Source organism: Dreissena polymorpha, chromosome 6 (genome assembly GCF_020536995.1).
Source record: "Dreissena polymorpha isolate Duluth1 chromosome 6, UMN_Dpol_1.0, whole genome shotgun sequence".
Classification (NCBI taxonomy): domain Eukaryota; kingdom Metazoa; phylum Mollusca; class Bivalvia; order Myida; family Dreissenidae; genus Dreissena; species Dreissena polymorpha.
The window spans coordinates 22,577,634-22,642,675 of NC_068360.1; the positions used below are offsets into that span (position 1 = coordinate 22,577,634).

General features: G+C 36.2%; 1 protein-coding gene and 3 long non-coding RNA genes across 4 annotated transcripts; 2 read left to right on the plus strand and 2 right to left on the minus strand.

Annotated features, from left to right (window-relative positions):
• The first annotated feature begins 31,663 nt into the window (after positions 1-31,663).
• LOC127833510 (uncharacterized) lies at positions 31,664-34,134 on the plus strand. Its single transcript, XR_008027451.1, has 4 exons — positions 31,664-31,721; positions 32,164-32,337; positions 33,732-33,761; positions 33,982-34,134. It is a non-coding gene; the product is annotated as an uncharacterized LOC127833510 (long non-coding RNA).
• A 4,567-nt stretch (positions 34,135-38,701) lies between these two features.
• Positions 38,702-40,682, plus strand: LOC127833885 (uncharacterized). The gene is made up of 4 exons (XR_008027662.1): positions 38,702-38,767; positions 39,225-39,398; positions 40,266-40,295; positions 40,527-40,682. It is a non-coding gene; the product is annotated as an uncharacterized LOC127833885 (long non-coding RNA).
• Positions 40,683-46,298: 5,616 nt separating this feature from the next.
• Positions 46,299-48,821, minus strand: LOC127833268 (uncharacterized). The gene is made up of 4 exons (XR_008027287.1): positions 48,666-48,821; positions 48,051-48,224; positions 46,670-46,699; positions 46,299-46,449 (listed from the first exon to the last, which is right to left on the minus strand). It is a non-coding gene; the product is annotated as an uncharacterized LOC127833268 (long non-coding RNA).
• A 4,562-nt stretch (positions 48,822-53,383) lies between these two features.
• Positions 53,384-60,725, minus strand: LOC127835508 (mucin-17-like). Its single transcript, XM_052361949.1, has 8 exons — positions 60,657-60,725; positions 59,815-60,056; positions 59,050-59,132; positions 56,439-56,876; positions 56,098-56,337; positions 55,475-55,710; positions 54,466-54,855; positions 53,384-54,376 (listed from the first exon to the last, which is right to left on the minus strand). Exons 1-8 carry the CDS (start codon positions 60,723-60,725, stop codon positions 53,384-53,386), a joined length of 2,691 nt encoding a protein of 896 aa, XP_052217909.1.
• Positions 60,726-65,042: the final 4,317 nt, after the last annotated feature.

Consider the following 65,042-nt stretch of genomic DNA (forward strand, 5'->3'; position numbering starts at 1 on the left):
CCAATGGCGTTGTTCGTTTTCAAAAATCGCATTAGTATAAATTAATACTATTAATATTATGTTTGCAATTATAAAATAAGATTTAAATGCTTATTTCATAAGAAATTCATTTCAAGTGACGACCGGAAATAATTGTCTACATGATGAACTTGTTTTTTAAGTGGTAACTTGAGATACAGAGAGATGAAAATACAACGGATCATGTGGATCAAGACGATCGTGTTTAATTTTACTTATAGCAGGACACAACATAACGGAAACGAAAGGGTCTGTAGGAGGCAAATATACCTTTGTTCTTCATAAAATCCTATATCGTTGGTGCTCATTAGACTCTCATCATGAAGACGATACTAAGGCGTACCACAAAATTAATAAGAGAATTGAAAAATCCCTTTATCTGGAGCTCTGCTGTAAGCTCGAAGTGCGATTCCCCTGACCCCAACTCACTTTATCGGTTGAATTGAAAGACTTTCGGTCCTGCATCGCTGCTGATATTTATCTTTAAATAGCAGTTTTTTATATAATAAAGTTCTAATATATATATATATATATATATATATATATATATATATATATATATATATATATATATATATAAATGACCCGAGTACGTTTATTAGTGCATAATTATACATGCTTTAGATCAACCGTTTCGGAACGTTAGCTAAAATTGTTTAAGCTCGTGTACTATGCGAAGATCCGGTGGTTGGGTGACTCGAAAACTGGAAAATATATGGTCATATAGACGGTTCTTATTAGACATTTCGAAGGAGTTTCACATGTATCTTCAGATTTATACAAAACCATAATCATATTCCAAAGGGATTAGAAAATGTTTCGGTGATTCGTTTTAAATGTACTTCAGTACATAATTTTTTATGCATGCCCTGCTTACTATAACAGTATTCCAAAGCGAATTCTGCATGTCTGATTCACTAAAAATAGTGTTTTATATCTGTTAAAAAGTGTCAACTTATCGGGAATAGAAGTGCGATTGTCATTAAGGGGATGAAGTGCTCATGCAAATTTGGCATCCGATTCTTTAAACATTTGAATTTTCTCAAATACGTTAGCAAACACAAATGTAACATGTTGTTACATTAATAGATATATTGAACTGTTATTTCGAAAAGTTAGCACGTTCTTGGTTTATTTCCGAGTATTTTTAATTTGTTGAAATATGTACTGATCATTCAATTCATGCTGATTATCGACGGAGTTTTATCGTTGTTGTTTTTATATAATCCACCGTTTTCTGCGAATTTCTGTCTTCGCAACACGAAGCGCTATTTAAACGACCAAACAATGTCCCGTGTCTGAACAAAACATACATGCAAAAAAGCTGAAGAACTCGCGCGTGGCTTTTGTTGTTCTCTGTCATACAAGAGAGCCATTTGTTATCAAAGTATCCGCATACCCGACATAATCTATATATGCGAAAGTGTTCATCGTTAAAAAACTCTACATCCGTGCTTTACACATAATAACAGCATTACACTTTATATTTGAATACGTGGCACATATCTGTCGGGCTGTGATAAACGATTTCTACATTTAAGTGAACGCTTAACACGTTAAATAATACACCTAATACAGTGTATTATGACATATTTACTTATATGGCTAAATCGGACCAAGAAGTAAATAATAAGAATTACACAATGGGATTAAGTTTAAGTTAAGTATATTAAAAGCCTAATTAGACCGCTAAACGAAATAAAGCTATCCGTGTATATGACGACATCCTTTTGGATGATATTTTAAAGCATTCTTCAAATCGAAAGTAAAGCGAGTATTTCAAATGATTTCGAAAATCAAAGCCTAGGACGCACCAATTGTTAGTTTTAACAAAGTAATTAAACAAAAATACTTGCATTGACAGATTACTTTTGATTAGGTTCTTAATTCAACACGTGCAAAACCAATATATCATGACAGAAAACAGGTTACAAACACAAACCACACATTGTTATCTGGACAAAAACCTAAGAATATCACATACAATTGGCCTCACAACAGTACAATTAACATTATAAAGAAAATTAAAAAAAAATGCTATTACATGTATATAAACGAAACTTGTTCACTTGTTTACCAATGGCCTGTATAATAAACTTTTCCAATATAGTTATTTAACATTTTCTTATACTAGCAATCCGTCAAAAACGTAGTTTTTTTTCCACAAACAGGTAAACAAATAAAGCACTGACACAACGTTGTTTCGTTGACTGTGTAAGAACACAGTTTTACCACTCTAGTTAGAGTTTTCACCGACACATATCTTTCGAATCGGTTTGCAAAACCGCTTTTTTATATTTACCCGTTCCTTTATGCGAATGCAATCGAATGATGCAAAAATGGCCAAAATCTCAACATGGAATACACAAAAGTTGGCGCCAAAATTACGGTCGGTTAGTTTAATTGAAACATACTTTATTTTAGTTGCAGTATGTGATTTCTAATGGCAAAATAAGCTATCTTGAACGTTTCAATACTTAACATTATGTTTAATAATGATTTAAAACAAACAAACATACACGTCATTTTCTTACATTCGAAGGTTCGACGTTTATATTCGTTTATTATTTTGCAGGAAACGACGACCGTCTGGCAGCATTTGGAAGCCTTCTTCGACACGAATATACAGAAGCTTGATTATTGAGCATTTGTGTAAAGTAACATAAGCTGCCGGCAACGACCAAACACGTTTGCATTCTAGCAAGTCGCAGTCCGGTGTTTCATAACATTTGTTGTGGCACTATACAAACTTTCTTGTATTGGTTGACCATTTGTATGATGCATTGAAAGAGATTTAAAAGCAACAAGTTCAGAACAAAAAGTATAAAATATTTATTTAAGCTTCAATGATTTAATAGATAATATTCTTTGTTTGATTGTTCATGATACAACAATTTTACAAAACCAATGGGGAAAAACGACAAAATAAGCGTCCGATCGTCACGGATGAATGATTTTATCGTTAGCTTGCACATATTGTAGTCAAATGATCACTTGTGCAATGTTAAATAAAAATATTTACTCATAACTGAGATATGTAAGTTTCAAAAGCGTTGCGTTAGAAAAATCATCAAGTGTAGTAAAAGGCGATATACATGTTATTCCAATTGAATTTAAATTTTATGATTCTAGGTAAGTTTTTACACAAGAAAAAGCATAACATTAATTAAAGAAAAAAACACAATATTGCTCGTATGAATATTCAGGAGCGAAAAGGCTCAACCGGCATGTTGCAAGCCAGTCAGTTATAAAGACGTGTTAGTTTATGCTTTTTACTTTTCACATTGTTAACGTTGTACGCGTTTGCGAGTTTGACTTTTGAAGTGACGTTTTTAATTTGTTAAGTTTTATATTTTGTTGTTTTTTAATTTCAATTAAATTTTCAGGAATTATCAGATATGTGTTGTTTTATTATTGGCCCAAATTTCAAAACAAGCCGTTCAAAAATAAGGTAGCTATATTGATATGATTAAGTGATGAGTTAGAAAAGTCTCCAAATCTACATAACGCAACAATAATGCACACATCATTAAAAAAAGTAACACACAAAATTGAAACCGAAACCACCAAATTCGTTGACACACTTGCAGAACATATTTATGAAACAAACACAAATGATACCAACGCCATTGAAAATGAAATTACATAAAAAAACAAGTATTAGAAGGAATCTATCATATACATCTTAATAGCATAATATTACGAGCGCTGGTACAGCAGGATGAACACAATAAAAAAAAACCTTGTTAACATTGAAAAAAAAACGCAAAAGCAAACAAAAAACTGTACACAAATTAGTAGTAAATGGCGAAGAAATAAAAAACATCATTCAAATACTAGAAGAACATTTTTTTTTCCGAAATCCTCTATAACTAACAAATGTTACTAATAACACCCTTTTTTAAGTGTACACATCATGCTTCAAATCAAGAGGAAAAACTACTGTGCGACGGATAACTTAATGAATATGAATGTGGATAAGCACTTAAAGAAATGCAAAATAACTAAAGTCCATGATCTGATGACATCTCTATCAAGTTTCATTAAATATTCTGAAATTATATTAAAACACAATTAGTTAATTCAATGAAATATTCTTTTGACAACGGAAACTTAAATACGCTTCAAAATCAAAGGATTATCTCACTCATTCCAAAACCTGGAAAACAACTAGAATCCTTGTCAAACTGGCGCCCGATTAGTTAACTGAACATTTATTATAAAATAACACTTAAATCTATAGCAAACAGAATTTAAAAAAAAGATAACCAACAATCATTTTAAGATCTAAATCAAGTGTCATTAAAGGACGTTACATCGGTGAAAACGTACGTCTGATACAAGAATGCATATACTATTTCAACCATTCAAACAATTCTGGCCTTATTTACTTTGCAGACTTTGAGAAGGCATCCGATTCATGTGATCATTCGTTTATGTGCCCTTACTTTGAAAACATAAATTTTGGTGAAACACTAATTAAACCTTTCTCTCTCAGAAGCAAAGTCAAAATGGCTATGTGCAAACATCATTAAACCAGAACAGACTGCGAGTAACTCGCAGTCTGTTCAGGTTTTATGCTGTTTGCTGCTCATCAGTATCTCAGGGTTGGAAACGAAGCCTTTAAAACTTGTATCTCGTAAGAAAGGTCTTTAATTAAATTTAACTTTCTAAAGGACTACAAACACGTCAAAATACGTTTCTTAGTGGTAAAGGATTAAACAAGTTAAACCGTTATATATCAATATTAACAGCATATGTATTAACAATTGCTTTCTTTCAAACAGTTTTAACATTTAAAGAGGGTGAGACAAGAATGTCCTCTTTCATCCTCGCTATTTATAATATTCACCAAGTATCTATCTCACTATATCCAATCAAATAAACATATAAATGTCATATCGCCAGACGAAAAAAGTGAACAGTCCCGATTTGCTGACGATGCAACTTATTTTACGACCATAGTGACTCATTCAATAACCTTTTAGAATCGCTAACCCTTTTCGGAATGGCATCTGACTTTCAACTAAACAAACGTAGATGCACTGTGCTACGAGTAGGTGAATTTAAACCAAAACTCAAATCAAATGGAAAAACCTTCTTGGAGAAAATGAATTAAATTGGAAACAACTATTCACAATAAAAAGCAACAACTGATAGCACACTGAGAAAATTTCAATATAAATATACACAAAGAATCTTCGCTACAATTAAATATCTTTTAAAATGCAGCCTATCTAACATAAATCTATGTGATAAATGTAGTTAATTTATTGAAATAATTTAACACTTTTTCTTGGAGTGTAAACATATCTTAACTTTATGGAACCAATTTACAAACTTTTTAGAGAAAAAACAATGAACTGTCTCTCTAAGACATCAGTTTAGGAGGAAAATACCAGAGGTTAATAGCACGTTGATTTCCTTATTATATTGAAATATTTCATATTTGAAGCATACACAAATATTGAAGCATATGATTATATTTGAAGCATGAAATACAAAAAAGAACTTACTATAAAATGTTTTATCAATTATTAAGAACTTAAAAACATAAATGGAAACGCATTAAAGTTTCATAATCCAGTCCATTTGTTTCTACCCATCTTGTGCAATTATTCTTAAATTATACTTATTCTTTTTTTAAAGCTTTTATCAAAAACAACCAAAGCAAAAAAATACACATACAATTTTTTTAAATCTTAAGGTCAAACATATGTATATATTAGCCTCGTATAACACACGTTTGAACATTGATGCTGTTTGAAGTTCATCACCTTGTTTTTGTGGTCATATACAGGTTTACATTGTACATTTGATATTCCATAAAAAATATGCAAAATTGGCATTCAGCAATATACAATAGTCATTTAGCAATATGCAATATTCTTTTGTTATTAAAGACTCTATAACGCTCAAAATCAACGAAACTTTCGTAAAGTATTTCGTAAAATAAAATTAAAACCTAAACAATCTGTGTTTCTTATAGCAATAGTTACAATTTCAATGTTAGATGTGGTATGATTACATAGATTTTTGTAGATACAACATGCTCGATTTTATTTATTTGTGGACACAATAAATTCCTGCTAATTTCCTGCGAATATATCTATTCACACGACACACGAACACTAAAATGGTTCCATGTTAAAACCATAATAAAAACGAGCATTTTGTATCCACAAACATCTATTTTACCAGACCACATCTGGCGTTGAAATTTCGACAATTGCAATAAGGAACAATGATTTTTAATTATTTAGCTTTATTTTACGAAATATTGTACGAAATTTTCGTTGATTTTGAGTAGTAATGTTACATTAAGCAATATAGATATTGTAATTAAGAACACGCACATTATCATTACGCAATATGCAATTGTTATTGGGCAGAATGAACGGAATGGACGACATTTCCTTCCATACTCATCTTTGTTCTGGTCTGGAATCTGTCTGAGCTGTGCACCACACAATGCCACGGAGAGCTGTGTACCAGGACTCCGCCATGAGGACGTAGATTATTGGTTTCCAAACTACCGCAGATTTTGCGAGCAAGGACGCAAGCCGGGTAACGATGGGACTCACGGACTGAGGCGATCCGATCATGATGTAGAATGACGTGACTGCGTAAGGTGTCCACGAAACTACGAATACCACTTCAAAGAGCAACGCATGCGGTATTAGGATAAACGTTTATACATAATTGTGTGGACGCGTCTTATTAAACATAATATGATATGCTGATTTTGTTGTCGAACATGACTGCATGGTAAAAACAAACTTTAATATTATTTCCCTTGTTTAATAAGCTTTACAGACGCTTCATGATTTTCACATTTTGATGGAACAGCAACGGTTTTATAGTAACATCCTTACTTGGCAGACTTTCAAAATATATGGCCTGTTTTAAACACGTTTTTATGAAGAAAAAAATGTTAGAAACTTGGAAATCAGTATTTTACAGAAACAATTCATCTTCAATCAACATTTTGAGTGCTCTTTGAAGTTACAGCCACACACCTTGTTTGGCATAGTAAATTTAAGTATAAATAAGAAACATATTATAACTATGCCAATTAGAATACATCTGGTGGTTAAAAGGTAGAAATCCGTCTTTTTTGCGCTTTAAAACTTAAAAATAATCGCGTTTGTCGAAATGGATGGACGTATACGTCTAGAAATCCTACTTTCGGTTTTAAAAGCGGTAGCTTTTGAAAAATAATAAATTACTTGCCAACTAGGCTATAGATTTAATGACAATTTTGCACACTTTTAAATTGCATCTATATGCATTGATTAACATGTATTTCATTTCAAAGTCAGAGGCAAGGGGTGTGGCTCTATACGATTCATTTGCTGCTTAAAAACGCGCTTATTAAATAAAAATCGTTTAAAAATCCACTTACTTTAAGCTTACTCAAATAACAAACTGAATTATTTTGATATGAGGAATGTTACATACCAACAACCAGACATGACATTTTGATGACTTTAAACTCCTTTCGTTTCCTAGAGGCCAGAAACGCGTTTCCATGGTCGGGGCCGACTCTTTGGCTGGAAATCTTAAGGTAAAATTTGGTAAAGAGAAGAAAGAAAAATTATAGTAATCATAATAACAATTGTAATAATAATTAAAAAAAAAAAAAATAATAATATTATTATTAATAATGATTATAATAATAATAATAATACTAAATACTAAATAGTATTATTATTATTATTATTATTATTATTATTATTATTAATAGGACTTATAATGATATTATAATACAAATAACTATAATAATATATAGTATAAAAAGCAATAATGATAATAAGAATTTGTATAAGTATTAGTATTATTAGCTTCATTATTATAACACTAAACGAGTTTCAGTTTCTCCAAGTAAAATCTAATGCGAGGTTTCTTGGTGATGCGCTAGATCTTTAATTTCGGCTAGATGGTGGAGAGCTCAAAGTCATAATCGCTGCCGATGTTTGCCTCAGGAAATGCTCTGGAGTTCGCCTTATTGATGCTGAACTTGAACCCTTGTTCAAGTATGAAATAAATCTGGTTGTGTTCTTTCCCGTTTGGAGCTTGCCAGGTCCGGACGGTTTGTGTGGGTGCAGAGTGTTAGCATGGGTGCGATGTAGGCTTCTTGCGAACTCAAGAAATCTCAACCACCTGTCGTTGGTCTAACTTGTCGCACCCACTGTGAAGTCTGACATTGGAGTGTGCGGTTATTGTTATTCCGGGTCTCGAATGATTCAGCTTGGTACTCTGTGGTTGTGTCATGATCATTTCCTTTAAGTTGGCTTGAGTCAATATTGGCAGCGCCCGTCTCCTTTCCAAGAACTCTCAGCTGGCGTGCAAAACGTTCACTAAGGTTAGAAACAGTTGTGACTGTCTTACTACTTCTACACTTAACACCCCATACACCGCTGGTATTTTACAATATATAAACGGACTATAATTATCACAACAACAGGCAAGAGGGTCAAGATGGCCCTATTTCGCTCACCTTTTTTAACAACGCCGTGTTCATTGCTTAGTTGACAATTTAGTATTCTAGAGCTTATTAGATTGGTTCTCTTCCGTTTATATTTTCAGTGTGAGCATATGATAAATTCTGATTGAGTACTGTCCATTTGCATGTTTTTTTTTGCAATGCAAACATTTGCAAGTAATGTGTGTACAAAATTTGTAAGATTTGGACATCGTGACCAAGATTTTAACCCCACATGACCCAATGTTAAACTTTGCCTAGATATCATCAAGAAAAACCATGGTCAAATATCATCATTATTGGACCAAAACTATGGCCTCTAGTGTGTTTACAAGGTTTTTGTAAGATTAGACCCCATGACCTAGATTTTGTCCCCACATTACCAAACGTCAAACTTGACCTAGATATTGTCCAGACAAACATCCTGGTCAAGTTTCATCATAATTGAACCAAAACTCTGGTGTATGGAATGTTTACGAGGTTTTTGTAAGATTTGACCTGGTGACTTATATTTTGACCTTTCATGGCCAAACTTCAAACTTTGCTTACAAAAATAAATATTATGACCAAGATTCATAAAATCTGAAAAAGGTGACCTCTAGAGTGTTTACAAGGAAAATATCATGAAAATAAAGGGCAATAATTCTGGCATTTATTGTGTGATTTAGCTCATTATCAAACTTTACTGAGATCTTGTGGCCATATAGCTTCTCAGCAACTTTGATGAAGTATGAATTATCGGGCCCATTTTCGAACTCATCTGAGATATAAATAAAACCAATGTTTTGACCAATTTTCATGATAATTAAGCAAAAGATGTGACTTCAAGAGTGTTCACAAGCTTTTTGTACTATATGTTAAAATAAAAGTAAAATGCGCTCCCCCACTGGCAGTCATGTTTTTCAACGGACAGGAACCATTTTCGAACTCAACTCTCGTATCTTGGAAACAAATGTTCTGACCAAATGTCATGAAAATTAGGCCAAACATGTGACTTCTAGAGTGTTCACTTGTTTGCATTATATACATATAGAGAAAACTGCCCCGCCCACTGGCGCACTGTCGGCCATGTTTTTTAACCGACCTGGACCATTTTCGAACTCATCCGAGATATCAATAAAACCAATGTTTTCGCCAAGTTTCATGATTATTTGGCAAAAATCGTGACTTCTTGACTGTTTAAAAGCCGTTTTTACTAAATAAATGGAAGGAAAACTGCCAAGTCCCCCTGGCAGCGATGTTTTTCAACGGACCGGAAACATGTTTGAACTGAACTCTCACTCTAGGCCTAAAAATGTTACTTCTAGAGTGTTCACGATATACATATAGGGCAAACTGCCCTGCCCCCTGGTGGCCATGTTTTTCACCGATCTGGACTTTTTTCAAACTCGTCCGAGATATCAATAAAACCAATGTTTTGAAGATTGGGCATGAAATGTGACTTCTAAAGTGTTAACAAGGTTTTTTATTCTTTGACCTAGTGACAAGTTTTTGACCCAGCATGACCCAGTTTCGAACTCGATCGAGGTATCATTGTGACAAATCTTCTGACCAAGTTTCATGAAGATCGGACAAGAAAATGTGGCCTCTAGATTGTTTACAAGGTTTCTCTATAGCCAAATAAGGAAAACTGCCCCGCCCACTGGCGGCCATGTTTTTCAACGGGCCGGAACCACTTTTAAACTCAACAAACATATCATTAAGACAAACATTTTGACAAAGTAACATGAAGATTGGGCATGAAATGTGATTTCTACAGTGTTTACACGGATTTTCTTGTTTTTGGCCTAGTGACCTAGCTTTTGGACCAGCATGGTCCATATTCGAACTCGATTGAGGTATCATTCAGACAAATCTTCTGACCAAGTTTCATGAAGATCGGACAAGAAATGTGGCCTCTAGAGTGTTTACAAGGTTTCACTATAGCCAAATAGGGAAAACTGCCCCGCCCACTGGCGGCCATGTTCTTCAACGGACCGGAACCACTTTTGACCTCAACCAACATATCATTAATACAAACATTTTGACAAAGTTACATGCAGATTGGGCATGAAATGTGACTTGTACAGAGTTCACAGTTTTTTGTTGTTGACATAGTGACGTAGTTTTTGACCCAGCATGACCCAGTTTCGAACTCGATCGAGGTATCATTCAGACAAATGTTCTGACCAAGTTTCATGAAGATCGGACAAGAAATGTGGCCTCTAAAGTGTTAACAAACCAAATAGGGTCGACGGACGACGGACGGACGGATTGACGACGGACAAAGACCGATCCCAAAAGCTCACCTGAGTAATCAGGTGAGCTAAAAATTAAGCCGTTATTTTAACAAAGGTAAATAAATAACAAACATACCGCTTGAAAATAATAACCGGAGCTCTCGCCTTCCGTGTACATTAAGATATCTTCTTGGTCTGTCGATTCAAGCTTTTTCTGTAGTCATTTACTTACCTGGACGTCTACATTCTAGAAATGTTTTACTGCAGTAATTACTGAATTACGTTCAATCTTTTTTTTTCAATTTAAGAAATATGTTAATTTGTTTACACTTGAAAACATATTGATAAATAATATTTAGAAGTTAGCATGAAAAAGTTGTTTGACATTAACCGGACACGAATTATGGTATAGATCGACGTGTGGAGATCTAATTAAAGTTTGTTTTGTAAGTTCAATTGAGCCATATCATTATAACTTGACAATTAGTTTTTCAATAAAGACTTCTATCGTAAACAAAAAATATTTATAAAATAAGCCTAGTTTTCGCGAGCTTCGCGAGATCAATGAAACAACATAAATAAAACACAGCTATATTCGATCTAAAATCATTAAGTATAACGGTGTCTAGTTGCTTGAACATTTTTTTTTCGAAAAAAAGAAAAAAAGAAAGGGATTTTACCAATTGAAAAATTCTGCAATAACTTAACCCAATCACCAGAAAAGGTACGATAAACGAAACGACGAAATTCTGGATGAGGAAAGCCTGACTTTTCGGCCTGTGGTCGGTCCACACGAGTCCGCAGCTGGTTCCATGTAGTTCCGGACCGTAGTCCCCGAAACCGAAAAACGGAAGTGACGCCTGGATGAGCGCAGTGAGGTAGCAGAGACCAAGAGCACCACCAAGCTTCCATACCTGCGTTTGAAATATTCAAATATTTAATTACTTACGTTTTACTTTATTTCTCTTGTAGTTTCATGATGTTTTATTGTTATGTTTTATTGCCTTTAGTCATATTAGTATTGATCAATATCAAGAATCTTATTACTAGTACCTTTACAAATTGTTATTATTAATTACATTTAGTAGTCATATTAACAATATTTAAACTTAAAAATGATGATGATGATGATGATGGTGGTGGTGATGATGATGATAATTAATATTTTTTATAATTGTTATTATTATTATTATTATTATAACATGTATGATAATAATTACTACAATTTTATTATAAATATGATTACTAATTATAATTACTACCTTCGCTTTTCCTCTGGGTACAAGGATTGTCAATGAGTATAACCTGTGTACTGATATCACCACGTGCAGGTACAACGCGGCGAGGCCGAAGAAATAGACGAGCGCCGCTTCCGCTACGCAAGCCTCCGTTGACAGTACTTCGTACCAATCACCGCCAAACTCCGCAATGACGACAAACAGGAAGCTAGAGAACGTAAGCGCGAGTCCGTTTAACAAGATCGCAATGTTGAAAATTGAGTTTTGGTTGACGAATTTCGGGAATTTGATGAAAATCGAGAGCGCTGCGCTATTCAAACAAACGCTGAGAATGAATAAGACAATCATGTATGATCCGAATATGTACTGTACCCAACGCGGCGAGTCGAACACAATAAAACTCACATTCATTGTTGCGCTCGCACCGAATTTGATGTTGCCAAAGTGTATGCTTCATGTTTGCAAATCCGCGTTTATATATTCAGAAAAACACAAAAAACAAGAGTTAAAGATACTGCAATAAAGTAAACTATTTTTACATGTTCAAAACATGTTTACAAATAAACGTCAAGAAGAAATGCCAAAGGCTGCTTTACATTGACATTGCTTGACCACTGACGTCAATTAAGATTAGCACTATGGTAAAACGTCCTTGAGGACCGGCTATTTGCGTCGCATTGAAGTGCGGCGACTCGTATGTAATACGTTTTTTTTTCGCTTGTGGGAGAAGTTATTTTACGGATCAATGTATATATTTTTGTTGTCAGAATTACTTGCACAGTGGTGATTTTTTGTGTAAATTAGTGTAAATAAGTACTGCGTTTGTGCCTATTACATTTACTACAACATTTATTGACAATAATGCAAAGCTAATTCTTTTAATTAATTACTGATCACAGGGACTGGGCAATAATAAAAGATCACAGGGACTGGGCAAATACGCGAACAGGTGAAACTTTCTGGTTTTGTATAAAAACAAAACATAATCAAAATATATTTATTTTGTGGTTTTTCTAACAATAGCGTTTGCTGTTCGAGTTTTGGTTAACGCGTATTTTCTTCAATTTTACAAGACGACAACGATTATACGGTTTATTGCTTTATTGATAACTGTTACACTACAGTCACTTATTAATATCTTAGTTAGAAGGTGATTTTTCAAGCGGTTCGAGCCCCAGTAGAATCAAATTATTTTATTTGGGTTCTATGTTAACTTTTTGTTTTGATGTAGACATTTTAGTTTAAAAAAATATGCTGTTTTATTGTAACCATTTTTTGTTTTTATTATGCCCATGAAATATATGTGTGAGAGGGTGGGGGTGTTCGTAAACACATTAAAACTTTTAGTGTTTTCATATCAATGAGTACTCAACCCCTACTGTAAATTAGCAACGTAAGAATAAGTTCAGAATCATCTCCCCTTGAAGTTGACAAAAATATGAAATTACGCTTACAAGATGAAGCAGATTTTTTAAAACCTACACAGTTATGTTCCATTAATGAAAACTGCACACGGATGCCAGTAAAAAAAAGGAAACTAATGTAAATAAAATGAACTATGAAATATTTGGGGGTAACGTCACACAATCATAGATAATGGTTATTGGGGGTCATAACACAACATCATAGATAATGGTTATTTGGGGGTTATAACACAAAATCATAGATAATGGTTATACCAGTATCTTTTTCTATTTTGTTTAAAATAATCGGCCAATATATTAATATTTACAGTAGAAAAAAATCGTTCCATGTAACTTCATTGAGTGCCTTTTACACTGAAATTCCCGACGCCCTTTGATGCTTTGCATCAATACTTATCTTGTATAAATGTTGTAGCGATAATAAAAACAAACTCCTTAAAGGTGTTCATTAGCGACTCATCCAGCGAGCCAACCAATAACGCATAAGAAGCTATCGATGTGCTACACAGTTTGCACTGGATTACCATGTTATTCACACAGTTTGCACTGGATTACCATCTTATTCACAATTGTAAGGTCCGCAGATGGATATTGGTCAGGTTTTGGATGACTTAATGTATAGGTTCACCATTGGCACGGATTTATAGACCAACGCTCTGCTAATTAACCTAGCCGGCGCGGTTGAATCCACTGTATACATTATTTATTTGTAAATATATAGAGAAGACGTTGAATCAAGACCGATACAAGGGATTGTACAAGTGTTAAACAAAAATGTATACAGGTCGATATTACATGGAGTGTTGTATCCTACTACGTCAACCCAACTTTGTTGTTCGACACCAAGAGTATCAGTGTTAAAAACTCAATCGCGCTACCGTAGCAACGCACTTAAGTGCCAATGTGCGTTCGCTGTTTGGTGTCTCCGCTCAAATGTCGGAGGCATTTTAAATGTCGTTGCAGTTAGTGGCTTTGTTCAAAACAACTAGAAGTTTCCGGAAAAAACACACGATAATAAACTCTTACAGAATGAGCGGAAAAGTAAGACATTTATTTAACTTGTTGAACAAAGGCCAACAATATAACATTTAAATTTAAGAAAAGATCAAATGGTTCATTAAGTTGTTGTTTGTTTCTCAGGCCTGAAAACACACGGAGACGTTAAAACACCAACTCAATTTTTCATTGCGCACGGCTTACAATGCCTGACTTTTTTCTTTAAAGAATCGTGCCTGTAAAAATACAAAAGCAACACCAACAAGACCCTTTAAATAGAATTTCCATATTGTTAACGCCTTACACTCAATTGTATAAACAGTTAAACCGGCGGTCAACAACATACCGGCGGTTAAAAGCCGGCAACTCGTTGGTAACTGGTCGGTTAGCGATTGTATAAAATTTGGTAACTTTGCGGTATATCGTGTTTAAACAATCAACTTACCTTGACGGTTACTTAACCTGAATAACCGCAAACTTACCAAGGTTTAAGAGTTACCGAGCAGTTACTTTAACCAGCCTTTATACAATCGGGTGCTGGTGGTACTTTGGGGTTGTTTCCATCCTTGCTATACGCTGAGCCCGCAGCGATCAGAGGCCAAGTGGCTATCAACACAGCGGCATAACAACACGTTAACTTCTCCGCTTCTTGCCTGAAGGTTTTGCTCAGCAGGGCATGTACTAGCGTATTAATTTCGATTCTACCGTGACTGGGTAACTACGTGTGCATTTAAAATGTCAATTGGGGCTAATAATGTACACAGCATTGTTGTGAACTTCGGAAGCATTTAATTTTGCAAAACATTCCGCTCATAGGTAGTGTGGTGATTGGTCCATACCTCAAGTGAGCCGCGTGATGCAAAAATGGACCTGGCCTGGGGCTGCCCTGCCCGCTATGAAGCCACGTAAGGTTTCGTGGTCTTAATAGATCCAGACCAGACTTCGCGGATGCTGGCCGTATAGAGCATAAGACCAATTATCGCATGAATAGCTAAAGTATGATTTTCAGTCGTTAATATTAGTTAGTAGTAGAATAGCGCTTAGAAATTGTTTGATATGCTACACGTGGGACCTTGAAAAGTTTAAATTTACTGATCTTCATAGAAACCAAGTTAAAACGTTGAGCAAACTATTAAGCTGTACACGCGGAAATGCAAACTTACAGGCTTAACCTAATGCAAGTTTAACCACGTGTATCTGTTATCCTTTTCTTTTAACCACGTGTATCTGTTATCCTTTTCTTTTAACCATGTGTATCTGTTATCCTTTTTCTTTCAATTACCTCTTCCCTGAAAACGAGCATCACTCGAACTGTCGACTGCTGGACCTCGAATAGAATTGCGACTTGATCTGTAAAAAATAGACAAAATGCATGTGTGTAAAGTGTCGTCCCAGATTAGCCTTTGCAGTCCGCACATGCTTATCACGGACGACACTTTCCGCCTAAACTTGATTTTCGGGACTTCCTTGAAACTACAAATACCATAACAGGGGAAAGTGTCGTCTCTAATTAGCCTGTGCGGACTGCTCAGGCTTATCTGGGACGACACTTTACGCACATGCATTAAGCCCATTTTTTACAGAATAAGACACAATTGTCAGAGCTTTATAGTGTTTGCTTGAATGTTTTGGCATGGAGAAAATGATCTATAAAATTTACATGAATATTGCTTTGAAATACGTTTTTTTATATTCTTCAAGTATTTTGCCAGAATGATTCTTGTACAAAGTTCTACCTCTGAGGGATAGATGTTTAAGTAATCGATTTATAAAATAACGATAGCTGTGTCGCAAATGTGACTTATAAAGCTGCATAAGTTTGTCATAAGCATGGCGGTAATGCAATTTTCTACATTCAAGGGTACATCACTCAGATTTTAATGAGTCCCTTGCGCGCGAAACATTTTGTTTAAACATTAACACTTCTTGGCGATGACATTTTTTAAAGATTGATATCGATCGCTTTAGAAATAGTCGCTTAATTTTTTTTTGCGGACTGACCTAACCCGACAAACCGACCGACAGAACGACTCCATTATTGCCTCTCACAAACTTAGGTTACGGCGCATTTAATAATGCAAAACCAAGAACTGTTACTGATTAGGGGATCAGCAGGTAGAAGATGCTGATGATAGTCACTAGTAAGACGAACAGAACAGAACAGAACACACATTTTATTTAGACTTATACATAAGTACATCGTCTTAATACATACAGTATAAAAGTAAGTATTTTACGTTTTCAATATATTTAAGTTCAATACATATGAAAAAAAATTAAATAAATACAAATGAAGAAAATGCAAGTAGTAAATTTTATACACATATAATGACAGAAAGATTTGTAGGTGATACCGGTTATATGGTATTATTGATCAATGAATTGCGAATTACAAATGCTTCTGTTATATATTTACAAAACTTGACAAGTTTGATTTTATCGTATGAAGTCGGATAATTGGTGATACTTAGACACAGTTGGATTAACATATACATACCTTTAAGGTATTTTTGCCGTAAAACACTATAACATGGACAAATTCAAACGATGGTAAGACGCAGCACGCTGTTTCGGTCAGGATCAGATAAGCCTCGCAGGCGAATTTTAAATGTCAGTTCGATACTACAATGTATATCCATTCTGGTAATATCTAAGTACTTAACTGAAGCTACATGTGTAACTCTTGGGGTTTTACTTATTTATCAAAATAATTGACAATCAAGTCATGAGCTCACTTTTCTATTATTTAATGATTTGGGAAACCATTATTTATTCATATTTCACATAATAACATGCCAAGATAGATTCCTAGTCCTGTCTTCCCTCGTCCTAAAATAAGAAAAACAGAATACAATTTTTATAATAATATAAATATCACGTATTTCCTGAAATATATAAACATTCAAGAGGAGCACATATGTCAACATATTAAAACAATCATAATGACCTTCAATCATCAATATGACCTTGTATGCCATACCCATTATTTAAGCATAAAATAATGGTTTTCAAAAAAGTCAAGAAACACATATAAACAATATAAAAATACCTTTTTAACAATAATAAAGAACATGAAAAGGACAGTTCATTACTTACAGAGTATGTGGTACTCTAGACTCGTTCGCACAGACGCCTTCGAACTTTTCTCTCTCTGGTTAAGTGCAGTGACTGCTGTAACAATATCATGTTGTAAGCATGCGAAAAGTGTATATAATCCTTAGTATTGTGACAGCCTGTTTTACATTAATATTCTAAGATTTAAAAATGGCGCTTGGTTTCAATTCAACACCGGCATAAAATCAAATAGCAAATTTACCCGAGTTTCCAACATTAGCAACACAACTAACAATCTGACCACATACATTAGATATCCATGTCCAATAAAAAAAGTATGTACAAATTATATGTCAATGGATGACATGAGATATTCTCAGATGAGATTCTTAAATATAAAAAACTACATTCCTATCAGCAAGCTAAACAACTTCCGCCGAAAAATCCTGTTCTTACAACTGTACATATTCTCGGTACCATTTAGGCTACAATACACTAAATGTTCACCTGGTAACACATGTATTTTCAAACTTCATGCAATTAAATCCAAAACTTATTGTTTTCGGCACTCTCCGCCGCGTAGACAGTATGTTTGTTATGAGACTTTCTTTAACCCATTTATGCCTAGTGGACTCTCCCATCCTTTTAAATTGGATCAATTTATTTTCAAAATTAGGTATGTCTAGTATATGTATTTCTATATTATGAATATTTCTTACAGAAATTCCTTTAAGCAAACAGCGCATACCCTTATGAGACGCCAAATCATGCGGCGTCTCATCTGGGTCAACGCTTTTTGCCAAGGCCTTTTTTCTAGACGATAGGCATAAATGGGTTACTGAAATATGCAATAAAAGCGGCTAATATATATTGGAATCTTTTGATGAAATTCGTTATATTCGGTCTAGTTTGATGTTGCTTAAATTATATTAAAAAAATTAAACCCAAACTCAATCTTAAAAGTTAGTGTTAGATGTAAAGTATGTGCATGTTTGAAACATGTAAAAGTGATCATGTTGGTGCAGCAACTCTATTGTTGTTGCCTAAATCAAATAACCTTTAAACACATAAGAATGTAAAAGAAATCCTGTCACTAAACGACAGACCATACACCAGCTTAAACGCGGTCAATGTTTTAAATGTATGCCTTTGTTATTCAGACATAAACAAAACACCCGCGTTCTAATGGCAATTTGATGGCGCAATAAAATGCACAACACCACTAATTGCCATTTTAACATCATCAAAATTATTTACATGGATTTAAATGTGTGTTTCTCAAGCTTTGCGTTATGCGAAAAGTTTACCGGAGTATGTACACAGGTACATACACAGGTACATGTGTTATTGTTTTTGTATATTTGTTTTTCAAATGTAACAACAATGGTCCATACATTTAGTTGCCCCATATTTGTGTACACGTAATCATGTCCGGAATGTCAGCTGGGCATATTACCAACAATTATGAAATGATACATTAAATAATTTAATAAGATAATTTTCTTATAATTTTAGCCGACCTCTGTAAACATTTTGCTAAATGCATGGGAGTAATGTGTCATTTCAGATGAGCTTGGGCAATCATTTTCCGCCTGAACTATTTTCGTTTAGAAGAAAAATTCTATAACAGCAAAAAGTGTCGTCCCAGATTTACCTGTGTGGACTGTACACGCTAATCTGGGATGACGCTACACACATACATTTAGACCTGTTTTTCAAGAATTTTGCTAATTTGATTATTTTTGTATTTAAACCTTTTTAACGCCTTTACTGTAATTGAACGTTTTTAATTAGTATTTATCATTCCACGATTTCATTAACATGATCTTATCAAGTGCTTTTCTGTCTGAAAACCATTGTTAGTACTGCCTTATTTGACGTAATATACTTAAAGTCTATCCTACCAGAGAAGTGTGCAGACAATTTTAAAAAGTCAATGAATATACACATCAAATAATATAAATATAATATAGCACTGTAATATAGATTGCTTTAAACGTTGCTATTGTGATTATTAAATGTGAGTCAAGTAGCTCTGAATAAATGCAAGCGATATCAGAATCGACGCGCAAGAATATAAATTAAAACAAACGCACACTGATAAAACCTGAAATGCGTTGCGGCTGAACACTTTAGTTTTTTATTCAAAAATAATATACACCTTACAATCAATCTCTACAGCCGTGTACACAACGCGAATGTCATTCGTACTGGATGACCATAATGTATCTCTGTTACGCGCAGAGCATAGGTGTTTGCGACGTTCGGTAAGTTCACTCAAGGGCCACGTCATAAGGCAAAAGTAGCCTATTATGCTTGTAATTCGACAAGGCCGCTTTCACTAATCAATAATGAGAGGTGTATAGACTGTGGAACATGTTAAAAGTAGTAATTAGACACCTCAAAGCCAACCTACATAACAAATTACATAAACGTATTATTTATGTCAGTGCATTAAACGGAAGTAAAAAAGCATTATTTACACACTTGTTGATAGCAAAGTCAGTGTGTCAGAAGACAAATTGTTAAAACCATAGTATGGAGGTTAGTTGACGCCTTGCTCGTAGCACAGTCTGGTTTTGAGAGAACGCATTGTTCAAAGCATTGTTTTGCTGTCAGAGGACGTAGGTCTGATAGCCTAGTCTGGCTGGCGGAGGACGCCATGATGACAGCACAGTCTGGTTGTCGGACGACATTTTGATGATAGAGTAATCTTGCTGTCAGAGGATGTCTCTCTGATAGCATAATCTGGCTGTTAGACGAAGTCTTTCTGAAAGCATTGTCTGGCTTTCAGAAAATGCCTTGTAGTCAGAAGTTGATCCTCTAAGACTATTATTCACAATGTAAAACATCTACATACGTGATTGTTTTTGGTTTGGTAATTTAAAAATCACACAAATTATTGTTTAACTAAAACAAATACATGTTCAAATTCTATATCAATAAAAATCATATTAAAAAAATTGTATCAGGGAACAAATACAAAATGTTTTTCTGTGTAAAATTGTGAATACAATGCGCTGATGGGATAATTTTGCATAACGTGCTTTTGAATATTGAATATTGTTCACACGTGTTTTTGTACGATATTTACCATATGTGAGTCATTCTTATTATACAGTTGTGCCATGTTGAATTAAGTATCTCGAAAAAAAACACAACATATCATTTTATTGATACAATGATGTGGAAATGAAATATTCAAAAAATGATAATGATATTTTTAAGCCATGATACCCCTTTTTCCCAGACACTTGATATTATAAACATCTAACCATGGTTTAATGAAGACTATTGATAAACATGTTATCATTAGAAAACAAACATTAATATGAACGATAAGCAATATAATAAAAAAAACGTTGCGTTATGTCCCCAGACAGACGTATGTAAAGTCTTCACTGTCTGTTTGCAAGTCCTCAAAGGTAGAGCTGTTCCCAGTTGGACAATAACAAAGATTCATGTACCTTAATATCCGACATATAAGAGAAGTCTTAGTTGTCAAATATCAAAGAATAATACTACTTATTATAAAATTAATATATTACATAAAAATAACATATACATTTTTATATAAAGATTTATTTAATAATTTAAATATATTTTCGTGTGATGTACTTAGACAACTGTATGTATAGTACACCGGCTTTATGTAAGTTGTCCTCAATGGTTGGTTTGTCCTGTGTGATAGGTCTGTCCCCAGTGTAAAGTGTTTCAAGAAACTGTCCCCATTTAGCAGTCAAATGACATGTTTTATCCTTATGGTTTGGATAAAAAATATATAGCTTGATAAGGTGGAAATGTTAACCTTTATATATGTAAACAAATAAAGTCATACTATTCTTGCATAGTGGTGCCTCCAGTCGTGGGCAAAAGGCATTTGTTCTCAGTTTTCACCGGAGACAAGAGACAAGAATGTGTGTGCGCGTGTGTGTGTATGTCTGTGTGTGCGGTTGTGTGTGCGTGTGTGTGTGCGTGTGTGGGTTGTGGGTGTTAAACCGTATCTCTTACATGAAAACTTAATTAATTAACATAAAACTGTTACAACATGTTAAATAAACATTTTATAATTTGTAAACGATTGGCTTTTTGCCATACCTCGTCAAGTAATGACTCATTGAAAAAAAGCGAGCGTTTCTATATGTGTTTAGTCTATATTATGAATATATGCTGATAAAGTGATCGCTTGATGTATCGTTGTTTAATGAATGTTTTATTGTGGTAACGACTAGTTTTTATTTTAATTTTATATTGTTTCTTCATGTATTAATATAGCTGCAGCGTAGACCGAACCGCGGCCATTGTGATGCCTTTGATGTACGTTGCGAATAAATACGATGTCTATGGTTATGAAACCATGTGTGAGTTATTCCTGAACGAAATCATCGATCCAGATAATGTTTGCATATTCCTTGATCATACCATACGTTTTGACTACCAGGATCTGAAACATCACTGCTTAGACTTTATAAAACATATATCGAAATGCGTTTACGCATCTCAATCTTTTGTTGCAATGCCAGTTGAAGGACTAAAAATGAACAACATGTCCAGTGAATGCGAAGTGTACATAGCTTAGAAACGATGGGCATCAACGGGGATTGAATCCACTGGAAAACAGGCAAAAGGAGAAGAAATTCAGAATGAACTGTGAGACGAGATTATCAACCTTATCAGATTCCCATCCATGACTTCAGAAGAGTTCACGGATGTTGTGTCCAATAATGGTGTTCTCACTAAAGAAGAAACATTCTCCGTTTATCAAACAATAGTAAAACAGAAAAATGTCTTGAAGTTTAAGAACGAACCTAGGAGAATGACGAGAAAACCATACCTGTTTGTTAGAACTGTTGCTTTTCGTGCTAGTAGAATGTGTATTTTCCGACACCAATATTATCTCCATTTTACAGTGTCAAACGAATGTGCAATGACAGTTGTTGATCTATTTCTACCAGATTCTGAAGGTTCTTCGGACGGCTTTTTCGAGATTCTGGAAGGTGCTAGACTAATACATTCACAAAACGTAAAGCTGTGTTACACTCCTGGACTGAAACATACACTTGTAGGTCTTGACAAACCAGTTCATTTTAATGGTTAAAATAAATATTTAATGATACACAGAACAACAGGAGCGAGACTTCAACGATGCACGTAAGGGTTAGCGCACATAAGCACTCATTATGTGACTTTGACGTTGCTCAACTTGAAGGTCGGACCAAGTGATGTCGGAACAAGTGATGATGAAACGACCGTTGACTTCGAACAGTTTTACGGGTTTTAACTTTTTATAAATACATTTGACTGACGTGTACGCTTTATATTATGTATATATATTTGGTCGAAACAATACTTTGCAAGCATTTGGCACTTACAATGACAGCCCTTGTAAATGGTATGATTTTATAATAATAGATAATTGTAAGAAATCATAATATGAAAACACTGTAAAGGTTTGCAAATTTCGTGTTACAACACCAATTCTTAACTAAAGAGAAAATGGTCTATTGCTTGTAAGCACACTACAATTGGAATTCCACCACATTGCGAACAGAATTCGATAACGAAAGTATAATACGACTCTAAATAATATTTTTGTAAGTATACTAGTATTACAGAATAAGATTTCGAAATCATATACAAAAATATATATGCACCCAAGTAAAAAAATGATTGATCATTAACTGTTGTATCGAGCATTACATCAGAGCGACATGGGAAAAGGTTACGCGGAGGATACGAGTACCCAATCGCTTGTTGTGAAGAGCCCCAACAGTTCAAGTGTTGAATACAGGGAATACATAACAATGACGGACTTAATAATAAGGGAAAATATACCAGATTAATGAATTCATAACTGCTATCCGTTTTTTTAAAGACCAAGCAGTTATAATATTGTAAAACTTACATAAACCCTGGTGTATACATTTGTATGCTTTGCCCACTCAATATTATATATACTTCTAGAAAATAAGGAGATAACAAATGGTTAGAATTAACATATGGCAATAAATAAATAACAAACCGAAAATAAAATAACGTGTTTTTGTAATTATTGTCTTTTTTTATCACGCAGTTATAAACGCGGACAGTTAATCACCAGGTTCGTATATGAGATCCACTGTCTCCATGACTACCGTCATGTCCGCATAATTCTATGGAATAATCAATTATGAGACTAAATGGGCATGAACTTTAGATATTCAAATGTATTTAAGCTCTTTAAGTTTATATCCTATCAGGAAATATAAGGCTATTTTAAAGTTCGAATTGATTTCATATGTTCATTAAATGTGTAATTATCTGCAGTCGCAATTACGTGAGTAAAGTGAATGCATATAAGCACCTACTCTTTGCCTTTGTAAGCACATGTGTCATTACTTTAAAGTAGTCCCATCGATCAAGAAGACAATAGTTGATTTATCAGTTTCAATACACATGTCCGAAAGCATCACACTAATAAACATGCATACTACGTTCGTCGTAGCAATATTGTATACCACACGTAGCAAAATAGATTTTTAACAAACACATGCCAATATTTTATTTTAAATAAACACCAATAAATGTGTGTTGAAGTGCACTTAGTGTGCAGTTTAGTAAACAAAAGAAATACAGAATTAAAATATCTCCCTTACGATCGACGCATTTAAGAAAGTTAAATTTAACGATAAAAATTCCGCGCATATCAAGAAAATTCATGATTCACAAAATGTGCAGTTGCGGATTGTGAACAAAATACCTAGTTAATTATGAAGTCATTTTGCAATTATGAACGAGCATTCGTATTTATTTCGGTAAATATGATTCATATTAAATAAATTTTACGGACAACGTTACTTTAAGCGATAGAGTGTTTGTGTTGATGTGACCCCTACAGAACTGCATGATCACGTATAGTGGATTTGGGTTTGGGGGCATGGCATACAAAGTCCATACACGGCCGTAAATAACGGGCGCAACCTCTTTGTTTTGCGCTGCATTACTAAATGCGCAAATGCTACTTCCTATTTGGCGTTTAGGACCATTGTTTTGAAATGTCACGGATAATTCTTCAGGGTGTGTAGGTTTTATATGTTTTTACCAACATATTTCGCATTATTTTAACAATCGAGAAATGTAGTGCGATTCATCGAAATATTGCATTTTCCGAAAGAGGCGGTGCAAATGCACGATTTATGAATCATCACATCACTAACATTTGATAGATAATGTTCCTTTTTCATACTTATTTTTATTTGTCAACGTTAACACTCTTATCAAAATCTATACAGAACATATACCAGTTCTGTATAAGAAGATGTAAATATATAAGTATCCAACTAAATAACTAAATTAAAGCCACACAACTTATTTGGCATAGTAAATTTAAATATAAATAAGAAACATATTATATATATATATGCCAATTAGAATATATCTGGTGGTAACAAGGTAGAAATCCGTCTTTTTGCGCTTTAAAACTTACAAATAATCGCGTTTGTCGAAATGGACGTATACGCCTAGAAATCCTAATTTCGGTTTTAAAAGCGGTACCGCTTGAAAAATAATAAATTACTTGCTATAGATTAGAATGAAGAATATATGAGTACAAGTAGAAAACTGTTCTCCTAAGTGAAGCGTGAACTGCATCAGCATGATAATTCTTTATGAATAGGGACATATCTATGATAACAAAAGTCATGCTGCTGCTTTAAAAGCAGAGGGTGAAAAGCCCTGCCTGTCTGTCATCGTTTCCTTTTGAATACTAAGTCCCAGGCAAATCCTGATATCATTTTTGTAATAAAGCATCTAACAGACAATATTGTTTCCTCCCAGTGAATATTTGAAAACACATATTACATTACACAGATACAGCTACAATTTAGAAGGCCAGAAGGGTAGAAGCTTACAAAAGCAATGTGCAAAACTATGCTTTTTTTCTTTTAATCTTTTTTATTGAGTATTTTACAAAAATAATCGGTTTTTGTTAAAAATGACAACGCACTCACCTTTTATTGAGAAGTATTGAATTAAAAGTTGTAATTTTAAAACAAAAAACAATCAAACTGCCCAATAAAACAATTTACAGAATATTCATGACTTTAATCTAAAGTAATTTGTTCATGCCAGTTTAATAAGACTGTCCAAATTTATTTTGCGCTTAATGAACATCTTTAATCAAACACCAACGTTATCTGCAAATTCTAAAAGTTTAACTGGCTGAAATCATACATATAATTATTATTACGAACATTGGAATTATGTTATATGATTACATTCTATTTGATTTGATAGAACATCATATTCGATGATATAAAGTATTATTTTTTTCGTTCAAAACGAGAAATTGCCGTATCACTGCAACAGTATGAAAATATTGAATCAATGAAGCTATAAAAAAAGCCAAAGCGGATTTGCTTCTATTTTTATCGTGAATGAAAACAGAGAGTTGTTAGTGAATTACTTTCCATGTACATATCTCAAGACAATCTTCTTGTTCAAAGTTAAATAATAATAATTCATGGTCAAAATACACATGTAAGGATATAGTAATACGCATATTGTCAACATCATGATTGTATCAGCCAATCAATAAGCATCTTTGCAGAACCGGATCAGAAGGTTTACAGTTAAGATAGATCACAGTTAAAAGAACAAACAATTAGAAAGAAACCATCAACCGTTATTCAGACTTTAATTTGCCTATTATGAATATTATTTCAAAAAACGTTAGTAGAAGAAGTGCAAATATTAAGAGCAAAAATGTTGCAGCTAAGAGGAACATAGCAAGTGAATATAAAGGTCAAAACATATCAATGGGCATAACAAGGATTGTCAAATAAACTGACTCATAGTTACATCGATAGCATAACGGCAAACATTTTGACGGAAGTCGATGTTTTTGCTTCAGTTACACATTATAAGTCGAATATTAAGATATTATTGTGCTTTTCTATTTTTGAGTCTCATTTATGTCAATTTGCATTTCCGTTTCGCAAATTGATCTTTTCGATGGATCTGGATGGTTTAATGTGATATTGCATTATTTTAATATGACGTTCGTTTATAACATGCGTTGGTTTTCTTTTCATTTTAAGTCGTGTGGTATATTTTCAATGATTTTGGGCGCGGAGTTATGTTTATTGATCAACTACTTAAAATTGTAAAATTAGTTAGATTAAACATGAAGTTCTAAAGTATGCGTACCTGGCGGTTCTTAATACAAAATATCATTGTAAATTTTATTTAAGAGTGGAAAATAAATATTTTGCGTGCTTAAAATTAAACACGGTAGACAGCCCAGTAGGTACCACATACTCCCCAGTCTCTAGCATTTTTACCACTGCTGTTGATAGTTCTGTTGGTAGATCGTAACCCTCAGTCACCGGCAGTCATTTCACTTCTGTAGACAGTCAAGTGGGTACCACCTACCATGCAGTGCCCGGCAGTCTATCCACTGCTGTAGACAGTCAAGTGGGTACCACCCACCATTCAGTTCCCGGCAGTCTATCCACTCCTGTATACAGTCCAGTGGTTACAACCAAATTATCAGTTCACGGAAGTCGTTCTTCTCCTGTAGACAGTCCTGTGGGTACCAACTACCCTCGGACACCAGCAGTCGTTCCACCCCTGTAGACATTATTGTGGGTACCTCATACCCTCGGTCACCAGCAGTCGTTCCACTCCTGTAGACAGTCCTGTGGGACCTCATACCCTCGGTCACCAGCAGTCGTTCCACTCCTGTAGACAGTCCTTTGGGTACTTCATACCCATCGGTCACCGGCAGTCGTACCACTCCTGTAGACACTCTTGTGGATACCTCATATCATTCGGTCACAAGCAGACGTTCCAATACTGTAGACAGTCCAGTGGGTACCTCACAACCCTTAGTCAACGGCAGCCGTTCCGCACTTGTAGACAGTCCAGTGGGTACCACCTACCCCTCAGGCACAGGCAGTCAATTCAATCATGTAGCCAGTCCTGTTGGTACCCCGTACCCCTCAGTCACCGGCAAACGTTGCACTCCTGTAAATAATCCTGTGGGTACTACCTACCCCTCAGTCACCGGCAGTCGTTCCAATCATGTAGCCAGTCCTGTGAGTAACACGTACCTGTCAATTCCCGACAGTCGTTCACCTCCTGTAGACAGTCCAGTGGGCACTTCCTACCCCTCAGTAACCGGCAGTCGTCCACTCTTGTAGACAGTTCTATGGGTACCACCTACCCCTTAGTCACCGGCTGTCGTTCCACTCCTGAAGAGAGTAATGTGCGTACTACGTACATCTCAGTCGCCGGCAGCAGTTCCACTCATGTAGACAATCCTGTGGGTACCACCTACCCCTAAGTCACCGGCAGTCGTCCAATCCTGTAGACAGTCCTGTGGGTACCAAGTACATCTTAGTCACCGGCAGCCGTTCCACTCCTGTAGACAGCCTTGTTGGTACCACATACCCCTCAGTCACCGGCCGCCGTTCCACTCCTGTAGACAGTCCTGTTAGTACCACATACCCCTAAGTCACCGGCAGCCATTCCACTCCTCTAGAAAGTCCTGTTGGTACTAATAACCCCTCAGTCACCGGTAGCGTTTCACTCCTGTAGACAGTCCAGTGGGAACCACCTACCCCTCAGTTACCGGCAGTCGTTCCACTCCTGTTGACAGTCCTATGAGTATCACATACTCCTCAGTCACCGGCAGTCGTTCCACACCTATAGACAGTCCAGTGGGTACTACCTACCCCTAAGTCACCGGCAGTCGTTCCACTTATGACGCTAGTCATGTGGGTACCACCTACCTCCTAGTCACCGGCAGCCGTAGACAGTCTTGTTGGTCCACTTAACCCTCAGTGACCGGCAGTCGTTCCACTACTGTAGACAGTCCTGTGGGTAAAACGTAAACCTCAGTCACCGGCAGCCGTTCCACTACTGTCGACGGTCCTGTGGGTGCCACCAACCCCTCTGTCAGCGACAGATTAAATAATCTTATGGGTCTTTACCATTTGAGCCGAATCTAGCGAAAACGTGTCTTATGAAAAATACTTCAGGAGTAGTTTCAGACAAGCCTGCATATTTGTTCCGGCTGGTCAGAAGCTACCTTGTCCGCTTATGAGACAGTGCATGCTTGTCTGAAGCTACCTTGTACACTTATGAGACAGTGCAGGCTGGTCTGAAGCTACCTTGTCCACTTATGAGACAGTGCAGACTGGTCTGAAGCTACCTCGTCTACTTATGAGACAGTGCATGCTTGTCTGAAGCTACCTTGTCCACTTATGAGACAGTGCAGGCTGGTCTGAAGCTACCTTGTCCACTTATCAGACAGTGCAGGCTGGTCTGAAGCAACCTTGTCAACTTATGAGACAGTTTAGGCTTGTCTGAAGCTACCTTGTCCACTTATTAGGCAGTGCAGGTTAGTCACAAGCTTACTCGTCTAATTATGAGACAGTGCAGGCTGGTCTGAAGCTACCTCGTCTACTTATAAGACAGCGCATGCTGGTCTGACGCTACCTCGTCCACTTATGAGACAGTGCAGACTGGTCAAAAGCAACCTTGTCCATTTATGAGACTGTTCAGGTTGATCTGACGCAACCTTGTCCATTTATGAGACTGTTCAGGCTGGTCTGAAGCTACCTTGTCCACTTATGAGACAGTGCAGGCTGGTCTGAAGCTACCTCGTCTACTTATAAGACAGTGCAGACTGGTCTGAAGCTACCTTGTCCACTTATGAGGCAGTGCAGGCTGGTCTGAAGCAACCTTGTCAACTTATGAGACAGTCTAGGCTGGTCTGAAACTACCTTGTCCACTAATGAGACAGTGCAGGCTGGTCTGAAGTTACCTTGTCCGCTTATGAGACAGTTTAGGCTGGTCTGAAACTACCTTGTCCACTAATAAGGCAGTGCAGGCTGGTCTTAAGTTACCTTGTCCGTTTATGAGACAGTGCAGGATGGTCTAAATGTACGCTGGCTGCATATTGCAAAAGACTCACATCCGCGTAACACTGCTCATTTTAACACCTACAAAAAGGTTGTATCATGATATGTCTTTATTCTGATATAAGGCGTTGTCATATCTCATGATACGAATTTGCATTCCAGGAAGGAAAATGTACAGTAAGCTACATGTTTTCAATGTCTCTCCACAAAATTATAATCATTTGCATGCTTAGCTGTGTGATTCTTATGTGATTATGGTATTGCGATATATACATATAGTTGATTTTCTCCACCCTTACTAATATACACTCTACCAATTATATATTGTATCAATGATGCAGAAAGTCTTATCGATGTTAAACAATGTATTTGTTTACTGGATGGCAACATGGTGCTGTTCAATTAGCAAGTTAATGTTGCTGTTGCCAATTGGATTTTTTTTCTCTCTATATTTATTGAACTCCTTCGAATGACATAGACAACTTTTGAACTTGCATTAAGCCCTTCTTCTGTGAAAGTTAATTAGACATATAGTTAAATAAATAAAAAACATAATGCTATGGACTTACATAAAAATTGAACATTTTTTCGAGCAATACAATACCATTTTCAAGTAATATAAAGAAGTAATAATCCAGTTGCTCCAACTGAATGCTCCAATAACTTTATTGGGGTTTGTTTAAATTTTGCAATTATGCTAATTTTGAATGTTCACTTAATTATCCTTTTTATCAAAATGGACCTAAATAATGGCCTCCATCAGTGAAACTTTGAGATACTGCACATTACGTTGATGTTTTTAATAAAAAAATTCAGTAATCGCAAACATAACATTTAGACAGTCTTATAAAAGATTAAGTGATCTCCCTTGAACAAATTAGTAAAGATTTAAGTCATTTTTCTACCACTTTTAATTCAATATTTCTCGATAACAAGTGGATGCGTCAATATTATTGTCAAAGGTTGAATATTTTTGTAATATACTCATCGGAAAGATTAGCAGCAAAATAGTATGGTTTTGCATATTGCTTCTGTTAGCTTCCACCCTTCTGGCATTTAAGATTGTTAGCTAAATCTGTAAAATGAAATATGTGTTTTAAGTATTCACTTGTAGGTAACAATATAATGAGCTTAAAATGCTTAATTACAAAAATTAGACCAGTATTTGCCTGGGGTTTAGCATTTAAACGAAAATGATGACATACCGGCATGGCTTTGCACCCTCTGCTTAGATATGTCCCAATTAATAAACAATTCATGCTGATGCAGCAGACGCTTTAATTTGGAGCACAATATTCTACTTGTACCACAATATTCATCATTAGTATAAATTTACGTTGTACGTGACCTCTCCGATGGTATCTGAATGGGTGAAGGTATTGAGTTTTCTTCGGGGTACAACACACCACGGCAGTTATATGATTCATTAGGAAATCCAATAGACAAGCCAACACCCAAAAGAGCATTATAAAAAGTCATTTGTGTCGACCTTTAATTTTTTTCTTTACTTATAGGATTAACGTTCGCCGTCTGTATCCGCACATACATCAAGACTTATTAGATGCACAGAAACGAGAAATTATCCGTTGTAATTATGTGATTATGGAATGTTACATGGAGTTATACAATTATTAAAAAAACACGTTGGTTATTCACCACCTTACACGAAATTAATGCACTTTATTAAGCACACTGGCTGTATGCCCGTTTTCTATAATTAGGAGGGTTTAAGTAAATTGATGGGCCTTGCACACGTTTTTCAAATACACAAAACTGCAACATTGTAATGATTCAAAATGAAGAACGAATATTTGTTCAACAAAGTATATCCGTATGCAGTTGGTCCCTTATATCGACAGTAATTCCAAAAAACTTGCGATTACCAAAGCCGACTAAAATGAGGTATCATGAATCTTTATGTGAATGTAGATTAGCGTGATTACAATGAAAGCTTCCGGGCAATAACAAGCGTCGCTGTTTGGTACTGTGTCTTAGGTTTTGATATTACGATATATTTTAGCTTACATGTATACTGGTATTGTACTTTGACATTTAAACAAAAAGTTATATCAACAATGCACAAACATCGAAAGGTATGTAATGCATGCATATGTCACAGTCACAAGCTAATAATGTACCAAAAGTCGAGATTATCCGAACATGCTTGATTTAAAGAAAGCATCAAATGAAGGAGATGCACCGCGTGTTTCCAATTCAGCGTTAAAGCTTACATGTTTGATTGCAAATGCACATGCTCGACACCGATTTATCTAACTAGAAACACATTAAGTATTTAAACAATTCCATCCTTGCAGGTATATAAACGTCCAGTTTCTAGCTTTACTATCAAGTCTTCAGATTCTTTAGAAAAGCGCCCAGAGGTGAGTTTTTATTTTACAAATATTTATTTTAAAATGTTTTATTTGTTTGAGGGAATTAATAAAATACTATTGTGTATCTTAGAATAAACAAAAACAGCTCATTAATATTGGTTTATAGGAGATGATGTTAGAACATAAAGAGTAAAGTAATTTGAAACAAATGCCTTTTTTGTTGTATATTTGAAATAAATGAATACACATATTGTTTCGATAGTGTCCTACGTAAATGTATGGTAACTGATATGGTTATTGATGAATTAGTTTGCGAAGATGGCAAGACATATATTGTATCAGTCTTTAAATACTGAGATGATACAATGCAAAGTAATCACACACTCATGGAGTGATATTATTAAATGAGCAAAGAATGTTTTTCACTGTTGTTTATTTTTACATTATGTATTCGAAATACCTACATGTTTATGCTATCTTGTCATTTTAGGTATAAATATGTTATCGGCCGTCTCGTTCGTGCTACTGTTGACGCTCTGCGCCTCGGTGTCTAGTCAGACATATAAGGGGTACCCTTCATGTTACAAGGTGTATTGCCCACCTATCTACTGTCCTAATGGGCAATACACACCGATTGGAGAGTGCTGCCCTCGTTGCAACCCAGGTATCGACATTAGTAATATATTTATTTGTTGCCAAACGGATTAAGCAAAGAGAACATTTGATCTGTGATGAAAAAATATTTTTACATTGGTGTCATTTAAAGTTATATTATGCACATCTTACAGTATATGAATGTGTTTATAGGTGTCTATCGCAACCGTTGTTTATTTTTGGTGTTTTCACTTCATATACACTTATATTTGTAAATGCAGCTTCACAGTACTAAAACAATATCCTGGAAAGAGTAAAAATGCATTTGAATATCAACCGTACTTTTGTTTTCACAAATCTAAATGATTCGATGTACGATGTGAATCTAAATTTAGTTTTAGTGCAGATTCGTTCATACGACACAAAGGCACAATTTTGTTTAACAGATCATTTTAATTTTCTGCAACGATATATTTTCATACGACATACGAACACTAACTCTGATCGTATAAAAAAAGACAGTTGTGCTCGACCTAGAGGACTGTGACTGTCATGTTCAATATCGAATATAATATTATTTATTAAAAAAAACTGGTAGCAAGATAAATTGCAAATAATTGGTCAATTACCACATTTTAATTAACTCCTTTGACCTGTAAATTCTTTTCAGCTCTATTCAACAGTGCAAAATGCGCATAGTATCACTTTAAGAATAATTAACACATGGACGTGCTTTATTGATTTATAGAAAGCAATTCAGACCTTAAGCCGTAGCTCAGAAATACGTTTAAAAAATAAACTCGACTTCTTATGTATCATATTATCTACAAGGTTACAATTGCAATCGGTACAAAATGTAGATTTTGCAACGTTTAATCAAAAGATATCTGCATGCGGTAATAACTTATTCCACATTGGTAAATTGAAAATTGAAAATACTGTATTATACTTTTCGTTAAAACAAATCGTTTTTTTTATTAGAAAAGCACACCAATTTTGTAAATAATGTTAATCATTTTTAATCGATAAGCTATACGATTTTCTTCCAGAAAAGTATATGAGTTTATGTGTATGTCATGTATGCGTGTGAGTGTTTGTTTGCTTTTGCGCTTGCGTGTCTGTGCGTGTTTGTGCGTGTCGGAGGTAAAGGGCGATAGAGTTTGTGTGAGAGTGTTGAATGGTAATATGTAGTAATCTGATTTGGTATAGTAAAACATGTTCAAGAACATTTAATGGTAACAGGATGACCGATTCTTTTATTTCATAATAAAAATGTACATAAATAACACAAAGAGTAAACGTTGAGTTAGATAAAACTATAATTATAGCTTTTTACGGACATCATTATTTTATTATTAAAATATCAAACACATTTCCAAACAAAGTCTAAACTATGTTCATCAGTTGCTTGTCCGTGTCAACCATTTTGCATCCAAAATAATGCTAAGTTGTGATGTTTTGTAGGGTATGGGTATCCAGACCCATATTTCCAAGGTTAGTACAACATTATAGTTTATGAATTTGTTTAATCTGATTAAATACAATGTATATTTCGTGTACATATATCAGATATAAATACTATAGATGCATATATACCATTTGAAATATAATTATCCATTACTTACAGTGTTTGCATGCACACGGATATATTGTTAATACACTATTTATTTGAATTACGTTCAATTGACGAACATATTCATATTGTTTTATTCAGGGTAAAAGGGATATAACAAGTCGTGAAAACAAGGCAGACAAGGGAATGACATGAACTAAGGACGAAAGAATTGGAGCGCATTATAGAACGAAATGTTATTGTACTGAAATTGGTTGCATTTGCTGCCTACAATAAATAAAAATAATTCAACATCCAAATCCGTAATTGTTGTCATACATTCAGTATACACAGGACATAAAAACATTTCCTCACATTATATTAATTCCTTCAAGTGCATTGAACATTGTACATCATTTCGTATGTTAAGACTAATTACAAAACATTAAAATATGCTGAATAGTGTTCTTTAGATGATTTAATTTTTACTAACTTAGTATTAAATAAACAATGTTTATATGACGAACAATACGTAAAAAGCTCAATCGGAAGCATTCACTTATTCAAGCTTTGAGGTATTCTTTTCGAAGTCAGCAACATTTAAGGAAACATAGATAGGCAATAAACGTAGATAGGCAGGTTCTCACTATGAAAACTATTTATACAATAATAGTGCAAATGGCCATCGGGGTCAATCGCATCGTATTGCAAACATGTATATATATTTGAACGGACCAAACAATTCAAATATCGTTAATACAATAAAATACCTGAATAATAGCTCATTAATAGCTGATAACATTGATATATGCATGCATAACATACCTTGTGATGTGTGTGCACTGTTTGGATATAAATACTCGTTTGAATGTCAAAGTAACATACCAGTGTACATGTCAGCTTAAATCTGTCTTACTATCAAAACTTAAGATACGGTACCACAAAGCAACGCTCGTCATTGCCCGGAAGTCTTTCCTTGTAGGCAAGCAAATTTACATTCACATTAAGATTAATGATGCATCATTTGGCTCGGCTGTGTTAATCTCTAGTTTAATCAAAGTACTGACAGTACTGGTGTGACGATGCTTTTGAAGAGGATGGATATAAAAGCATCAATTTAAGTATATCTATATCACCACAATTGTGTATGTGGGTACGAACATTTTGGATACAAAAAAAAATTTTGGTACGAAAAAAATTGGGTACGAAAGAAATTTGGGTACGAAACTGGGAGGTGGGTTACATTCTCGATCAAATCTAACAAGAAATATCTTTAAAAAGATAATCGGCTTGTATTTTTAGGTACTACTTTCCGTAAAAACTTTCTATTACAATAAAATGTTTGTGGGTTATGAAAATTACGTTTCAGCAGATATATAAAAACATGACATGATCGTTAATAACACTTGTACATCATACCCTACCTTTATTTCGTTGTTTACGTTCTTAATTTAATAATGTTATATGTACGGGCGTGATTTCACATGCCCATTGGCATGGATATATGCTTTTTTCTGTTGAATATTTGTTAATTTAAGTTCAATACGCATAGGCATGTTTTTTCATTAAGTATGGCAATACTTTCATGATGATTCTCGAAAGTAGGTATGAGCACATAGCTGGCCCAGATGAGCTCATTGTAAGAGTACTTGACTACCTGAGTTCGCCAAGGAACATATGGATAAGTTAACTAACCAAAGCGATATGACCTTTTATGTGCTAAAATCTAACAAACGAACGAATTATCAAACATGTTATTTAAACTAAGGTGGTTGTGTAATTTCTGTTAGAATATCGTAATTAAAATTTACATTCAAAATGATTGTGCCCGCACGTGAGTTGGTTTCCTTTTTTAAGTCTATACGCGCCTAGGCTGCACCCAGTGTGTTTATTTGTGTATTTCCAAGGTTATGAGTTACCTCCGCGCCTAAGGCTGCATAATGTTGGGACCCGGAGTGTGTTCAGCACTCCTACCTAATAAGCTTAGACTGACGCCAGTTGGGGCGAACTTAACATGATAGCTTCAATTTCCAGCTATTTATTTTTTTACGGAAATACTTTTGAATTTAAGATATGGTCTTGTGCTGCGGGGGGATAGGATTTTCCGGAGAAAACCCCACCTTTCCGGTATTGTGACCACAAAACAAACAACAAAAAAACATTGCGCCGGGAGCGGGAATCGAACCGGTGTCGTAGAGGTGAAGAATCATACATATTTATCTATATACATCATAGCAGTGCAGCGTTTACAATTTGCAGGTTCGAAATTATTCGTATTCTTCAGATTTGTGATCGCGAAAAAGTTAATTTTACATGTTTTCATTCACAATTTATTTACAAAATCGAGAACAAATATCAAACACAATAGAGCAAATATATAGTTGTTTCATTGGTCCATAAAGATTAAATGGATGTAAAATTACTTATTTAAAATCAACGTTTTGATACACTTATTGAATCTGTTTCCCCAGAATATGCTGTTCTATTAATATTTACCTTTATCAATGATAATCAGCGAGGTATGCCGATTAGAAAAATCGAGCTATCTCAATCGGACTGGCTCGGTCTTTTACATAAGTGGCCATTGTGAATAATTTTTTTCATAGTATGATAACTTAGACGAGCTGCATCGCAGCATCGTCAAAAATTACTGCCGATATAAGGGACTAACTGCATAAATCTATACTTTGTTGAACAAGATATGCGTTCTTCATTTTGAATCATCACACTTTTGTATCTAATTTAAATTTGAAACATGTTGCAAGGCCCTTAAATCTTAAAAAAAATGTATGTCGCATTATATTTTTCACATTTAATTCAGTGTTGAACGAACGATGACTTCATTAATTGACGAAAACCCATATATATATAAAGAAATAGGTATAAAGCAGCTGCGCTTGTTAAAGTGCATTTATTTCGTGTTAGGTGGTGAACAACCAATATGTTACTTTACTATCTTGATAATTCTATGTAAAATTCCGTTATCACATAATTACAACGGGTAATTTCGGTTAAACATGAGAAGCGGATAAGTCTTGATTCATGCGCGGATACGGACGAAGCACGTTAATTTTTTAAGTCAATAAATATTTCAAGTGATATAAAGAAGTGAAACTCCAGTTGCTCCAACTTAATGCTCCAATAACTTTTATTGTGGTTTGTTTAAATTTTGCAATTATGCTAATTTTGAATGTTCACTAAATTATCCTTTTTTCAAATGGACCTAAATAATTGCCTTCATCAGTGAAATTTTGAGATTCTGCACATTACGTTGGTGTTTTATAAAAATTTTCAGTAAGCGCAAAAACAAAATTTAGACAGTTTTATAAAGAAAATAAAGTGATCTGGCTTGAGTAAATAAGTTCCGACTAAAGTCATTTTTCCACCACTTTTAATTAAATATTTCTCAATAACAGGTTGGTTCGACGTTATTGTTACAAAGGTTGAACATTTTTTTGTACAATACTCATCGGAAAGATTAGCAGCAAAATAGTATGGTTTTGCACATTTCTTCTGTTTGCTTCAACCCTTCTGGCCTCCTAGATTGTTAGCTCCATCCGTTTAATTTAATATGTGTTTTTAAGTATTCACTGGTAGGTAACAATATAATGTGCTTAAAATGCTTAATTACACAAATCGAACCAGGATTTGCCTGGGACTTAGTATTCAAAAGAAAATGATGACACACCAGCAGGGCTTTTCATCCTCTGCTTTTTAAGCAGCACCATATGCCTTTTGTTGTCATTGATATGTCCCTATTCATAAACAATTCTCATGCTCATATAGCAGACGCTTTACTTTAGAGAATAATATTCTACTTGTACCTCTATAGTCATCATTAGTATAAACTTTCGTTGAAACTGAACTCTTCAATGTGATCTGGATGGGTTAAGGTTTTTAGTTTTGTTCGGGATAAACCAACCCACGTCAGTTTAATGAATCATTAGGAAATCCAATAGACACGCTAACACGCTTAAAGCCTTCTAGAAAGTCCTCTGTGTCGACCTTTAAAATATATGTTTACTTATAAGATTAACGTGTTCCGTCTGTATCCGCGCATGAATAAAGACTTATCCGCTGCTCATGTTAAAGTGAAACAAGCAATTATCCGTTGTAATTAATTGATAATGGAATTTTACATGGCATTATAAAAGTATTAAAGAAAAACGTTTGTTGTTCACCACCTAACACGAAATTAATGCACTTTATTAAACATACTGGCTTTTTACCTGTTTTCTATATTTAGGTGGGTTAAAGTCAATTGATGACGTCATCGTTCGCTAAACACTGAACGGAATTTATTCATATTTAAATATTTTGGAGCCTTGCACAATTTTTCGAATAAAAGACTACATGTTGAAAATGAAGAACGCATATATTTTTCAACATAGTATATCCCTATGCAGTTGGTCCCTTATATCGGCAGTCATTTTAAAAACTAGAGATTAACAAAACCGAGCCAAATGACGTATTATTAATCTGAATGTGAATGTAAATTTGCTTGATTACAAGGAAAGACTTCCGGGCAATGACGAGCGTTGCTTTGTGGTACTGTGTCTTAGGTTTTGATATTAAGATACATTTTAGCTGACATGTATACTGGTATTTTACTTTGCCATTCAAACGAATATTCATATACAAACACTACACACATCGAAATGTATGTAACGCATGCATATGTCACAGTTACAAGATAATAGTGTACCAAAAGTCGAGATCATCCGAACATACTTGATTGAAAGAAAGCATCAAATTAAGGAGATGCATCGCATGTTTCCAATTAAGCGGAAAAGCTTACACATTGGATTGCAATTGCACATGCTCGTCAAAGATTTATCTAACTATAAACACATTCAGTATTTTTACAATTCCTTCCTTGCAGGTATATAAACGCCTTGTGTTTAGCTTTATTATCGAGTTCCCAGATTCTTCCGAGCAGCGCCAAAAGGTGAGGTACTATTTTACAAATATTTATTTTTACTTAATATTAATTGTTTAAGAATTTTAATAAAATACTATAGTGTTTTAGAATAAACAAAAACAATTTTTCGATTTTTGTTAATAGGATATAATGTGAGAACATAAAGGAGGATGTTTTGAACATATTTTGAAGCGAACGCTTCTTTAGTTGTATATGTGAAATAAATGACTGCATATATTTTTTCTTTAGGGGCCTACGTACATTAAAAAGTATGGTAACTGATATGGTTAATGATAAATTAGTTTGCGAAAAGGGCAAGACATATATTATAAGAGTGTTTTAATACTGAAATAAAGAAATGAAAAGTAATCATACACTCGTGGAGTGATATTATTAATTTGAGTACAGAATGGTTTTTACTGTTGTTTATTTTTACATTATGCATTCAAAATAACTTAATGTTTATGATGTTTTGTCATTTTAGGTATAACAATGTTATCAGACGTTTTGTTCGTGCTACTGTTGACGCTCTGCGCCTCGGTGTCTAGTCAGACATATAAGGGATACCCTTCATGTTACAAGGTGTATTGCCCACCTATCTACTGTCCAAATGGGCAATACACGCCGATTGGCGAGTGCCGCCCTCGTTGCAACCCAGGTATCGAAATTAGTAATATATTAATTTGTTGCCAAACGTGTTAAGCAATGATAACATATAGCGCCTTCTCGGTAGGAACTGACATGTGATGAACAATGATGTCTGCATTGGTTTCATTTTAGACGAATTAACACACATGGCAGTGCTTTATTGATTTAAATTCAGCAAATCAGACATTAAGCCGTAGCTCAGAAAGATGTTTAAAAATAAACAAGACTATTTATGAATCATAATATCTACAAGTTTACAATTGCAATCGGTAAGAAATAAAGATTTTGCAATGTTTTATCAAAAGGTTTCTGCATGGGGTAATAACTAATTCAACCTTGGTAAATTCAACATACGTTATTGTACTACACGTTCAAACATATCGTTTTCTTATTATTAAAGCACATCAATTATGTAAATAATGTTAACCATTTTCAATCGATAAGCCATACGAGTTTCTTCAAAAATAGTATTTGAGTTTAGAAGTATGCCAAGTATGCGTGTGAGTGTTTGTTTGTTTGTGCACTTGCGTGTCTGTGCGTGTTCGTGCATGTCGTAGGTAAAGAGCGATATAGTTTGTGTGAGAGTGATGAATGGAAATATGGAGTAATCTGATTTGGTATAGTTAACCATGTTCAAGAAAATTCAATTGTAACAGGATTACCGATTTTTTTTATTTCATACTAAAATTTTACATATCAAAAATAACCAAAAAGGTAAACGTTGAGTTAGATAAAACTATAATTAAAGCTTTTTACGGAGATCAATATTTTATTCTTAAAAAAAAATCCAAACAAAGTCTAAACTATGTTCATCAGTTGTTTGCCCATGTTTACCATTTTGTTTTCCGAATAAAGCTAAGTTGTGATTGTTTTGTAGGGCATGGGTATCCAGACCCTTATTACTAACGTAAGTACAAAATAATATTTTATGTAATTATTTAATCTGATTAAATATAATATATTTTACGTGTACATATATCGCATATAAATACTAAAGATGCATGTATACCATTTGAAATATAAATATACATAACTTACAGTTTTTGAATATGCATGTGTACGAAGATATTGTTCATACTAAATTTATTTGAATTTCGTTCAATTGTCGATCATACATATTCGTATTTTTTTTATTCAGGGTGAAAGGGATTTTCAAGTCGTGACAGCAATGCAGACAAGGGAATGACATGAACTAAGGACAAAATAATGGATAGCCATATAGAACAAAATATTTTTGTACTGAAATCGTTTGCCTTTGCTTCCTATAACAAATATAGCAAATAAAAATAATTCAGCAGCCAAAACATGTTATTGTTTTCATACATTCAGTATACACACGGCATATAGAAGACATTTTCTCAAATTATAGTAATGCCTGCGAGTGTATTGATTACCAATGGAGAATCATGACATAAGTTTATGTTAGCAAATGTGCATTCAAACATTGTGCATCATTAACAATAAAGGAAAATATGATGGCGCATGTTTATGTGCCGTTATTTAATTTCCTATGTTTAGACTTATGACAAAACTATATATGCTGAATAGTGTTCTTAAAGTGATTGCATTTTTATTCTTACTTAGTTTTATATAAACCATATTTATTTGACGAACATTACGTTAAAAGCACTATAGGAAGCATTCATTTATTCAAACTATGGTGTATTATTTTCGAAATCAGCAATATTTTAGCCTATACAAATACACATAGATGGGCAAGTGATCACAATGAAAACTATACTATAATTACTTTTGGTAAAAATGGCCATCGGGGTCAATCGCACCGTATTAACACGGTTAAATAGGACGAGATCAGTTCCACTTCCTCATTGCAAACATGATTACATAATTGAACGGACCAACCAATTCAAATAACGTTCATACTATACAACACTTGAATTATTAAAGTTGTGTACATAACACTATATCTCAAAAGTCATTTCAGAAACCGTCTATTTGAGGATTCGATTGATGTATATTTTTTTATTTATATCTTCATTTAACCTTTTCCATATCAACAACATTAAATATTAAACTGAATTGTTGAATTGTTATTTTTACTTAATGATTGGGATAAAACAAAACCCAGATGCATTATCCAAAAGCAAAACAGGTATCACAAAAAATGTCATTATATTTTTTATATATTACGATAAACATTTCTCTTCACATATTTCGATAGTATGATTCATTGAAATATTCACGCCATCAAGGAAGTTGCCATGGTATTTTAAAAGCCAGCAAAAGCAATTAATTGTTCAAGCGGCGCTCTAACACGAACGTAATATTTTATAACGCCATTTGGATGAAATGTCAGCTGTTTAACATAGTTCCGGTAGGAAATCCATCCAAATGTCTAGATATGTTTTCATATTATAATTGCCAATTTCGACATCATTCCACAGACTTTGCTTGTGCCAATGCAGGACCATAGTAAGAACACAAAAGGATATACCTGACTGGACAAGACACGTGTTCACGTGTCCATAGGTCATGGATATCCACAAAATCAATATTTGTCTCAAATTCCGTTTATGTCAAACATCAGCTACTGATGAAAAAATTGAATTGTTATCACTAAATGTGAACTTCACATTTGAGGTAATTGTAACAGGGGATACATGCGACATTTAGTAGACTGATGGATATCATATGTCATTTAAGAGACAGGCTTTATACCCGAGTTCCGATCATTCAGTGGCGTAATTCGTTCGTTTAATAAAGCATTTTCTAGTTTCGAAAGACGACCTTAAAATATAATTCCGATAAAACTCTTAGTGATTTATATCATCGAATATTATTTGTAATCATATAACACAATTCCAAAGCTCGTAATAATAATTTCAAATGAATTATTTCAGCCGTAAATGTAAATGTTCTGACAAAAGCTATCATGCGAATATAGCCGATTTTTCGAATACGTTACTAAGCCCTCTTTTATACTTAAATTTGTCAAATGGTTGTTCATGGTTTTTTATCTACAATAAACATACGTTGCTCATAGATATCATCACTCTGTGACCCACAACAAATGTATGTTTTGCGTATAGTATATCATACTATGTGTTATGAAATCGGAAAATGTTATGGAAATTTATATAATGTTATATACAACCTTTCATATATAAATATATGGAACACACACTCTTTATAGTTTATATCGACTATGAATATATTATTGATGCAAGGACGTGGGCTTCTTTATATACGTCTTATTTTGTTACATTGACCATTCATGTCAATCTGAGATATTCAAAAGGTAAATAAATAAAACTGACCTTAACTATATACGAATGAATAAGTGTTGAAGTGACTTTAAAGTTGGATTTTATTTTATTCGTTATTCAATCCAAGCCTAAACACCTAGCAGTGACTTTGATATTTGCAATTTGTGTCATAGATGTTTGGCTGTTACGCCACGATTCTTTAAGCAGTGAATACACGTCTTCATTACGTTCATATGACACCTGTGAAAAAGATAACGTTGCAGTATAAAGAATTTGACGCCGATAAAGATTCAATACCGCGCGCATGTGGCCGCACGCGATCATATAAAATAATTTCGAATTGGTAAGTCGGTCAATGTCTTTCATTTTGTTTAAATATTATTTGTCAGAGTAGCAGTACATCTGCTGTACGTTATATATAACAACATATTTTATTAATGGTAATTAACATTGAAAAGCATCCACTATTGATATGCTTGGACTCTACCTATGTTACATACTAAATGTCCCTGTCGTAATCAAATTCACAGATAATGTTCGCTGCTTTGCCCAGCTATACATAATGATAATTTATACATAAAATTGAATTTGTAATAAAGTTATGTTTAACCTTTGGCTGCTCCTCTTGACATTTGAGTATAACAAAGTCATAGCAATTACTACATCAAATGAAATCTGAAAATGTTTATTAAATTAAGGTATAAAAACGGTCAAACGAATATGCTTCTATTTCCATCGTAATTGAAAACAGAGATTTGTTAGTGTATTGCTTTTCATGTCGGAAAAAACCACGCATCTCAAGACAATTTTCTTTGCTCAAAGTTAAAACTCATAATTCATGGCAAAAGACCTATATAATTATATAATAATTAGAATATTGTCCTCATCATGACTGTATCAAACCAACAATTGAGCATCTATGCAGAACCAGTCCAGAAGGTTAAAATTGAAGATCACAGTTAAAAGAAGAAACAATCAACCGCTATTCGGGCTTACATTTGCCCATCATGAATGTTATTGCATAACTTTAAAAGAAGTGCAAATAATAACGATCAAAATGTCGCAGCTAAGAGGAACATAGCAAGTAAAGATCAAAGGTCAAAACATAGCGCTGAGCATAACAAGTATTGTCAAATAAACTGCAAAGAGTTACATCGATAGCATAACTAGCATCAATGAAACTTTTTGACGGAAGTCGACGTTTGTGCTTTAATAACACTTATTTATAACGTCGAATATTAAGATTTTATTTTGATTTTATATCCCTGCGTCTTAATTATGTAAATTTGCAACTTCGTTTCGCAAATTGATCTTTTATATGGTTCTGGATTGTTTAATGTGATATTGCATAATTTTTATCGTAAGGCTTCGTTTATAGCATATTTGTTTTCTTTTCATTTAAAAGCGAGACTATTCGATTTGTATATGTGTTTAATTGTAATATATTGATAACAATATGTTACAATAACACAAAATAGGCAAGAAAAATGATACATTTAAGACGTATTTCATAAAATGCAGCAAATACAAATTAGCGCCCCGAGCCTATTGTGACGAAGATATTTCGTATATATTTTCCTCCAAGCACTTCAAGTAGTTCTGTATCACAACATCAATCTGATGCAATTGTCCTGGTGGACAAATTTGCGAGGTGCCGATTGTCCTGGAATGCAAAAAACGCAGGATGCCGATATTTTGGATGCCGTTTGTCCAGATACCATTGTTCACACGTTGTTTCTAAGCCCCTTATGCACACACAACTGATTGGTGCGTGCATGTTTTGATTTGTCGTAGGCCGAATGCAGACAAAATTCGGATCAGAGCTTGCACTCGCTTGTGAATTTTCAATCGTCGCGGCGACATGATCGGAAACACAAGCGCCGCGGCGACATTGCTTTTGAAGTCCAGGCGCCGCGGGCCGCTGTGATTAAACCGCCTTGGGAAACGCCTGTATAATAATTACAGCATGCGTTTAGTACAAATATAGTATGACACCTTACTAAGATACAAAAAAACACGTGGAAAACACACACAAATAACTAAATTGGTGTTCCCCGCCTAAGAATTGTCAATATAAATCATTTGGGTTAAAACCGGTTTAAAAGGTTTTATTTCATTGTTTAAAGGATTCTACATGTTGCATGAGGGTTTATTATTGAAAACGTCGACATTTCAAACATTTGAAATTTATGTCAAGTATTTTGCCCGTAAGTGCCTCATAATATTAAGAAATTAATCGACAATATACAACGCTTACACCAACTTCTATTTTCGAAACAAAAACGTGCTCTACACAACACAAAATATTCCATGCGGTCTAGCGGAACGGCAGTTGTCCCGTACTATACACAACACAAAATATCCCATGCGGTCTAGCGGAACGGCAGTTGTCCCGTACTATACACAACACAAAATATTCCATGCGGTCTAGCAGAACGGCAGTTGTCCCGTACTATACACAACACAAAATATCCCATGCGGTCTAGCGGAACGGCAGTTGTCCCGTACTATACACAACACAAAATATCCCATGCGGTCTAGCGGAACGGCAGTTGTCCCGTACTATACACAACACAAAATATCCCATGCGGTCTAGCGGAACGGCAGTTGTCCCGTACTATACACAACACAAAATATCCCATGCGGTCTAGCGGAACGGCAGTTGTCCCGTACTATACACAACACAAAATATCCCATGCGGTCTAGCGGAACGGCAGTTGTCCCGTACTATACACAACACAAAATATCCCATGCGGTCTAGCGGAACGGCAGTTGTCCCGTACTATACACAACACAAAATATCCCATGCGGTCTAGCGGAACGGCAGTTGTCCCGTACTATACACAACACAAAATATCCCATGCGGTCTAGCGGAACGGCAGTTGTCCCGTACTATACACAACACAAAATATCCCATGCGGTCTAGCGGAACGGCAGTTGTCCCGTACTATACACAACACAAAATATCCCATGCGGTCTAGCGGAACGGCAGTTGTCCCGTACTATACACAACACAAAATATCCCATGCGGTCTAGCGGAACGGCAGTTGTCCCGTACTATACACAACACAAAATATTCCAGGCGGTCTAGCGGAACGGCAGTTGTCCCAATGCGATTAATGATCGAATCCGTACAAAAAATTGAAATGACTTTTCAGATATTGTGTTTTGTTCAAAACTTTAATAATTCACGTATTTTATTGTATTATCGTTATTTGAATTGAATTGCTTGGTCCGTTTAATAATAAATACATGTTTGCAATACGGTGCGATTGACCCCGATGGCCATTTTCACCAGATGTAATTATTGTATAAATAGTTTTCATAGTGAGAACTTGCCTATCTAAGTTTATTTATATTTCCTTAAATGTTGCTGACTTCGAAAAGAATACCTCAAAGCTTGAATAAGTGAATGCTTCCGATTGAGCTTTTTACGTATTGTTCGTCATATAAACATGTTTTATTTAATCACCTTAAGAAAACTATTCAGCATATTTTAAAGATTTGTCATTAGTCTTAACATAAGAAATTCAATACCGGCACATTAACATACACCATCATCGTTTTCTTTATTGTTCATGATGTACAATGTTCAATGCACTTGAAGGAATTAATATAATGTGAGGAAATGTTTTTTATGTCCTGTGTATACTGAATGTATGACAACAATAACGAATTTGGCTGTTGAATTATTTTTATTTATTATAGGCAGCAAAGGCAAACAAGTTCAGTACAATAACATTTCGTTCTATATTGCGATCCATTTCGTTCGTCCTTAGTTCATGTCATTCCCTTGTCTGCCTTGTTGTCACGACTTGTCATATCCCTTTTACCCTGAATAAAACAATACGATTATGTTCGACAATTGAAGGTAATTCAAATAAATATTGTATTTACAATATATCCGTGTGCATGCAAACACTGTAAGTAATGTATAATTATATTGCAAATGGTATATATGCATCTATAGTATTTATATCTGATATATGTACACGAAATATACATTGTATTTAATCAGATTAAACAAATTCATAAACTATAATGTTGTACTAACCTGGGAAATATGGGTCTGGATACCCATACCCTACAAAACATCATAACTCACCATTAGTTTGGATGCAAAATTGTTAACATGGACAAACAACAGATGAACATAGTTAAGGTTTTGTTCGGAAATGTGTTCGATATTTTAAGAATAAAATAATGATCTCCGTAAAAAGCTATAATTATAGTTTTATCTAACTCAACGTTTACTCTTTTTGTTATTTATGTAAATTTTTATTATGAAAGAAAATAATCAGTTATCCTGTTACCATTAAGTTTTCTTGAACATGTTTTACTATACCAAATCAGATAACTACATATTAACATTCAACATTCTCACACAAACTCTATCGCCCTTCAACTCCGACACCCACACACACGAAAGACACGCAAGCTCAAAAGCAAACAAACACTCACACGCATACATGACATACACATAAACTCATATACTATTTTTGAAGAAAATCGTTTAGCTTATCGATTAAAAATGATAAACATTATTTATAAAATTAATGTGCTTTTCTAATAAAAAAAAACGATTTGTTTTAACGATAAGTATAATACAGTATTTTCAATGTTCAATCAACCAATGTGGAATAAGTTTTTACCGCATGCAGAAATTTTTTGATAATACGTTGCAAAATCTATATTTGTTTACCGATTGCAATTGTAGCCTTGTAAATAATACGTTTTTTAAACGTATTTCTGAGCTACGGCTTTAGGTCTGATTTGCTTTATATAAATCAATAAAGCACGTCCATGTGTTAATTCTTCTTAAAGTGATATTATGCGCATTTTGCATTGTTGCAAAGAGCCGAAAATAAATAAAAGGTCAAAGGAGTTAATTTAAATATGGTAATTGACCAATTATCTGCAACTCATCTTGCTACCAGTTTTTTATAAAAAAATTTTTTATATTATATTCGATATTGAACATGACTGCCACAGTCCTCTAGGCCGAGAAGAACTGTCTTTTTATTACGATCAGAGTTAGTGTTTGTATGTCGTATGAAAATATATCGTTGCAGGAAATTAAAATGATCTGTTATACAAAATTGTGTCTTTGTGTCGTTTGAACGAATCTGCACTAAAACTAAATTTAGATTCACATCGTACATCGAATCATTTAGATTTGTGATGTACTTTTTCTCTTTCCATGATATTGTTTTAGTATGTTGGTGCTGCATTTACAAATATATGTGTTTATGAAGTGAAAACACCAAAAATAAACAACGGTTGCGATAGACACCTATAAACATAGCATATACTGTTAGATGCGCATAATATAACTTTAAATGACACCAATGTTAAAATATGTTTTCATCACAGATCAAATGTTCTCTATGCTTAATCCGTTTGGCAACACATAAGTATATTACTAATGTCGATACCTGGGTTGCAACGAGGGCAGCACTCGCCAATCGGTGTGTATTGCCCATTAGGGCAGTAGATAGGTGGGCAATACACCTTGTAACATGAAGGGTATCCACTATATGTCTGACCAGACACCGAGGCGCAAAGCGTCAACAGTAACACGAACGAGACGGCTGATAACATCGTTATACCTAAAATGACGAGATAGCATAAACATGTAGGTATTTCGAATACATAATGTAAAAATAAATAACAGTAAAAACCATCATTTGCTCCAATAAATAACATCACTCCACGAGTGCATGATTACTATGCATTTCGTTATTTCAGTATTAAAGCACTCTGTCTTGAAATCTTCGCAAACTAATTCATCATTAGTTACCATACTTTTAAATGAACGTAGGCCCCTATAGAAAAAATATATCATGAAGTCATTTATTTCTAATATACAACAAAAGAAGCGTTTGCTTCAAAACATGTCAAAAAATCATCCTTATGTTCTAAAATCATCTCCTATTAACCAATATTTAATAATTGTTTTTGTTTATTCTAAGATACACCATAGTATTTTATTAAATTTCTCAAACAATGAATACTAACTAAATAGAAATATTTGTCAAATAAAAGCTCACCTTTCGGCGCTTCTGTGAAGAATCTGAAGACTCGATAATAAAGCTAGACACTAGACGTTTATATGCCTGCAAGGAAGGAATCGTAAAAATACGTTACTAGTTAAATAAATCTATTTCGAGCATGTGCAATTGCAATCCCCCGTGTAAGCTTTCACGCTGAATTGGAAACACGCAGTGCATCACATTAATTTGATGCTTTCGTTAAATCAAGTATGTTCGGATAATCTCTGCTGTACGCACATTAATAGCTGTTTACATAGATATATGCATGCATAACATACCTTGTGATATGTTTGCACTGTTTGGATATAAATACTCGTTTGAATGTCAAAGTAAAATACCAGTGTACATGCCAGCTTAAATATGTCTTACTATCAAAACTTAAGATACAGTACCACAAAGCAACGCTCGTCATTGCCCGGAAGTCTTTCCTTGTAGGCAAGCAAATTCACATTCACATTAAGATTATTGATGCATCATTTGGCTCGGCTTTGTTAATCTCTCGTTTTAAAATTATTGTCGATAAAAGGGACTAACTGCATAAATATATACTTTGTTGAAAAGATAGGCGTTCTTCATTTTGAATCATCACACTGTTGTTGTTTTTTTTTAATTTGAGACATTTTGCAAGGCCCTAAAATGTTTAAAAAAATGTATGTCGCATTATAGTTTTCACATTCCATTAAGTGTTGAAAGATCGATGACTTCATCAATTGAAGAAAACACATATAAATATAGAAATAGGTATAAAGCAGCTGCGCTTGTTAAAGTACATTTGTTTCGAGTTAGGTGGTGAACAACAAATATGTTACTTTCATATCTTTATAATTCCATGTAAAATTCCTGAATGACATAATTACAACGGATAATTTCGGTTTAACATGAAAAGCGGATAAGTCTTGGTTCATGCGCGGCAAGAAATATTTCAAAAGTCGACACAGATGATTTTCTAGAATGCTGTTTAGGGTGTAGGCTTGTCTATTGGATTATTTCCTTATGAATCATATAACTGACGTGGTTTGGTTTACCCCAAACAAAACCCATTATTTTTCCCCATCCAGATACCATCGGAGAGTTCACGTTCAATGTAAATTTATACTAATGATGAATATATTGGTACAAGTAGAATACTGTTCTCCAAAGTGAAGCGCCTGCTGTTTGAGCATGAGGATTGTTTATGAATAGGGACATATACATGATAACAAAAGGCATATGGTGCTGCATAAAATGCAGAGGTTAAGAAGCCCTGCTGGTCTGTCATTTTTTTTAAATACTAAGTCCCAGGCAAATCCTGGTACAATGTTTGTAATTAAGCATTTTAAACACATTATATGGTTACCTACCAGTGAATAGATCTACTTAAAAACACATATTAAATTAATCGGATGGAGCTTACAATCTAGGAGGCCAGAAGGGTTGAGGCAAACAGAAGGAATGTGCAAAACCATACTATTTTGCTGCTTATCTTTCCGATGAGTATTTTACAAATAATTTTTTCAACCTTTGATAACAAAAACGACGCACCAACCTGTCATTGAGAAAAATTGAATTAAAAGTGGTGGAAAAATGACTTAAATGGTCTGAAGCTACCTTGTCCACTCATGAGACTGTGCAGGCTGTCTAAAGCTACCTTGGTCACTTATGAGACAATGCAGGCTGGTCTGAAGCCACCTTGTTCACCCATGAGACAGTGCAGGCTGGTCTAAAGATACCTTGTCCACTTATGAGACAATGCAGGAAGGTCTGAAGCTACCATGTCCACTTATGAGACAGTGCTGACTTGTGTGAAGTTACCTGGTCCACTTATGAGACAGTGCATGCTGGTCAAAAGCAACCTTGTCAACGTAAAAGACAGTGCAGGCTGGTGTGAAGTTACCTTGTCCACTCATGAGACTGTGCAGGCTGTCTAAAGCTACCTTGGTCACTTATGAGACAATGCAGGCTGGTCTGAAGCCACCTTGTTCACCCATGAGACAGTGCAGGCTGGTCTAAAGATACCTTGTCCACTTATGAGACAATGCAGGAAGGTCTGAAGCTACCATGTCCACTTATGAGACAGTGCAGACTTGTGTGAAGTTACCTGGTCCACTTATGAGACAGTGCATGCTGGTCAAAAGCAACCTTGTCAACGTAAAAGACAGTGCAGGCTGGTGTGAAGTTACCTTGTCCACTTATGAGACAATGCAGGCTGGTCTGAAGCTACCTTGTCCACCTATGAGACAATGCAGGCTGGTCTGAAGCAACCTTGTCCAGTTATGTGACAGTGCAGGCTGGTCTTAAGCTACCTTGTCCACTCATTAGACTGTGCAGGATGGTCTAAAGCTACATTGTCCGCTTATGAGACAGTGAATGATTGGCTGCAGCTACCTTGTCCACTTATGAGACAGTGCAGGCTGGTCTGGAGCTACCTTGTCCATTTTTGAAACAAGCCTGCATTGACTCATAAGTGGACAAGGTAACTTTAGACCAGCCTGCACTGCCTCATAAGTGGACAAGGTAGAATTAGACCATCCTGCACTGTCTTTAAGCGGACAAGGTAGCTTCAGACCAGCCTGCACTGTCTCATAAGCGAACAAGGTAGCTTCACACCAGCCTGCAGTGTCCCGTGAGCGGACAAGGTAGCTTCAGACTAGCCTGCACTGTCTCATAAGTGGACAAGGTAGCGTCAGACCAGCATGCAGCCCTGCACTGTCTCATGAGTGGACAAGGTAGCTTCAGACACGCCTGCACTGTCTCATAAGTGGACAATGCAGTTTTAGACAAGCCTGCACTGTCTCTTTAAGTTGACAAGGTAGCTTCTCCAGACTGCACTGTCTCATAAGTGGACAAGGTAGCTTCAGACACGCCTTCACTGTCTTATAAGTTGAAAAGGTAGCTTTACATCAGCCTGCACTGTCTCATACGTGGACAAGGTAGCTTCAGACCAGCCTGCACTGTCTCATAAGTGGACAAGATAGCTTCAGACCAGCCTGCACTGTCTCTTAAGTGGACAAGGAAGCTTCACACCAGCATAAACTGTCTCATGAGTGGACAAGGTAGCTTTAGACCAGCCTGCACTGTCTCGTAAGGTGACAAGGTAGCTTTAGACCAGCCTTCACTGTCTAATAAGTGGACAAGGTAACTTCACACCAGCCTGCACTTTCTCACAAGTGGACAAGGTAGCTCCAGACCAGCCTGCACTGTCTCATAAGTGAACAATGTAGCTGCAGACCAGCATACACTGTCTAATAGGTGGACAAGGTAGCTTCAGACCAGCCTGCACTATCTCATAAGTTGACAAGGTAGCTTTAGACCAGCCTGCACAGTCTCATAAGTGGACAATGATGCTTCCGACCAGCCTGCATTGTCTCATAAGTAGACAAGGTAGCTTTAGACCAGCCTGCACTGTCTCATAAGTGGACAAGGTAGCATTCGAACAGATTTCACTGTCTTGTAGCGGACAAGGTAGCTTCAGACCAGCCTGCATGTCTCATAAGCGAACAAGGTAGCTTCACACCAGCGTGCAGTGACCCGTGAGCGGACAAGGTACCTACAGACCAGCCTGCACTGTCTCATAAGGGGAAAATGTAGCTTCAGACCAGCATGCAGCCCTGCACTGTCTCATGAATGGAAAAAGTAGCTTAAGACTAGCCTGTACTGTCTCATAAGTTTACAAGGTAGCTTCAAACACGCCTGCACTGTCTCATAAGTGGACAATGTAGCTTTAGATCATCCTTCACTGTCTCTTTAAGTTGACAAGGTAGCTTCAGTCCAGCCTGCACTGTTTCATAAGTGGACAAGGTAGCTTCAGACACGACTGCACTGTTTCATAAGTGGACAAGGTAGCTTTAGACCAGCCTGAACTGTCTCATAAGTGGACAAGGTAGCTTTAGACCAGCCCGAACTGCCTCATAAGTGAACAAGGTAGCTTCAAAACAGCCTGCACTGCCTCAAAAGTGGACAAGGTAGCTTTAGACCAGCATGCACTGTCTCATAAGTGGACGAGGTAGCTTTAGACCAGCCTGCACTGTCTCATATGTAGACAAGGTAGCTTTAGACCAGCCTGCACTGTCTCATAAGTGGACAATGTAGTTTCAGACCAGCATGCACTGTCTCATAATTGGACAAGATAACTTCACACTAGCCTGCACTGTCTCATAAGTGGACAGGGTAGCTTCAGACCTGCATGCACTGTCTCATAAGTGGACAAGGTATCTTTAGACCAGCTTGCACTGTCTCATAAGTGGACAAGGTAGATTCAGACCAGCCTGCACTGTCTCATGAGCGGAAATGGTAGCTTGTGAGCATCCTGAACTGTCTCATAAGTAGACAAGGTAGTTTCACACCAGCCTGCACTGTCTCATAATTGGTCAAGGTAACTTCACACCAGCCTGCACTGTCTCATACGTGGACAAGGTTGCTTCAGATCAGCCTGCACTGTCTCAAAAGTGGACAAGGTAACTCGCATATTGCATAAGACCCGTTTTCGCGCGATTCGGCTCAATTGGTTATGACCTATCTGAGTCTTAATATGTAGGTGACTTAGGGTAAGGTGGTACCCACAGGTCTGTATACAGGAGTGGAACGGCTGCCGATGACTGAGAGGTAGGTGGCACACAAAGGATTGTTTACAGGAGTGGAACGGCTGCCAGTGACGGAGGGGTACGCGGTATCCACAGGACTGTGTACATAAGTGCAACCCATAGCACTGACTAAAGGAGTGGACGACTGCCGGTGACTTATCGGTAGTACCAACTGGACTGTCTACATCTACGACTTCCGGTGACTGAGGTGTAGGTGGTACCCACAGGACTGTCAACAGAATTGGAACGACTGCCGGTTACTGAGGGGTATGTGGTACCCACTGGACTGTCTCCAAGAGTGGATCGACTGCCGGTAACTGAGAGGTAGATGGTACCAACAGGACTTTCTACAGAAGTTGAACGGCTACCAGTGACTGATGACTCATGACTTTCAAGAGGAGTGAAACGACTGCCGGTAACTGAGGGGTATGTCGTAACAACTGGACTATCTACAGGTGAGGAACAACTTCCGGTGACTGACAGGTATGTGGTACCAACTGGACTGTCTACAGCAGAGGAACGACTTTCGATTACTGCTGAGTATGTGGTACCCACAGGACTTTCTACAGGAGAGTAACGACTGCCGTGGAGTGAGGGGTAGGTGATACACACTGGACTGTCTACAGGAGAGGAACGACTGCCGGGGAGTGAGGGGTAGGTGGTACCCACTGGACTGTCCAAAGGAGTAGAACGACTGCCGGTGACTGAGAGGTAGGTTGTACCAACTGGACTGTCTACATGAGTGGAACGACAGCCGGGGACTGATGTGTAGGTGGTACCCACATGACTTTCTACAGGAGTGGAACGACTGCCGGGGAGTGAGGGGTAAGTGGTACCAACTGGACAGTCTACAGGAGTGGAACAACGTCCGATAAATGAGAGGTAGGTGGTAACCACTGGACTGTCTACAGAAGAAAAACGCCTGCCGGTGACTGAGGGATAGGTTGTACCCACTGGACTGTCTACAGGAGTGGAACGACTGCCAGTGACTGAGAGGTAGACGGTACCCACTGGACTGTCTACAGGATTGGACGACTGCCGATGACTGAGGGGTAGGTGGTACACACTGGACTGTCTACAGAATAGGAAAGACTGCCGGGACCTGAAGGGTAGGTCGAATCCACTGGACTGTCTACAGAAATAAAACGACTGCCGGGGATTAAGGGGTAGGTGGTACCCACAGGACTGTCTACAGAAGCGGAACAACTGCCGGTAAGTGAGGGGTATGTGGTACCCACTTGACTGTCTACAGGATTGGAACGACTGCCGGTGACTGAGGGGTAGGTCCTACCCACAGGACTGTCTACATGAGTGGAACGACTTCCGGGGACTGAGGGCTGGGAGGTACTCACAGGACTGTCTACAGCAGTGGAACGACTGCCGGTGACTGAAGGGTGGGTGTTACCCACAGGACTGTCTGCATGAGTGGAACGACTTCCGGGGACTGAGTGGTGGGTGGTACTCACAAGACTATCTACAGCATTGGAACGACTGTCGGTGACTGAGGGGTAGGTGGTACAGAAGACGAAAGACTGCCGGGGACTGAGGGGAAGGTCGTATCCACTCGACGTTCTACAGAAGAGAAACGACTGCCGGGGACTTAGGGTAGGTGGTACCCACAGGACTGTCTGAAGAAGAGGAACGACTGCCGGTAACTGAGGGGTATGTTGTACCCACTGGACTGTCTACAGGAGTGGATCGACTGCCGGTGACTGAGAGGTAGGTCGTACCCACAGGACTGTCAACAGGAGAGGAACGACTGCCGGGGAATGAGAGGTAGGTCGTACCAAGAGGACTGTTTACAGGAGTGTAACGACTGCCGGTGACTTAGAGGTAGGTCGTACCAACAGGACTGTCTACATAAGAGGAACGACTGCCGGGAACTGAGGGGTAGGTCGTACCCACTGGACTGTCAACATGAGTTGAACAACTTCCGGTGACTGAGAGGTAGGTGGTAGCCACAGGACTGTCTACAGGTGTGGAACGACTGTCGATGATTGAGAGTTGGGTGGTACCCACAGGACTGTCTACAGGTGTTGAACGACTTTCGGTGACTGAGGAGAAGGTAGTACCTACATGACTGTCTACACGAGTGGAACGACTTCCAGGGATTGAGGTGTGGGTGGTACTCACAGGACTGTGTACAGCAGTGGAACGACTTCCGGTGACTAGTGGAAGGATGGCACTCAGAGGACTGTCTACATGAGTGGACCGACTTCCGGTGACTTAGGGATGGGTGGTACTCACAGGACTGTCTACAGGTGTGGAACGACTTCCGGTGACTGACTGGAAGGTGGTACCCACAGAACTGTCTACATGAGTGGAACGGCTGCCGATGACTGAGTGGTAGGTGGTACCCACAGGGCTGTCTACAGAAGACGAACGACTGCCGGTAACTGAGGGGTAGGTGGTACCTACTGGACTGTTTACAATAGTGGAATGACTGCCGGTGACTGAGGGGTAGGTGGTACCCACTGGACTGTCTACAGGAGTGGAACGACTGCCGGTAACTGAGGGGTAGGTGGTACCCACTGGACTGTCTACATGAGTGTAACGACTGCAGGTGACTGAGGGGTAGTTCGTACCTACTGGACTGTCTACAGGAGTGGAACGACTGCCGGTGACTGAGGGTTAGGTGGTACCCACTGGACTGTCTACTGGAGTGGAACGACTGCCGGTGACTGAGAGGTAGGTCCTACCCACTGGACTGTTTACAGGAGAGGAACGACTGCCGGTGACTGAGGGGTAGGTCGTACCCACTAGACTATCTACAGGAGTAGAACGACTGCTGGTGACTGAGAGGTAGGTGGTACCCACTGGACTGTCAACAGGAGTGGAATGACTGCCGGTTACTGAGGGTTAGGTGGTACCCACTGGACTGAGTACAGGATTCGAACGACTGCCGTTGACTGAGGGGTACGTGGTACCCACTGGACTGTCTAGAGGAGTGGAACGACTGCCGGTGACTGAGAGGTAGGTCGTACCCACTGAACTGTCTACAGGAGTGAAACGACTGCTGGTGACTGAGGGGTAGGTCGTACCCACTGGACTGTCTACAGGAGAGGAACGACTGCCGGGGACTGAGGGGTAGGTCGTACCCACAGGTCTCTCTACAGGAGTGGAACATAACCGGTGAATGAGAAGTACGTGGTACCCACTGGACTGTCTACATAAGTGGAACAACTTCCGGTGACTGAGGGGTAGGTGGTACCTACTAGACTGTCTACAGGAGAGGAACGACTGTCGATGACTGTGAGGTCGGTGGTACCCACAGGACTGTCTACAGATGTGGAACGACTTTCGCTGACTGAGGGGTAGGTGGTACCCACAGGACTGTCTACATGAGTGGAACGACTTCCGGGGACTGAGGGGTGGGTGGTACTCACAGGACTGTCTAATTCAGTGGAACGACTGCCGGTGGCTGAGTGGTAGTTGTTACCCACTGGGCTGTCTACATGAGTGGACCGACTTCCTGTGACTGAGGGGTGGGTGGTACTCACAGGACTGTCTACAGGCGTGGATCGACTTCCGGTGACTGACTGGTAGGTGGTACCCACAGGACTGTCTGCATGAGTGGAACGGCTGCCGATGACTGAGGGGTAGTTGGTACCCACAGCAATGTCTACTGGAGTGGAACTTCTTCCGGTGACTGAGGGGTGGGTGGTACTCAGAGGACTGTCTTAAGGAGAGGACGGACTGCCTGTGACTGAGGATTAGGTGGTACCAACAGGCGAGGAACCGAAATACCTGATAAACCTTTATAAACCGGAAGTGTTGACTGTTAAATCAATATGATTCGTTGGACTTTCATCTTCGTAAATTTTGTTGGTTATCCGGACCAAGAATTTAACACAATCACACCGCTTCGTAGCGGTTCATTTCCAAAATTTGAAATCAGTGAACTTACATATCAACGAATCAGGAACTACGAAATTTAAACGCAAAAAAACGCAGAAAACGCAACATTGGGGGAGTGAGGTTAGTTAGGGTACTTAGCGGCTTTTGTGACACCAATTTTAATCGTTTTATTAGATTGTTTTTAATGAATTATCTGTATCATATAATTCTAGTTAACAGAAACAAAATTGCATTTCTGGTCCTAGCGTTTCATGATTTCTATGCATTTATCACAGCTGAATGTCGTCTAAGTGAGTGTACATCTATGGCATATGATATTGAACAAAACAAATATAACAGTTCAGTTTAAATAATAAAAAAAATGTTAATTTTAGTCAAGAGTGTTGGAGAAAAATTACTGGCTGTGCTTCTAAAACGATTGAAAATTAAGACTGTATGTATCTGTATCAGGTATCGTTTAGAGCTGACAGACAATGTGTATAGATGACATTAAAAGATAGACATAGACAGACATTTGAGGACATAACAACACATGTTACTTTTAATAATACTTGTGTGCAAAGTTTCGCATTTTGTGGGGTATGGTATTATTTCGTGTTATTTCAGACACAAAAATGTCTGTGCTTGAAGAGGACTTGAGAGAATTTGAAAGACGAGTTTTTGTCGAGGGATCTATGACAAACTATAAGATGTTTATTATTTAACATTGTCTTCGTGAAAGGGTTTTGTTGTAGATTTATTTTTAATTTAACAACATATACAGCATAACATATACTTTGTGAAAAATATATTAAATAACATAATACCCAGCCGTGTATGTTATTTTATTTAAATTTACGCAGCATTTTGTGCATGAAGACTGCTGAATTCCTGCTTGTATCAAAACAACTTTAATAGCTGACAAATGTTGACACTGGTTTAATTTCGTTTATGTGTTAGCTTTTTACACTAATTAATATTAATGAAAACAAACATCATCAACAAAATTCATAACAATACATAAATATTGATTAACAAAGGTGTTTATTAGGTTATACACGACCAAGTTAACCGATACAAGTCTTTCTTGTACAGCCACATATTTGAGATTGAAACATTATTTATGGTAGAATTGTTTAACACTGCTTAAATGTTTTTTTTTCCGTTTCATAAAACATTATTCAAAATATAAGTGACATAATTTATTAAAAAAATAGCACAACATACAAATCAAATTTTACCAAACGCAATCATTCGCCGTCTAGAGTGCAAACTTTCTGATAATAATTTGAACCTTTTGAATGAATATCGTTCTTGTTGATGGTGTAATAACAGCCAATAAAAACGAACTTTATTTCACACATATAGAATACTAGGTCGGTGCCGAATAAAGCGAAGTTTATTTTGCGAGGCTTAGAAAATCTGAACCACGAGCCTTGGCGAGTGGTTCAGATTTTCGGGCCGAGCAAAATAAACTTCGCTGTATTCGGCACCGACCTAGAATTTATCCCATCATTTTTCTTATTCGTTAATTATTTCTTTTAAAATAGAATAGCAAAATAAAACTACACGGAAAGTTATTTTAAGCAAACAGTGTTTTTCGACCTTAGCTGTAAAGAGATCCGCGTAAGAAAATAGTACCAGAATATTTCAAGCAAAACAATAACAATTCATTTATTTAAAAGACAACAGCCACCTACATATGTTACCAAAACTCAACCAAATCAATAACAATGACTAATTATATTTATAGCGATGTAAAGAGTCAGGTTCATTTAGAATTTGTTTTTCTACACAGTAGGCCGAGCACGTGAGTCGACTTGGTGTGTAGAGCAAATCGATGCTTTTTGTCGGATTTACGGTGTGTAAAAGGTGTTATTGCAATACTGGATTAGTTAATGAGTACATGAAAATTCTGGATGTTGAACGTTGCCCCGAAGAACTGGGATTTAAATGAGCTGGACAGTGACTGCTGAAAGCTGTACTGTGCCTGTGGGTGGGAAACTTGCACTTGTGTTTCGGGTAGAATTTCCGCTTCGGTCTGGCGTTGTTCCGGCTGGCTAGGGGGCTGCGTTGACGAAAATGTGGCCGTGCTGGTGACAGAGTGTTTTCTATCTTGAATTGGTTCTGCATTTTGACCCATAGGGACCGTTAAGTAAAAATATTCTATTATACTACATATCCTGGTGTGGGGTATTTTCGACGATGTAACGATTTTTCAACAAATTGCAATATAAATGATGTAAATAAATTTGAAACTCGTGAAAAATTTTATAAACAAATTTGTTTTAAATAGATTTTTATATAAAACTTAATCAGAAAAGTTGTCTACGTGTTTACAATAGAGAAAAATGTCCGATACTCTCCGGTTGTGGTCTGTGTATCGGGTGGGGTATTTTCGACGCTCGTGTAGCACTAATAATAAATAGTTCTATACTCTTCAACAAAGATAAGGAATATGGCCCAATTGAATAATTAACATATTTAAACTGTACATAACTAGTTTGAACAGAAATTAACAGCTTAAAGAACTTATTTACAGTTTTATTTGTCAGCTGTCTATGTTATTAGTCTTCAGCAGAACACTTCGGGCAAAGGAAAGAGTCACCCCGCCTTAGTACTTTGATTTGCGTACAAAATGTTAAATGTACCAATCCTTGACACAAATCACAACATCTCCACTTGACAATGTTAATGAATGAAAGCTTTGTGTCAGTGCAAGGGGATAGAAGAGCTTGCAAATAATGCACTTGTCAGATTCTGCAATGTCACTATCATCTGAGTCGGAGCTGACCACCTCTTCAACTGGGGGCTGCTTTCGTTTCACCCGAAGGCCGGAGGTACTGGGTACAGCGGAAGAGATGATACACTGTTCTACATCTGCACACTGTTTGCTCTGTGACTTCAAGTGAAGCTTTATTGCGCCAACAACTGGCGATTCTGTGATAGCTCTGCCTCCCACAACTTTACTTAGAGTATTCCATGGCTTTTTCTGTTGAACATTTTTTAGAATTTGACCACCTTTTGTTTGAAAAAATGATTCAACGGATTTTTCAGAAACATCTTGAGTCGAGTCGTTGGTTTTGAAAGTTGTTGATGGAGCCAGATCCAAGGGGCTTATCACATTTGGATTTAAGGCAAAAACAGCCGACGTTCTAAAAGCTGCCTGAATATTTGAGGCAGTCAGTGTACTTGTGTACGCTCTGCAAGCAGGGGCACACACTTCATACCGCGTGATTGCATTACCACCCCTTTCTCTTATGTGTCTATGGCAGGCAGCATTCCAGGCTTGTTCTAGGGACCCATAGCAACTGACATCTAAGGGCTGTAACAGATGACTACAGTGAGGGGGCAAAACAAACAGAATGTGTTATTTTTTTGCCCATTCAATCAACGGCAAAGATACGTGACTCTTGTGGCCTTCATATAATACCAGAACATAACCACTGTCTTTAGCTGGCAAATACTTCAATAAATGATTTTTCATGTAATGATCAAATATAACAGAATTTGACCATCAACTTTCAGTGACTGTGCCTGCTGCTCCAGGGGTAGCTCCTTCTAAAAGAAGCGCTTTTTGTTTTATACCAACGTGTACAGCGTAGTCATATGCCAAATTGATGGTTTCCTGGCGTGAGTAGCCGTAGCCTACTTCAGCCATTGTTTGCAAATGGCTAGCTAAAAATGCCTCTTGATCTAACGTGAACAAAGTGTGCGGCCCAGATCTTAAGGTGTCTATGTCAACTCTGCCCTTAACCCGATCTTTTGAAGTGGTTATGGGCACTGCGAACATCTTTGCAGCTCTTTCCACTGAAATCCCATCCTCTACAACAGCCTGGTACGCTTCTGTCAAATCCCCAAGGTCATACCTCCTGTAAGGGCCTCTAGGAGGACCCTTATGCTGCAAAATATATTATATAACTATTTTGCACGTGCCAAATACAGTTTCTTTATTTATTAAATATCTTAATTGATGATAAACGATGTAAAAACTCGCATAACTTAATACACGTTTTTTATGTTGAACAGTATACTACAGGTTCAAATGAATATCACGTGACTACTATGGTATGTATGACGAGTGAAGCAGACGAACTGTCAAAAATTTAAGTTGTTGATAAATAAAGTATAACGTTATTAATTAATGTTGATATTTAGGGATTAGTTGAAAGGCATGAAAAGCACAATATTTGAACAAAAGTATGTTAATTTACCGTCCGTATAGCCATGAAATGGTAAATTAGGTCATCGTTGATGGAGCTATGTATAGTCAATGTAAACAACACGTGACTTCCGTCGAGTATGCGCGGTACGCATGTTTACACCGGAAAATGCGCAGTCGTCGAAAATACCCCTACGTCGAAATTACCCGATGTCACGATATATATACAAGGGATACAACTGTGAAAATTCCTGCACACAACCATGGTGTAAACAATAGCGAAAAACTTGCTTCCAAACGCAATAAATACACCAATTAAACTGAATTACAACAGCCAAGACATTTATCTTTCAGAAAATAATACACTTGGCAATAAAGTATAAGCTTTTCATTGAACTAAGAGAGAAAGTTTCATTCAAAATGCTCAAAAATCCTTACTTGGACACAGGTGTGCACAGCTGAAAACTGAGAATTCTAGAAGTAATTTTCGTATTCCTTTGTTATAAAGCTCTTGTGCTGGTACATATTCCTTGGATATTTTTTTTTTCATAGTAAAAAAGAATATAATTACTATTTAGTGAGCATAGTTTGCTAGAAATTCATATCAATCTGCTTCAATTTCACAATGACAATGTTTTACTTTTATTTAGGATAGTTCACATGTATTTCTAACATGCGATTTGATTGGTTGAAATTATACTGCAGTAATAAATCCAGCCATTCACGTTGCACGTAACATTACCTGACAAATTGCATACAAATCTTTGAAGATAGTAGAAATGTAAACAAATTTAATATTTACGGTGTTTTACATATATGCAGTTACATGCAATGATGGAAGGTGTCTACTTTGAATAATAAAGTGTCTATGGATAATAAAACATGGTAAAATTTGGTCAACTTCTCTGTAATTATTAAATTATGAAACAAAATGTGTCAAAGTGGGTGTGCACACCTGTGTCGCATTTTGAAAATTTTACCGTTTTTCATGAAACTTTCGTTTCAAACACAACTTTGAACACTTTTACTGCTATAAACATAGTTATTATCTGATAGATAAATGTCTGATCTGTTATTATACAGTTTTTTTGGTGTAATTATTGCTTTTGAAAGCGATGTTTTTGCTATTGTTCAGACCATGATGTTGTGCAGGAAATTTGACAGTTGTATCCCTTGTATATATGTATATAGTATAAAAGAGTATTTTTTACCTAACGATCCCTGTGTTTTGACCATGGGAGGCAAGTATGTTGGAACATTTTTCTGTTGCTCATGACTTACATTTGAGTTACTTCAAATTGACTGTACATTCGTGTGTCCAGTGACAGACATAATTTCAGTGGCTGGAATGTTGTGTTCTCTAAGTTTTTGGACCATGTGCTTGCGAGTGGAATGATTGGTCAGGCGTTTTTCAACTGGTAGTCCGGCTTCAGTTGCCATCATCCTGAGCATTTTGCTCAATTTATTCATCCCAATTTTTTTGACGAATGAACCATTGCACGCTTTCTTTGTGATCAGACTCGGATGTCTGCTTCATTATTGTATTTGGAGCGAGATAGAATGGGTCGTTCACATCGCAAAAATTGGCTGGGCGTTTCTGTGCATACATTTTGAACAAAGCAACTGGGTTTGTGGGGTCATTTTCATTGGTGGAAAACATTTTCGGGACGACTCTTCTAACATCGCTCAAGTTTTCTCCAGTTCTAGTCTTGGTTTGACGTCCATTGAGCTCCAAGTACTCGGTCCCATCAGAAGATATTTTCAGTTTAAAACCCCCCCATCTTTTTGGAAAATAATAATAATTTGTAAATATTACAGTAATTTTTTACTTATTATTTTATGCTTTCCGGTGGTTTATAGAGAAATATCAGTGAATTAAAACTAATAATTTCACTGTTTCAAACAATTAAATTAATAGTGAAATTTATTGATAATTTTTACTGTGTACTGTGAAATGATGTCATTTCTTTGACGAAATGATGTCATTATCCCAGCAAAATTCTTTAGTTAAGCTCGTTCGTTAACAATGAATATTAACTGTGAAAAACATAAAATAAAAAGAAAATGTGTTGGATTCGTTGATATAAGGTTTTAATTCACTCGTGATCATAGAAAATATATATTTTCCCTTTATTGTGGCCACTTGTGTGCCACTTGTGTGCCACTCGTGAAAATATTATTTCCCAAAAAAACTGTCGCTCGCTACCTTAACAATCACGTGCGGAATGGTACAAAATTATACTGTCCAATTCGCGCAGTATGCAGTTTTCCGAAAATTTCAGTTATTAACAGACGACCAAATTAATGAATTTTTATATTAAAAAAGTTCATAGTTCTACTTCATATAAATTGTTTATGTTTGAATAGCTGTTTCAGTATAATAAAATAAATATTACATGTTTGACAGGGTGACAGTAAATTTGTCAACTTTTGGTAAAATACTGTCAACCGAGGTGAAGCGGAGGTTGAAATTTCCTCAAGTTGACAAATTTACTGTCACCCTGTCTGACATGAACTGTAATATTTATATAATATTTAATTTGTTGCTGTGTTTTTCAGATTTTTTTTGTGTGAAACTTACCAAAACTTACTTTATGCAAAACAGCGAAGTTTTTAATTAGTTTTTTTTTAAATTTAAATTCTGTTATTTCAGGTATCAAATTGATTATACTTAAGGCTGTATTGTTCCTTCGTGCCACGCAAACCAAAATGCAAGCAGTTGTTTAGCCACATGGTGTGGACAAGAGATTTTGGACTGTTAGGACCTAGGACACCCTTCTGCCACATTATATCTATTTCATGGTCGGTAAGTACGTATGCCTCACATGGCCGGTTGCCATTTCCCTAATTAAAAGCAAAAGGGGTTTAGAAAAAGAAAAACTCATTATTATTTATAGCATTAGAGTTGTAAAAAATATTTCTTTATTCGTCCTAATTTCTAGATTCACGCGAAAAATCCCAATCAACTGAATTTACGCACAAAAATTCCAGATTTGTTTGGTCCCCGGTACTTTTCCAAAAAGGCAACAAACTTGCTGTAAACTGTGAAAATCACTGTTGGCTTAAAAAAATACTGCAGTTAGTATACAAAAATATTATCATTTTGTCAATATATCACAAACTGTCATAGTTTTCATTAAATAATCCATTGCAGTGTTGAGTAATGTATTTATACCGGTATTTGCTTTCATTTAACCTTTTCAGTGCTGGAACCGAATTTTGAAAGCCTTTGCAAACAATTTGGATCCAGATGAGATGCCACAGAACGTGGCGTCTCATCAGGATCCAAACTGTTTGCTATTCTGATAATATTCTTTGAAAAAAATCGAAGAAAATGCTAATTTTAGAAATTCAGCAGACGACATTTAAGCAGACGACAAATTTCCCAGCCTGCAAAGGGTTAAAGTGGCTATGCACGATTTTGATGTGTGTTAAATTGTAATATATTGCTAAAAATATGTTACAATAACACAAAATAGGCAAGAACAATTATGCATTGAAGACAAATTTCATAAAGTGCAGCAAAGCCAAATAAGCCACAGAGCCGATTGAAACGGAAGATTTTTCGTACATACTTTCCTACAATAAACCAAAGCATTTGTCTTTTTAATATGATTGCAGTTAGTGTTCTTGTGTGGTGTGAACAAATATCATTGCAGGAAATTAAAATAATTTGTAAAACTAAATGAAGATTCACAGCGTACATGCATGACATACGTACTGGCGAATTCGACTGTACAGACATTTTCGACTTCAGAATTAAATATCTGGCTTGTTTTGCATTTTTCGACACATGTTCTACTTATATTTGATTTT

Coding starts and splice junctions, on each gene's coding strand:
- LOC127835508 (XM_052361949.1), bottom strand. CDS start 60,725: ATGGCTGAAGTAGGCTACGGCTACTCACGCCAGGAAACCATCAATTTG. Junction 56,338..56,438: donor TCCTGTAGACAGTCTAGTAG/GTACCACCTACC, acceptor CCACTCCTGTAG/AGAGACCTGTGGGTACGACC. Junction 55,711..56,097: donor TCCTGTACTCAGTCCAGTGG/GTACCACCTAAC, acceptor CCACTCCTGTAG/ACAGTCCAGTGGGTACCACC.